Source organism: Vanellus vanellus (genome assembly GCF_965231255.1).
Source record: "Vanellus vanellus genome assembly, chromosome: 4".
NCBI lineage: Eukaryota > Metazoa > Chordata > Aves > Charadriiformes > Charadriidae > Vanellus > Vanellus vanellus.
Genome location: NC_138909.1, coordinates 18,422,957 through 18,493,811, shown reverse-complemented (window position 1 = coordinate 18,493,811; position 70,855 = coordinate 18,422,957). Strand labels below are relative to the sequence as shown.

The following is a 70,855-nucleotide window of genomic DNA, read 5'->3' as shown; positions in this document are numbered from 1 at the left end:
GAAAATAGCATTTTACACTTCCAGAGCTACTAGAATTTATTGCAGAAAGAAATTGCAGAATACTTATTCGCATAAAACTTGAATGGTTATTTATCAGCTGCTCTATGAAATCTGTGTTAGCCATCTCTCTTCTCAAAGGAGCGTAACTGTTGCAAGGACTTCGTTGCAGCAGCTCCTTGGGATGACCAAATGACAGAGTTCTGGATATGTTGGTGGGAAGGGGCCTTGGGAAGTCCCATAACCCAGCTTCTCCCGCCGAGCAGGACTGTCACCAACACAAGATCGGGGCACCAGGGCTTTGCCTGGGTGACTTGTGGAAACCTCCGAGAGTTGGTGATTTAGATCTCGGCTAACAGTGTGCTGAGAGAAGATGAAGTGCTAACAGTGGAAATAACACCTGTGTGCTAGATTTAGGCTTTTGATTTGCTTTTCTTTTTTGGAGAACTTTTTGTCACTGTGGGGTAAGTACTTGCAGTGGGATAAACAGTTTGACATTTTACAAACCACCTTTCAATTTCTGATCTAACAATAAACTTCACCATAGGAATACAGGGGCATGCTCCTTTACAGCAAATGTAATTGTCATCTGTTTGCAATTGCTCCTTAGGAATGGATTTTTTAAAATATTGGGTTAGGCCTTGTTTAAAAAATTATTCTTTACATTTGATGTGACATAGAGCCATGAAACATTTTAAGTCAGAATGCATGCAGGACAAAGAAATAACCATGATGAATGTTAATCAAATCAATTTCTGTGCAAACTAAAATTCTTTAAATGAAGTTTCCTAGAATTTCTTGCTAATGGCTTACAAATATCTACTTTAGATGATAAATGAGCCAGAGATTCAATGATAATATGTACTGCCTGCTATATTCAGAAATATTTGTTAATATGATAAAGTCTTTCATATCCTCAGCATATCAACTCTGGGTATAATACATTATTTTTACATCAACTAAATATAAAATTTATTAACTCTTTGGGAATTTTAAAAATTTTCTTTTTTTCCCGAATCTTTCTAAAATATTTTTATTGCAACTGATTTCAGCATCAATTTCAGTTCAAGCCTAATAGAACAACCTTTTCTTCAGAGATATTTAGTCTCAGAAAATTTTGTCAGGAGGCAAAGTACTGGATCTTGAGATTTAAACTTTTATTAACGGCAAAATAAAACTACTTTCTTAAAAGTGATCATGAAATCTCTGTGCTCGCTGTTGTGACGCACGGAAATTGAACCTCTCAGGCTGGTCTCTGTTGTGTATTCTTCTGACACTTGTAAAGTACAGTCTTATTTTCCCTACATACACAGGGGCACTAAACAAAAGCATAAAACAACAACAAAATGTATTACGAAGTTCAATTGACTTAAACCTACTTAAACCACAGCAATACCATACCTAGGGTTTTTCAAGCAATTTCAGTAAACCTATTTGTATGCCTTAAGACATATTGTCTATATAAAAAGCTAAGAAACATTCATTCCTGCCAGTCTTCCTGCAAAGCTTTTGGCACCAGAGGGATTTGCAGTTCAAATAGAAAAAACAATACTGTAGGAGTGGTAGTAAAATTCAAAAGTGCATGTAATTGATTTTTTCAAATTCAAACAGTTCTTCAAAGTATTTTATCTCTATAGAGAATAAGCGTTGAAATTACTTTAGGAGGAAGAGTTTTAGACACAAGCAGCTTTCAGCAGAGTTTTCTAAAGGAAGCTGGCTCAAACCCATTAAAAAAAAATCCTGTTTTCTTTTTTCTGAATACTTGAACCTGCCAGAGAAACCACAATTAAGTGAGCTATTAGTTCTCTTATTTTTAATGGGTACAAAGTTTAGTCTTGCACCCTGCAAGCTGAAACAGTATAGTATGTACTACAAATGCTCATTTTCGACTTTGGATACATATAAATTCACAGAAATTGTAAGTATACCTATTTTCCCTCTTTTGTTGCATGCATTTACAGGGCTGTAGGTTGGCCAGAGAATGGATGTGGACAACGAGGGCAGTACAGCCCAGGACCATACAGTCCTCTTTCTCAGGAACACGCGTAGGAAATTAAAACCATTTGAGTAAATAAGGATAATGCGATTCAGGCAATCTGTAAGTTAATTGCCAACCGACTTACTAGGGATTTGTAACCTATCTTCTGTGAAAAGAGCCGTGTGTGTTAATTGGGGACCGAGTAAGCAGCACTCTGGGTGTGCAGGCATTTTGCATGTGTGTTATCTGCAGCACATTAACATCCAAGTATGGTAGTTCCTGCAAAATAGTCTGACTTTTCAACTTTTTTACTGGTTTTACTTTTAGTCTTGAAGCTTTCATCCCCCATTTATAAAACATTTTCATGAGTTCCTTGCAATAAAATCCCTTGAAAAGCAGGGAAAAGGCAGGCAAGTGTTTCGCTGTATTTTCTTTGGCTGTTGGAGGAAAACAGCAGCTGAATCTAATTCCTTAGCGATGGCAGAGTAAGCAATTCATGGACGAGGAAGCAAGCCACTACAGCAAATTAATTCTACCTCAAGAAAAGGGCTGAACGGCAGCTCCCGACTCACTTACCAGCAGCAGGTGTGGGGCAGCACTGCAGGGCTGCCGAGGAGGTGGCAGAGGCGGTGGGAGGGAAGCCGGAGCCAGGGAAGAGAAGATCGTGGTATGTAGGACAGGAGCCCCGATGGCTCGCTCAGCTGGCAGGGCAGGGCAGTCCCACCCGTGTCATCACATCTGCTGCACAGCAGTGGGTGAGCCAGGAGCTGGGTTCCCCACTCTCCGTCACCCCATGGAGTCTCCACCCTCTCCCTGCGCGCTGGGGAAGCCAGAGGGCTTCACGGGGAGGGCAGGGCTGGGACGAGCCACAACTTTCACCTTTTTTTTTCTTTCAGCTGAACAAGTCGTAAGCAAGCTGCAGCGCAGCACCTCGTTGGGAGCCGCCCCGAGCCAACCACGTTGGTAGCAGTGACATTTGAATGAAGTATAGCATCTCCACCTGCCAGCGGCTCGTGGATGAATGCCACCATGGCACATCGGACAAGACACAGCTGGCTGTGAAGTCTGCTCCCCCAGTGGCCTGCATATACCTTGATATGTTTTCCTTCAGTTCAAAATACCTGCAACAACACAAAGGCTGTACTGAGCCCATCAGAGCAGGGTTTTCACAGGATAATGTGTGAGCAGGTAAATGGATGCTATGGAGGGAACCAAAGCTGAGGCAGCCTTCGTTATATGAGGTAAGGGCATTGGTCCCTGGCGTGCTGCCTGCCCAGCTGGGCCCATGGGCCAGTGCAGGTCACAGCTTTCCAGGAGCTGCACTAACTTCTGGAACGGCACCAACAACGGGCCCGTTGCTTCTCCCATTTGCTCCCTGACATGGTTTTGCTTGCCAGGACAGCTGTAGCTTCTGAAGATGAGGCTGGCCAGGCTCTGGGCGATGCTGAAGGAACTCCTGCAGTTCAGCTGGGCTGCCTGCACTTGGCCAGCGTCCCAGGCGCCATCCCCCAGGAGGACTCTGCCACCGCTTTCACAAGAGGGGTAACCCATGCAGTCACAATCATTCTCCTTGGCAGAGGGATGAAGAAGAGCAGACGTTACAGATGGTTTCCAGTTAAAAGCATGAGCTTTATGTTCTCATTTTCCTACCAAGACTCATCGCTAATTAGTAAACACCAAGGCTGCCTGTAAGAGCTGTCCAGGTCAGAACATCACAAGGCCAGCTTTTTTAGCTGGCTGTGACCTGGGATGGGTAAGTATCTCATTGTTCAGAAATCACACTCCTGGTATCTTGTTCTTTCCTTTATCGTAATTAACTCTGTACTGTATTTATGCAAGATTTGTAAGCATCCTAGCAGCTAGTGAAGACTCTTGCACAGACCCAGTAGCATTTGAGAAGGTGCACATACAACCAAATAGATGCAAAAATACTGTAATCTCATTCGGGGAGCATATCTGCAGCCTGGCCTGGAAACTTCAGCAAACCATTTGTAGTATCAGATCTGGGCTATTCCCAGGTAAGTCAGGAAAAAGCAGAGCCTTTGCGCAGGATGCAGTCGGGGCAGCTATTGCTCTAAGCATGACTAGCACTCATGCTGAAACAAAACAAAACAACAACAAAAAAAATGGAGATGAAAAACTATAGTTGTTTTGTTCTCACAGATATTTGCACTACTGTTAAAACCCAAAAGTATTTTTTTAGCACAGGTATCCTTCAGATAATTTCTGAGTGGGTCAATACAGAGTTGCTCCTGTTTTCAGATATGGAGTAGACTAGCTAAAGAAAAGCCGCAGCTGATGCTTGCATTACAGTCTGAAATATTGAGTGAAAGGTATTCAGCCTGTCTTTCTGTGGTTTCAGGAGGTGGCTGGGAGTTACTTAAGTTCACTGTGAAGCTTTCTTTCAGAGCACGTGTACTAGTGAGGCTGCTGGGACTGTGTTATCCACTCTGCTAGCTGCTGAGATGCTTGATAGTTTTGTATAAAGGCAGTACAGAGCTATTTACATTAAAATTAGTAATAAAAGATTGTAACAAAATGATTCCTCAGTGATAAGGCTACAGATTTCATCAGACAGACAGTGCAGACTCTGCCATCTCATCAGCTTTGTTACTGCAGGGTTCCCAAGGGCATCAGGCAAACCCAGGGCTCATGTACTGCTGCAGGGCTTGAAATCTGCACCCACAGAAGTACGTGCAAAACTCACTAGCAAATTCTACCCTAATAAATTCTTTTTTATCTTACTGTTTTCAAGGCCATGCCTGCCCTGGCATTGTCAGATGAGAATGAGTGACAAGCATAAAGCTTTCTTCATCTATCTCTGGACAAATCTGTGGCCATATCACAAAAATACTTAATAATAGTAACTGATTAAACATGGAGTTCAACCTTTCAGACTTGTTTTTTGTTTTGTCCTCTCAGATGTGTGACACACCCATATCACATGACTGACCTTTGTTCACTTCACAATTTATAAACCCTGATATGTTATACACATCACAAGCAGGGTATAGCGTTATCAGACAATGTTTCCAAACAGTTTTCATGTATTTGCATGTGCTGTTTAATATGAAATCTGGCAGAAGGTCTCTACCCAACATGTCTATTAACCAGGATAGAAGCTGGAATCTGTGCAGCTGCCACACCAACCACAGTGAGGTCCCTGGGTACACCCCTTCTTAGTTCAGCAGTGAAAAGAGCTCTGTGCCTTCATCCCAACACTTGGAGAAAATGTTTAAAAACCATAATAACAATTCATTAGGAAGAACAAATTTTGTATGAGTAATTGCTATGAAAAGACTTGAAGTGATGAACACTAGGAAGGGCTGTGGAGCCTGAATCTAATGTTGCTTGATATGATGCTCACCAGGAATTATTCCTGAGCTCCACATCAGGCTGGCACGGTACCGTACAGTACTTACAGCTTGGTGCCAGATGCAAATCTCTCAGGAGTCCCTTTGTTCTATCCCATTAGCCCTGGAAATAACATGATGGGCCTTTTCCTTGTAAGGCTCAACGTTCACACATCAAATTGTTTCATCCATGCCCCGGAAAAGTACCAGTTAAATCACCACTATGTTAACATCACACATTTTACTTGAGTAGCAGGTTTCCCAGCAAGTTCCCTGCTTCTTGGAGAGGGCTGTGTTTCACCGATGTGTTCTCTCCTTCTCAATTTAGGCTCAGAGCTACACTCCTCCGCAGCCTTGCCATCTTTTCTCTTACAAGTGTCTTCCCTCTACTTTGCTTTTTAGCTCAGAGCCTTGCATAATTAAAAATTAACATAACTAGGAAATATTTAAGACCTGTGTTTCCCGGCAGTGAACAGAACAGTCCCGAGAGCTGCTACTACCCATACCAGTGAAATTGCACTTAACCTCCCTGTCGGTTGTGCCAGCCCCAGCGTGCTGGCTGTGGTGGAACTTGGGGAGAGTGAGTGTGTCGCAGAACTGTGCCTCCAGCAGACTGTTGTTCCTTCGTGTTCACTCAGTGGCATGCATTCCCACCACCCCAGGGAGAAAACAGTCCTCCAGGAATTGTCCCTAAGGACACCAAGGTAAGAAAATAGATGCCAAAGGGCCTGACGCACATGTAATCCTGTTTGCTAGCCACACTGGAAATGGTGAAGCGGACAATAGGAGCACCACAAGAAGTTACTCTATCTGTTGTTCTGTGTAAAAATGCCGCTCCTTTATCAGAGCAGTATCATCTCCCACAAGCTCCTTCTAACAACCCCGTTCCATGTCCACTGTCGTAGTTTTCCTCCCAGCTGTCTGATTTCTTTGAGACAGCAAGTCCCAGGAAGGGAGTTGATATTAGGTGGCAAGGCAGCATAGGTGGCAAGCACTGCACTGACTGTGGAATGTCACAAACACGAACAAGTAGAGGGGCAAAACCAACTTGACAGATACACTCAGAGTTTTTACATTCATTCATTGCTGTTCTGATATGCACCAGGGACCAACATGTTTCCTTTCCACCATTAAATTGTTGTGACCTTGTGCCTGTGCAGAAATGTCCTGTCGTGGGGGAATTGCCTGTGGGCAAACGGCAGCAGCAGGGCATTTTTGGAGAACTCTTTCTTTTCTGTATGCCGGATTATTAAGCAGAGAAGCAAGTGAGCCTCTTCAGCATCCTTCTTCCCTGCCGCCCTCTAGTGACTGCCACTCTGCTCTGCTAGCTCATTCTGCATAGCGGATTTCTAAAATACAGAGCTGCTTAGAGGCCAAGCCCAGGGGAAGAAAATAACTAGTATCGAGTTTGTCCGTTAGTAACAGGGTGGGATGTGAAACTGGGTGGTCTGGTTTAGTTTGCATGCAGGCACACCACTGCTGCTTTTCCTCGGGTGAAACAAAAACGAAGGAATGGCAAAAGTGCTTCTGCAAAATCAAGGGAACCACTCTGGGAAAGTAGGAAGACTGTTTCAGGAGGGGCTTGCATTAGCTGCGCTTTTGCCACCATCCAGCGTATTAACAGCCACAGTGCATTAGCCTTTAATGAAGAGACCGCCCCAACAGAACTGAGCCTGAGCTGCTGCTTGGGGTTGTGTCTTGCAGCTTCCCATGTCCCCTGCCTTGGAGCAGGTTGTTGTCCTTCTGCTGGCCACTCTGCCTGTGCAGTGGCACCTCTTGCCTGTGCCCTGGCTAAGCTGCTGCATCGTGAGCTGCAGCACTCCTGCCTCGGGTGCCCAAAGAGGCTCTTCCTCCAGCCCTACCTAGAAAACCCCCTCCTGCTAGTGGCTCTGCGTGTTTGCGCGTGTGGCTGCTCTCCAGGGCTCCTGGGTGAGCTTGTGGAGGTTGTATGCATCTCCCCTGCCTGAAACAGACCCTCTCGAGTCATGCGCGGCATCTCTGCATGGCTCTTAGTGATGCTTTGCCAGCTTCAGAGCACAGGGAAGCGCCAGCAGCACGGTACAGGCTGTGCATGCAAGAACACGACGTATGAGGAGACACTTCCAGGTTCCCTCCTACCTGCACAGGAGGCCCAAGATGAGCTTCTCTGCTAGACCTGCAGAGATCTCCCAGACAGATTCTCTCTTGCCCAGTTGACTCCTGACTCCATGACACAGATCACCTGTGACAAGAGGCTTCTTCATTGTCCTCACTCCTGCCAGCAGTTTGATGAGTTTCATGCCAGTGACACCTCAAACAATACATATCGGTGTGCCTATAGGTAAGTGATCATAAGTACCTACTTGCTTTATTAGTGGTCATTTGTGCTAATTTGTAGTAACTTGTAATAAATTCACAGAAACAAAGCTTCCGTGTCCTTGTGTATCCTAGTATCCTACAAAGCTGCTGTTGTGACCTTGAAACACCTGTGGATCATGACACCTGCACAGCCCAAGCAGCCCAGCATGGGGCTCCCACAGGGACAGGGACACACACCCCAGGCTGGCATCACCCAGCTTGGCCCGGACTGGCCGTGCCAACCCCACAGAACCTGCACAGAGGACAGGGTCCCCAGCAGGGCTGACCCTGCGCTCAGAATCCACCTACAGAGAAGGGGGAAACCTGCCCAGGGCAGCTCCACACAGTGCTCGGAACCGGTCGCCCCACAGGGAGGTACCTGTGGACTCCCCCAGTTACACCCCATGTGGTGCCAGCTCGCACGGATGTAATCTGACTGGGATTAAAGGAAAATGTGCATTTTCCTGCAACTGATGGCAGCCCCTGTACAGCTGGAAGGTCTGTGAGGTCTGTGAAATAAATGCTTAAAAAAAAAAAGCTTGCAGGGAAGAGCCTTATTTCTTTCACCTCCATAGGTCTTCTGGCCGCTCGGTCCCGTGCAGGACATAGCACTGCTGCAGCATGCAGGCAGAGGAGCGACGCTGCTGGAGTGCTTGGCCTGTGAGCTGGCAAGGCGAATGTGGGAAAGATTAAATGGATGGAGTGTTTTTATGTAAAAATCACCTTCCGTGGGTGCATGTGGTTGAAACCCTGGGGGAATCACATCAGACCACAAAATACTTGTGTTGATTTAAAAAAAAAAAGACGACAATTAAAGGAAGTGAGGGGGCTGCTAGCCTTAATCTGAGCTCGGGGGAGCCGTAGACTGCCTGGTGCGGCAAAGGCGCCCGGCACCCTTGGGCACTGAGGCCGGGATCCTGGTGAGAGATGAGGCCATGCAGTCAGTTGGGGGACAGGACGGGCAGGGGCTGTGCTGGGATGGAGGGGCAGGAGCTGGCAGGCAGCCGGCAGGCAGGCGCAGGCAGGCACAGGCAGGACAGGCGTCAGGTGAGAAGCTGTGGTAGGTGCCCAGCGGCTGCAGGTGGGAGAGCCCTGGGGAGCTTGGGGATGCCCCATGTGTCACTGAGGGGGTTCCTGTGTGCTTCATGCTTTACCAAGGGGTTTTGGGTGTCCTGAGTGGCACTGAGGAGGTTTTTGGGTATGCCAGTTGTCACTGACAGGGTGTGTGGATACTCTGTGTGTCATTCAAGGGAGCTGAGGGCGGTGCTGAGGGTCCCCCATGTGTCTCTAGGGAGGTTTGGGGTGCCCCATATGTCACTTAAGGGGGTCTGAGGGCACTCCACACCTCTCTGAGGGGGGCTGAGTGTGCCCTGTGTGTCACTTAGGGGGGCTGTGGCTGGCCCAGGTATTGCTGAGGGGGGTTGGTTGTCCTGAACATCACTAAGGGGAGTCTTGGGTCGCCTGCGCATCTGCGGGGGGGCTGTGGGTGCTCCCTGTGCTCCTCTCCTGTGCTGCGGCAGCAGCTCCCAGCTGGGGCTACCACTGGGCGCAGTTCCTCTGCTGCATGGTGCCGGTGCATGTGGCATTTCACGCTGCTTCAGGCTTGTGAGCCGTTGGTGGGCGGCAGGTGTAAAGCCGTACTCGTGCCGGCAGAGCTGCAGTGGCACTGAGGCACAGGGCTGAAGGGAGCATCTGCGGCTGGTTGCACTCTGCAGGGCTTGATAGTAAACTGGGCAGTCGCCCTGGGCAGCATCTTGGGCTATTACCTCTCACCTCTGTGCCCAGCAAGATCATGGAGTAGATCCTCCTGAAAACTCTGCTAAGGCACATGGAAAATAAGGAGGTGATCGGTGGCAACCAACATGGCGTTACAAAGGGCAAATTGTGCCTGGCGAATTAGGTGGCCTTCTGTAATGGCATTACAGCATTGGTGGATAGGGGGAGAGGAACTGACGTCATCTACCTGGACTTGTGCAAAGTATTTGACACTGTCCCACAGGACATCCTGGTCTCCAAATCGGAGAGACATGGATTTGACAGATAGACCACTCAGTGGATAAGGAACTGACTGGACTCAGAGAGTTGCGGTCAATGGCTCGATGTCCAGGTGGAAACCAGTGATGAGTGGTGTTCCTCAGGGGCCAGTACTGGGACAAGTACTATTTAACATCTTTGTTGGCAACATGGACAGCAGGATCGAGTGCACCCTCAGCAAGACTGCCAATGGCACCAAGCTGTGTGGAACAGTCGACATGCTGGAGGGAAGGGATGCTATCCAGAGGGACCTGGACAGGCTGGAGAGGTGGGCCCATGCAAACCTCATGAAGTTCAACAAGGCCAAGTACAAGGTCCTGCACATGGGTAGGGGCAATCTCACGCACAAATACAGGCTGGGTGGAGAATGAATCAAGAACAGCCCTGAGAAGGACTTGGGGGTGTTGGTTGTTTAGAAGCTCAACACAAGCCAGCAATGTGTGCTTGCATCTCAGAAGGCAACCCATATTCTGGGCTGCATCAAAAGAAGCGTGGCCAGCAGGACGAGGGAGGTGATTCTGCCCCTCTACTCTATTCTCGTGAGATCCCACCTGGAATACTGCGTCCAGCTCTGGAGCCCCCAATATAAGAAGGACATGGACCTGTTGGAGTGGGCCCAGAGGAGGGCCACAAAGATGATCAGAGGGTTAGAGCACCTCATTTAGTTAGAGTTCCGAAGCCCAAGATCAGGAGAAACTCATTTTGTGAGCCAACACAGGCAGGACGCAGGAACAACGACAAACCCACGGATGAAATGCAGAGAGAAAATTTATTTTCATTACCTCGTCAACTGGGGGATCTCCAAAGCAGCACCCAGGCAGAGGTGTAATACAAGACCCATATGCCAGTGATATGTCCTCAGGCACCTGTTATTTAGACTCCAAGTATGACAATCACATGGTTGTGCTTAAGGGAAAACCAGGTTGTAAATGTGTGGTATCACTTTGCAACGTTCTATGGAATGATAGGAACAAAATGATGGCTCCTGCCTGAGAATGCCGGTGCAACGTTATGGCATTAGAAACCTGTGAACAACTTTATAGAAACCATAAAGAAAACCTTATATCAGTGCTGGTGGAATTCTGGCCTACAACTTGGGTCTGTACCCTTAGGACCAATATGAGACACAGTATCCTCTCAAACTGAAGAACTGGAATCATTAATCGCCAGCTATGAAAAGGCTATCACATGCCAAAATCAAGTGACTATTGCTGTCAGACACAACAGCAGATAAATTGTCAGAATTGCAACAGAAATTGAACAAACTGCTGGACATCACTGGTACGACATTTTTATGGGATATGTGCCATCTGCAACTGGCATAATGCATCTCATAATACATCCTATGTTAATTGTATTATTGTGTTGTATTTTATTAGGTTTGTTATTAGTATGCTTGTATAGCTGTGTTTATCACTTTTCTTACTGTGTTGAAAGCATGTACCATCAACTGTTACCTAATAACAAACTGTGAAGTCAGACTTCAGTGAAAGTGCTCAAAACTTTCCCCTAACCTCACCCCTGGCAAGGCAAGAGGAGCAATAGTTCCTCTGCTCGCCCGGGCAATGGGTTTGCTGGATGTTTGGTCTATACCAAGGGCTAGGGTGTGACTCTTCACTCAACTCCTGCTTAGATTTTGGCTAGCCGAGTTCATGTTAAGGTCTGGTGTATGCTGGGAGCAGCGCCATTAGATCCACACGAGAGCACCACATAGGCAGGACAGGTGGCAAGAAAGAGTTAAAGGGGTGTTATGTGGCCATTTTCATCTACAAATTGCTGTGTCCAGCAGTTTGGTCCGGCAGTTTCCTCAGAATCCACCAACTTATGGAAACGGTACAGACCGAACCTCCAAGCTGGAGGGTATAAAATACCAGCTTATCCCTAAGCTTTTGAAGCAGATCCAACAGCAGCTGGACTGCTGTGGCTTTTGTCCCTCCCGTTGTGATACAAGGGACACCTGCACTGTGATGTAGGAGTAAGGATGAGCACCTTCACCGTTGGCTGCGCAACTAATTTTATTCTTTTGCTCATAGGTGCATGATATTAAGAGTTACCGGTTATAAGTTACGAAACTTTATGACTTGAATGGTGAAAAAGTGAATTCACATGATAGACTAGTCTGGTTAACAAGGGATTGAGCCCCTGTTTGTTGTGTTTGTTGTATTTCTCAATGAGCTCATGAAATAAAGTTTAAATCACAGAGTACGTTGTCCTGTAAATTTGAGAAATCCAAATAGAGCATGACTGGGGTGGTGGGGAGTGGGGGAGAGAGGCCAGAGAAGAAAGGAGAGGATGGAAAATTGCCCTTGGTACGGGCTGCAGGTAGGTCACAGGCCTGACTGAGGGAGTGGTGCTCCAAGAGTCAGTCCATCCCTGGTTAGGAGTTGGCACTCCTCAGCTGTGTCCTCCTTCCCTTGCAGCACCTGGTGGAGAATAAAGAAGAGGCATCGTGTGGAACTGCGATGCAAGAGTGAGCACAAAGAGGAGTGGTGCACTGAAGAGGGGGATAAGAAAGGGATCCTGGGCAAAGGGATCACCCCGACACCATGGCTGCGGTCTCGCAAGAGCATTGCCAGCACCTTTGGTGCCCTGGCTGGCTTTGCACCGGGTGACCTCCCTATAACCAGGGCTCGGGTCTTTGCTTTTGTTGGCCTTTTGCTGTGTTGCTCCTTTAGCTGCCTGGAGAGACTGACAGCCCTATAAGGAGGGTCCCCAAGAGTCACTCTCTGCATCCAAGGGGGAAACAGAGCTCTCTGTGGACCTCAAGCCTACCCTGTAAACAGGGGAGGGCTGTTTCCCCGCCCGCTGGTGGCCTGGCCAGTGTGTCCCCCTGTTGTCAGGGCATGTCACAGCATTTGTCCTTTAGCCACCCATGAAGTCCCTTGGCACGTTGAGTGCTTCGGCCTCCATGCAGCCTGGGGCAGGTCTTAGGCTCTCCTTCCCTGCTTGCGGCTAGGGCTGGGTCTCCAAGACATTGGCTGCACTGAGCTCTCTCTCTGGAAAGTCATGATTGTCCCTGCCCTTGACCCTGTCCTTGTCCATGTTAGTGTGAGTGTGCGAACGAGTGAGCTTGTCCTTAGGCCTCTGACCAAATTGCTGCAGCTTAGCTGGAGTTTCCCAGGAGAGAAAGAAAGGCTCTGTGCCAGCCACAGCGGGGTCCCCTCTCAGCTGGCAAGTAGAGGGAGAGTCAGAGCTTGCCCCTTCTTTCCCAGGACGGAGAGAAGCCACTCAACAGGAGTGCGGGCAAGGCAACCCGCTTGTAGTCAGGGCCTGGGTCTCTACCTGCATGGCCGTCTGGCCTGCTGGCAACCTGCCAGTGTGACAGCCCCGTCCTTGGGGCGTGTGTCACAAGCCAAGGAGCCCTCTGTCCCCAGGAGCAGCCCAACCTCCTCCCTGTAAGCAGGGCTGGGGAGGCTGGGGTGCTGCAGCTGGCTACTTTAGCCAGCCAGCAGGAACGACCCCCTCCCTCGCCCCTGAGAGGGTGCAGGCTGAGGAAGAGCCGAGCCAGAGCGAGGGCGCAGGCCTTGCCTTTGCTGACGCTTTTGGCTGGGACAACCTCCCCACAGCTGGGCTAGAGGTGGCTCCCTGGGCTCCTGAAGACATGGTGGCCTGCTGCAGCCAGGAGGGCCAGCCTCTAACTTGGACATAGGCTGGAGCCTCCTGCTCCATGGGGCTTGCTGGGAGCGCCGAGGGAGCAGTGGGGGTTGCTTGCTTGGCAGTAGGGACCCCCTGTAATCAGGCAGGTAACTCTGGCCCTGGCCTTTCAGGGGTGTGGAGCAAAGATGTGTGGGGCCCATGCAAGCCCTCCCGGTCATTGGGGCTGGCATCCTGGCCCCCCAGTCTTTGGCCGTGCCACTCCACTGCCTGGCTGCTGAGAGTTGTGCCTGTTGCTCTGGGGAAAGGACAAGCTCTTTGGCCCCCCGTGTGTCCACCCTGTGGCAGGCTGATGTCCAGGAGCCTTGGTGCTCCACTGGCAGCTCATGTGGGGTGACTGCCCCATTAGCAGGGTCCAGGTCAGGGTCCCCCCAAATTGGAGAAAAGCAAGGGTGCGGCCTCTGTGGCCGCTGCTTTGCATGCCCAGCTCCATTTGCCCAGGGTGCCCGCCTCGGAGCCCAGCCAGCTCCAGCACCATCTGGAACCCTGCTGTATGACACTGTGGGGAGTAAAACTGTTGGGTAAGGGGTGAGCCAGTGGCCAGTAGTGCTGTGGGGAGCAGCCTCCCAGGGTCAGAGTCCCTCTGTCCTACAGGCAGAAGAATGGAGCTTCCCAGCTGTAGCTGTGTCCTCCTTCTTTTGCAGCAGCTGGTGCAGAAGACAGAAGAGGTTTCATGTGCGAGGCAAGAGTGAGCATGACATGTTATTTGTGGATACCCAATAAAACGTGTTTCCAGGCACTTGTGACACACATACAGCAATTTGCATACCCAATTTTGCTCTAACTCATACCAGTACAATTGCACTACATGTTATCGTAACTTTGCAACCACAGTTGCAGTCGTGGCAGTGGTGAGGCTATTGCGTGTTTGTCCTGGGCGCTTTACAGTGGAACCTCGGGGATCACGAAGTCGTTTCCAGACAGGAGTTTGGTGACATTGCAGTACTGCAGAGGAGGTCTTCCAGTAGGAGTTTGGTAGTACTGCGGCGTCACCGTGGAGGGGTGGTAATATTATGGGAGGAGATGGTAAAATCCCTGTTGAGCAACATTAGGGCATTATTTTGGTGGTACTGCAGAGGGCGTAAGAGCCGGAGCTGGGTGGTATTGCAGTGTCCCTGTGGTGCTTTTAGTCTGAATTTGGTGGTATTTGGTGGTACTGCCATGTCCGAGGGGAGATTTTACAGGCAGGGTATGTGTGCTGGTACTGCAGCATCACTGCAGGATTGACAGTAGCTGTTCCCTGGTATTGCAGTGTCCCTAGGGAGGTTTAACACCGCGGGCTTGGTGATACTGCAGTGTCTCTGGGGACGCAGTACGGCCAGGGCTTGGTGGTACGGTAGCGACACTGCGGAGGCTTCACCGCCCGAGGCTGGTGGTGTTCCAGTGCCGCTGGAGCTGTCACGGCAGCAGCCAGCTGCACCGTAACACTGACATGCGAGAAGTGCGTGCTGCCCCGCCCATCAGCGTCCGGTGGAAATCCCGCCCTCTCCCAGCAGCCGCAGCGGCCATTGGCTACGGAAGCCAGTCCGTCGTTCCCGTGCTCTTCTCTCATTGGCTGGAGACTCCACATCGGTGCCGCCATTTTGTTTTGTCTGCCCGTTCATCACAGGGCGCCGCCATTTTGTATCCGGTGGCTGACATTCCTCAGTGGCAGCACCGCTAGGCCACGGAGCCGCCATCTTTGGGCATCGTGATCCCAACCAGCTCTGTGATTGGCTGCCTGCCCCCTTTTGACCAGGAAGTGCTCAGATGCACGTACAGATACATTTATTTACAACGCAAGACTACATGTATTATATGAATACAAACACGGAATATAGTACATAAGATAAAGATATGTTAGATAAATATATGTTACATAGCTATATAACAACTATAGTTATCTGCAGTTTGTGGCAGCAGGGCGCGCCGAGAGCGGCCCTCGCCGTCGCGCAGAGGCAGCAGCGTGGCATAGCAGGGACGGCTGCCGCTCTCGGCGCTCGGGGCGCGCGCCCGCTCCCACCTGGCTGTGTGGCCGTGTCGCCGGCAGCCGCCAGCGCCGGATGGCGGGTGTGTGGGGGTGCCCCAGGGCCCCGCAGAGGCCGTTCCCGGCTGGGACAGGTGGCGTCCCCTCCACACCACCTTCTGCCGCCTCGCCGAGGCAGGCGACAGCTTTCACACCGCAGTCGCAGCCACCATGGAGAGGAGCTGGCCCAGAGTAGCAGAGAGTGACGTTTGCCATCGCAGGGCGCCATTGCTGCTCCGCTCGCCAATGGCGGGGCGGGGATTGGCGGAGCGGAGGTGGGCGAGGCGGGGATTGGCGGGGCGGAGCTGTGGGGAGAAAGCCCCTGCGCGGTTCGGCAACCGTCTCAGTCGGTGGCGGCGCGCGGTGGGGAGTTGGGTGTTATTGGTGCCACCGGTGCTCCGGCCGGGGAGGGGAGCGCTGCGGTGAGCCGCGGCGGGAGGGCCAGGCTGCGGAGTAGCGGGAGTGGGGGCGCGGGCAGCGCTGTCCGGCTGCGGGGTGTCGTCATCGCCCCCCCTCTTGTCCGCAGGTCGGTCCTAGTGGGAATTCGCTCCGCTGCTGGGGTCGCGGCTTCGGACCGGCGGCGGCAAGAGCGGACCCGGCCGGGACCCGAATGGAGGGAGACCTGAGCCGTGTCCCGGGGTGGGGGGACGCTCTCCCGGGCCCGGTCGTGGTGGGACTGCGGCCATGTCCGGCGGGGCAGCAACAGGGTTCCGTCCCCCAGGCTGCTCCCGGCGCGGGTCAGGTAGTGGCGGCCCCGGCTCCTGCAGGGACACAGGCCCCGAGCTGGTGTCGCCCAGCTCAGCCCGGTGCAGCCATGCCCACCCCGCAGCCCCTGCACAAAGGATGGGGTCCCCAGCAGGGCCAGCCCTGTGCCCAGAAACCAACAGCCACAACTGCCTTCTCCTGCTTCACTGTGCACGTGTGTTTTGAGTGCAAACATATGCGTCTGTGCTGTCAGCAGGGGCACAGCCTCACCCCTTCATGCCAGGAATGTGATGGTGGTGCGGCCATCATGGAAAATGCCACAGGAGTTGCAGTGGGGAAAGTGGCGGGGTGAATAAAACCCACTCCTGAAGGCGCTGTGAGAAACACGCTCACTGTATTGAATTTTAGTCTGGGGCAAATTCGGTGGAGCAAAGAATATTTATTACAGTGCTGGGAGTTACACAGGGGGTTTCTCCTCCTGTGCCTCATTTTTCCCTTTACAACCGCTTGTTTTTATTTCGTATTCCTTATAATTATTCATGTTTCTTCTTGGAACATGGTTTGCATAATCAATGAGTTTTTGGAATGCGACCCACCCCCAAATACATAATCAATGAGTTCTGGGAATGTAACATGCCCCCCTCCCAGGCGGTATGCTTCCTCAGGGGTCTTCCTGATAGTCCATGGAGGGAGGGCCAAAGTCTTTATCACCATGTCCTTCTTGTGGCTTCTTCATTCTTTACACTTCTGTGGTTATCTTAGCTAACTACACCACCCTTTGTTCTGCAAATTTTCAGTAGTTCTAACTGTTGCTTTCGTCTGATATCCTATTTAAAACTATCCCTTTTCCAAACGCATAGCAAGCACACACCCATCTTAGCTGAAGCCATAGCGAGCACACATTCATTTTTAGCTGAAGCAAAATTTTTGCCAAATTACTTATTACAGTGCCAAGATAGAAGCACAGACATGCTAGAGCCTAAGGACCCCATGCAGCACCAGCCTGCCGCCCGCTCTGAGCAAAAAGCACCTTTTACTGTTATAAGTAACAAAGCTTAAAGCAATCTGAGCCAGTGCTTGGTGGCTGCAGTGCAACCCCAGCCCCAGAGTTACCTGTTCTTTGCCCTGGATAAACCCCTGTACCCCCAGCGAGGCGTGGATTGACCCAGCTCTTCCAGCACACCGTGTTATACCCAACACCCCACAGAGAAGCAGCTTCCATGCACCAGGCTTCTAACGAGGTTTGTGTGGAGGAAGCTGAGTGGGACTGCGATCCCCATGCTGTCATCATCAGTCCCCTGCTGCCTTCGGTGTCTTGGTGCTGGGGGTGGTCCAGGTAGAAAACAGGGATGGGTTCCTTGCTCTAGGGCCTTTCCAGGCACTGGGTGATGCTGTCACCATCTGGTGTCCATGGAGAAGCTGACCTGTTTGCAGCAGGCTTGGCTTTTGTTCTGTTACATTTTATTTTCTCACTGAACTTTGTGGTCGAGTCTCATCCCAGTGTGGGTCTGCAACAGAAAGTCTCCTTTATCTGACAACCTCAGCATTGCTCTGACCGAACAGCATACAAAAGTACAACCCTGTCCTCTGGTGCTACAGGAGGACATCGAGAAATAAATAACAACACACAGTCACAAAGACAAACTCTGTTGTTTATTGCTGGTATTACCAGGGAAGGGGGAAAACGCCCACAATCAAGGCAAATCCCCATGGTGCGTTTCGCAGCAGCCAGGGCAGCAGCAACTCCTGCAGGGGACAGCGAGGATGGCAGCATCTGCAAAGGGATGGTAGAGGAGGGTCAGGGACAAGGGCCGTGCCTCACACAGTGAGAGAGAGAGAGTCCCTCTGTCTGTCTGTGTCCCCCACCCCCGTCCTCCCTCACTGGCTGGACCCAGGTGATGGGCCCTGAGCAGATCCTCTGTCCTGCAAGAGGATCCCAGCAACATTCTGCTGCAGGACAGGTCACCCTTTCACCCGGCCATTGCTGTTTCGGCACCGCAGCAACCCTGTGTCTTAAGTGAGGCGTCAGTGAAAAGGGAGACTGTGGGAACCCACTTGGCTCTGTGCAGCAGTGACTTTATAAACTAGCGGCAGCATGCCCGGCTTACCAGAATATACCCATCTCCTTCCTCCGGTTGATGTCTCTCTTCAGCTGGCAGAGCGCGCACATGGGGCAGCACATGGTGGAGGCCCAGTCATTCAGAATAGAGCCCTGTGGAGCAAGGGACATTGTATGAATAACCCCTTCCCACGTCAGCTTTTAAGTTTTCCTATTTTTCATCATCAACACCCCACAGCAGCTCACCCCTGGCCCCGCAGCACACTGCCACTTGTGCCCAGAGAGGACTGGGATGAGGCGGTGTGCAACGGGATGACCTCCAGTTCATAGCAGGGATGCAGAGGCGTCCCTGGCTCCTTGCCTGCGGGGCTGCCCATGCAACTCCCCGCTGCTGCTCTTCCCCTCAGGCACCCCTTTCTCCTTCCCTGAGCCCCCACCCTGGCACCCAGCTCGCGGCCATTGCTGCTAGCGGGGCAGGCCCCACCGTTGGTCACTGACCGGGATGTTGTATCTGGTGCGGTAGAGCGTCCTCAAGGCCACGCTGGGGCCACACAGGCAGCACTCGTCCATGTCCCCTGCCACTTGGCACCCCAGGCAGCTGAAGCAGAATGCTCCGCAAATACCTGCAGGACAGGGAGACATGGGCTTGGCTGAGAGTTGCAAAGAAAGAGGAAAGGGGGGAAGGCCAGACAGGGATGCGGCCATGGGAGCTGTGGTTCTTCACCTCAGATGAAAGCTGCTCCGCCACTGGTACCCACAAAAGTGGGGTTTGCAGCAGGGGCAATGCCACAGAAGGCATGGAGAAAACACCAGAAACACATCATGAGCCAACACCAGGAACGAGGAGTACATATGTACTCACACACGCTGCAGTCGGAGCAGCAATCCAGCAGTCCTGTCTGCCACTCGCCTGCACGCGGGGCAGCCGAAAACTGGGGCTGGTACGTGATCACATGGTGAGAGGCCATTGCCAGCACAGGGTCCGGTCCCCTCCAGGCAATTTGTGGTCTAGAAGGAAAAGCCATCAGAGAAAGATGCTGCAGGTGTTTCTGAAGTGGGTGTCTTGCTCAGGCTGCCGCATTTGAAGACGGAGAGGGCAGCACAGGTCCTTGAGGGGATCCCACTACCAGGGCACTGCCACCCCCACTGCAAAGTGGGGGGCACAGCCCTGCCAGAAGCTGCCACTGTCCTTTGCAGCAAAGCCTTCCCCGAAACCAGCCCCCCACCAAAGGCAGCAGCACCTCTTCCCCCGGCCTATGCAAGTAAAATGTCTCTGTAAAAACAGAGGTCTTCCTGCTTCAGAGCTTCAACACTTCAATCCTGTCTTCTCATCCCCAGTTCATCTTTCATCATTATGTGCTTAAAATGGTAATTTTTTTAAATGTTCACAGTGTTCCGAAGCTACTAAGGCTCAGTCCTAGCTTTCCCAAGCTCTCAGTAGTCACCTTAATCTTTGTTTTATTCCCTGAGCATCTCAGCCTACTTGCCTCCCCCTCTCCCTTCCTTCTTCACCTGCTTTCTTAGCAGGCTTCATAGAATCATATGATCATATAATTGTCTAAGTGGAAAGGGACCTGTAAGATCATCAAGTCCAACCATCAACCTAACACTGCCAAAACCACTGCTAAACCATGTCCTTAAGCACCATGTCTGCCTGTCTTTTAAATACCTCCGGGGATGGTGATTCCACCACTTCCCTGGGCAGCCTGTGCCAATGTGTGACAACCTTTCCGTGAAGAAAATTTTCCTAATATCCAGTCTAAACCTCCCCTGGTGTAACTTGAGGCCATTCCCTCTTGTTCTATCGCTTGTTACTTGGGAGAAAAGACTGACCCCCACCTCTCTACAACCTCCTTGTTGTAGAGAGTGATAAGGTCTCTCCTCAGCCTCCTCTTCTCCAGCCTAAACAGACTAAACACTTCAAGGCACTGGGTTTTCTTTGTCCCTTTCCATCACCCTAAGCTCAGTCACCAGTTCCCATCCCTCCTCCACTTGCACGTCTGTGCCAGTGCCTCATCCTCATACTCCTCTTCCTCAGTTCCCTGGGGCCATCATGGCCCGTGGAGCCCCACTCCTGCCCATCCTTCCCCAGCAAGGTGCTGCAGCCTCTGAGAGCAGCAGAGCTCCTGCTCTGCAGCCCCATCCCCAAACCCACCTCACCCATGTAACTATACCACCTGCACCTCCATCTCCACCTCACGGTGTGGCCCCTTCCCTCCCCACTGCCCCCTACAAGGCACAGCACCACGCTCTGCCATTCTCACTTCAGCCTTGGAGCTTTCATTAAAAAAAAAAAAAAGAACTAGCAGATGCTCCCATGAAAAGTCTCATACAGACACACTCCCTGCCCTGTGCCCAGGTTCAGCACCGCTCTGTTAAGCAGCACAGGGATGAGATGCAAAGGCTCCTGTGCTCTTACAGCTACAAGGGCTCGCTCCCGCTCCCAGCCGCACAGCCTCAGCAAAGAAATCATCAGCGGGAAAGCAGCCTGAGCTTTGAACCCCATAACCGTGGGGAAGGGTTCCAGGGCAGTTCCCTGGGGAGGTCCTCTTCAGCCACCACATCCCTGCCCAGCCCGCAGGCATTTCCACAACAGGCACTATGGGTGTTCAACAGAGCACCTTCAGACAGTTCGTGTCCTGCCTGCCCCTGCCCAGCTTTGCAACGCCTGTCCTGCCTGCACAGGGGCGACAGCCAGCCCAGGGGGTGCCCGCTAAGCACCCCTCCCCTCCCTGCCCTATGGCTCCCTGCCTTTGTGTGACAAGGGCAAGGCAGTGCCTGAGTTTCGGGACACAGGGAGGGGCAAAAAGAAAAACAGAGGAAGCATTTACATTTTGAAGAAAGGAATGATGTCATTAATCCCTGTAAATGCTGTTAAAACACTATAAAGGGAATGGGATTATTTTCACAGTAGAATTACACATCTACACAGAATTTAAGTATTAAACGCAAGTCTCCAGGAACACAGTAGAATAAATCTATTTACTATGCCCAGCACTCAGATGATGCCATCGAGTGCATTACCGGCAGTGGACACCAGAGAGATGCAGGCTGTGCCATCGCGTTTGTATTGACTATTGCCAACAGGCAACAAAGGGGTCGGTGGCTCTGCCGGCAACTCCTGTGGCTCCCCATCATTTACAGATGGGCCTGGACACACCTCTGCTCTCAGACACAGCCTGTTGCCATACAGAATCATAGAATCATAAAATGGTTTGGGTTGGAAGGGACCTTAAAGATCATCGAGTTCCAACCCCCCTGCCATGGGCAGGGACACCTTCCACCAGCCCAGGTTGCTCAAAGCCCCATCCAACCTGGCCTTTAACACCTCCAGGGATGGGGCATCCACAGCTTCCCTGGGCAGCCTGTTCCAGTGCCTCACCACCCTCAGAGTGTGGCTGACCTTGGTCCCCTGGGAGTACATAGAGAGGAAAAAGGGTGTTGAATTACTCTGTAGGAGGGAATAAAGCTTGTAAAAAGTCTTCACATGATTTGCTTGTGACCTTTTGCTGATTTCTGCAGGCAGCAGAAGCGTGGCTGGGCTGACACGGTACCTGCTCCCACTAGGTGACAAGTGGCCATGAAGGGCAAACCACCAGCCTGAGAGATTGCCTCAGCCACCAGGCCCTGCCAGGGGTTAAAAGGCAAGGGTGTTTTCCTGCTGCTACTGAACTGTTGAGCTGTAAAAACGCCACTGTGCCCTCCCTGGGACAAGTCACCCGGCTGTTGGCAGGGACCTTTGGAGTGAGCACAGACAGCCCCACCACCAGTAGCTGCAGCGGGCACCACATTGACGCTCGACAGACACCCGCCTCTGCCCTGGCCGGCTGTCCCTCCTTGTTCATGCACAAGGCCCCACCCAGGTACTTCCTGCCACCTCTGCAGCCGATGTAGCACCCCACAGCATGTCAAAATGGCAGCCCCTGTGGGGAGCCTTGGCTCTTGCCAAGGAGCCAGGAGGGACAGGGGAGGGGACAGACCACAGACAGGCTGTGTAGCAGGGATGCCAGGTAGGGACAGCATGGGGATTCCATGCAGGGACAGGGATGCCCAACAGCACGGAGGACAGCAGGGAAAAGCATGGGCGGGAGCAGCATCAGGAGAAGGTTTAGGGGCAGGACCCCACCAGCCTCCCGTGCCAAAGAAGGTGCTCCCTCACCACCAGATAAAATTAATAGCAGCTCACAGTGAAAATGCAGCTAAGCAGTGATCACCGCCACCCCACCCCCCTCACCCCCCCATGCCCTTTGCAGGCAGAGCCGACCACAGACTTTCCCTTCCTCTCCCCAAGTATGAGCACACCACATCCCTGTGCAGATGGAGGCTGCGGTGCGGAGCAGGCAGCAGATTGGAGAAGCCTCTGCCACACGCTCGTCTCCTGAGAGGTGGCCCGGGCCCAGCACGCCCAGCACATCAACCCCAAGTGCCCCCAAATCTCCACAGCACCACCAGCGGTGTTGGAAAGGCTGATGGGAACAAAAGAGATCCCAAGGTGCACACAGCCACATTTCACCAATAACCAAGGTCATAAAGCAACATTTTGTTATGTATAGGCACACGTATATGGGCACAAACGAACAATAGAATGCAAAAGCTCTCATCTGTTATGTCTGCTGCCCACTTCTGTCAAGATGCCTGTCAGCAGCACCCAGCACCATCTGGTCTAGCTTTGGAGTGGTTTTCCAGGTAAAAAAACTCACCTCTGTTTCCACCCCTTCCCCAGCAACACCGCTTAAGCCATAACCAGTTTCCATAGTTTTTTACCACAGCTCTTGCTGAAGCAAAGCCAAGCCAAGCCATACGTACCCGCTGAGCTGCCCTTCTCCTGGGAGACGTGTGTCCTTTTCCTGGTTCTCATCCTTTATATGCTCTGGGTGCTCCCTGGCAAACGAACTCTGCTCCGTCTGACTAACAGGGCAGATGTCGGCTTAGGTGCTGCTTTGCGCAATTGCAGCTTCCCTGCTGAAGGCAGCCAGCTGCAAGCTTGCTGCCGCTCCTGTCGGGATCCTGCTGCCCCCCTCCACCACCACTTTTCCCCACCCCAGCATCCTGCAAGCCCAGAGACCTGATGGGACACGCCACTTTCGGTAGCAGTTTTCAGAGAAAGACAGCTTGTTTTCGGGTGTCTGCACTGCCCTAAGACATAGGCCACTGGAGGTGCAGCGCTTTTCCTTCATTAAGCCTGAGCATCAGCAAGAACTGACCGTAACTCCACTGGGTGACACAGGCACTTCTTCGAGGTACAGCTACGAAATCATACCATGTTGTGCTGGGATGAGATGGCAGCATGGTATTTCTTCTCTCCCCCTCTCCGTGTTCCTGCCCTTTACCTCTCTTAGGCTAAAAATGCAGTTTATTTCCTGGGATCATCCACAGGACCATCTGGGCCATCTGGAGTTTAGGCAGATGGGAGTGCTGCAGCATGGACCCACCCCACAGCACTGACAGTACCTCTACCTGCCCTCTACAAGGTTTGTGGGGAAGGTGAAGGTAGAGGGGGGAAAAATATCATATTTTCCTTTGAGAGTGAAGCTGGGGGAGATTTGTAGGGATCACAAATCCTTTAGCATCTCTCTGAGAGTGATGGAGAGAGGGTGGATGTAACCGCTGTGTTTTTGGACGGACAACGTACCACCAACAGCCCAGTGCAGGCAGGCGTGCTCTGCCCGGCTGTGGCCAGGAGGCAGCAGAGAGGACTTGGCAAGCCCATGACCCTGCCAGGTTTTTAATGGCAGGCAGGTGGGAATTCATGCTCAGGGTCTGTAGGGGAGCTTGCCTCTGCAGTGCAGGAGGTGGTGTGTTGCCAGGCAGCCAAAAATCCCCAAGGCTTTATGTTCAGGTGGGACCAGCCAGCAGCCCCGGACAGCCAGCTGGGCCACTGCAGTAGGGACAACTTGGCACTCAGTGGCCTGGAGCCATCACCTGCCTGCCAGAAGCCCCAGCACTGCCCTGGAGCAGAAGTCACTTTTCCAAAGTTTGCAAAGATGAGCAACACCGACTCCTCCTATGTATTAAACATCCTTTCTAGAAGCTGAGTGAATAACAAAATACTACTGAAAATCTCTGCAGCGGGTGCAGGGAAATCTCAGCTGCACTGGGAGCTGCTGAGATGGATGGAGCAGGAGAAGGACAGGCGCTCTCAGGTGGTGCAAAGGTAACACACACGCTGGCAGGAAGGCAAACTCTGCTCTTTATTCATAATGTAAAAGAGGGAAGGGGAAATCAACCGTAATCAAAACAAAACCGCTGCGGTGCGTTTCCCAACAGCCAGGGCAGCGGCGACTCCTGCCCACAGCGGCTCCACAGGACACAGCGAGGATGGCGGCATCTGCAAGGGAACAGGAGAGGAGGGTCAGGGAGCAGGGCCATGCCTCGCTACAGTGTGTGTGTGTGTGTCCCCAGTCCTGCACGAGGTTCCCAGCAACATTTTGCTGCAGGACAGGTCACTCTTTGTCACCTGTCCAGGGCCACTTCCCCACTGCAGCAACCCTGTGTCAGGCGCTGGCAGGAGACACTTTGGGAAGCCACTTGGCTGCATGTGGCTGTGGCTTTATAAACCAGCGGCAGCACGCCCAGCTTACCAGAATATGCCCAGCTCCCTCCTCCGGTTGATGTCTCTCTTAATTTGGCAAACAGAGCACACGAGGCACCACGTGGTGACACAGAAGTCAGAGCAAAGGGACCCCTGTTAGGAAGAAATTGGTTAGGGACATAGGCTTCCCAAAAGCCACGTTTTGGCCAAGAAAATGTTAGTCACATTCCACTTTATGTGCCCTTTGTTTCCCGGCAGGCTCCAGCATCCGAGCAGCAGATGCTAAAAACCAGGGCTGGCAAACCCCAACACAGTGGAAAGAAAGGAGAGAGACCTTTCTGCAGATAGCTACTGATCTTTCAGTAGCTAGTTTCCAAGTAGCTAGTTTCCAAGGTTAAGACTTGGGGGGGAAAACACATACAGAAAGAGGTAATTTGGGCAAACTGGACTTGGGCCACTACAGTTTGCACTGGGGACGGCGCTAACCCCTGGTGGGAAGAAACATTCCACATATGTACTGTATGAGAATGTCCACCTTTCTCCTGCATCTGATTATGGATGTTTAGCTGTGCAACTGACTTAATCTATTCTTTAGTCTGCCCACAATTATCTCAAGCCTTTCCCATCTTTCAAAGATTGGGGATGGCATGAGGAAGCAGCAGCTGAGGCTCTGCGAGCCGCTGTGGTTGGCAGCAGCTGAAGGCAGGACATGTGCCCCTGGCAAAGGGTGCTGGGAAGGAGCTGTGCCCGATTAATGTGCGTTGTTGGACACCAGCCCAGGGACCAGCGATGCCAAGGGCACCCAACCCATGTCCTGTGCTCCCCACATCATTCAGGATGTGAAAGTGAAAAAAAGAGGCGAGCCAAGAGTGCTGCTGTTCATCTGCTCATCCCTGATGGGGCAGCAGAGAGAGGGGCCTCGGGGGCACCTCGTCTTTCAGCCTCACAGCACGGTGAGGGGGCGGGTTAACCACTCACCGGGATGTTGTATCTGGTGCGGTAGAGGGTCCTCATGGCCATGCTGGTCCCGCACAGGCAGCACTCGTTCATGTCCCCAGCCACTTGGCAGGCGAGGCAGGGGAAGCAGAACATCCCGCAGCAGCCTGGCAGGGGGAGAAACACAACGGCAGGTGAGGCTCTGCCCGCCTGCCTGGCACCACCAGCATCAGGGGAGGAACTGGGAGGACCAGGCTACATGGCTGTAGCTATCACACCACCGACCCGAGTGGCAGGGGTGAGAAAATTGTCCCCAGAGGGCGTGGGACCGACCACAGCACATCACTGCGGATGGCTGAGAGAGGGGACCACCCGAGGCACTCACAGACGCCACAGTCAGTGCAGCAGTCCATCAGCCCTGTCTGCCAGATGTTCCTCGAGACAGCAGGCACGGCTATGGCATACTGCGGCTGGATCGTCACGACAGACGGGGTGGCCATTTCTAGTTGCTCTTCTGAAAGAGACAGGAGGGGAACAGCACAGTTAATGAAAAAACTGTGGTCAGTCTGATCCCCCAACCAAACCGGTCACCATCGCTCTTCAGCAGACAGCCTTTCGTCCAGCCCCCTTTCTGCCCCTGGAGGTGACAAGGTATAACCACATATTACCTGCATTTGTATATTTTCAAGGTTTTTGCATTTTCTGCCTTTTATCCAGCCTTCAAAATAGCATCAGGCCATTGGCATTCCCCACTCCACCCCAGAAAGGCTTCGCTGGTGTTTAGACACAGTTCACCAGCTTCCCTTGGGCCAAGCAGGGCTGGGCAGTGAACCTAGGCTAATGCCAGTGCCTTGGGCATTTTAGCTGTTGAACTTGGGCGTATTTCACACAAGATTGCTTTGGTGTGGATACAAAGCATGAGGGAAGCAGCCATGGTCTCGCGTTTCCTCCTAACAAAACTGGGCTCCACGCAAGAGGGATACTGTAGAAAACGAGTATCACCGGTTTCTTGTTGTAGAAAGACAGAAAGGCAGAAATTCAACACCATGTCCCAAGTCTGAACCCCAGCCCTTGCCTTCCTGTGGTTCAGCAAGCAAGTAAACCTCGGAAACTAGTGTCGTGGTTTAACCCTAGCCAGCAACAAGGGCCACGCAGCCTCTCGCTCCGCCCCTTCTCCCCCAAGGAGGGTAGGAAGAAGACTGACAAAAGGAGGGGAAAGGCAAAAAAACACCCCATATCATGGGTTGAGATAAAGACAGTTTAATAGAACAATAATGAAAAAGGAAAATAATAATTAATAATAATAATGGTAAAAGAATATGCAAAACACAGGTCACTCTCACCACCTAGAGAACTGGTTGCCCAGCCAGACCCAAGCAGAGATCACAGATCCCACCACCCTTCCCTGGCCAATCCCCGTTTCTATACCAAGCATGACATGTATGGGATGGAATATTCCATTGGCCATTCTCTTGTTCTGTATATGCTCCTTCTCAGCTTGTATGGGAAGTTGAAAAAAAACCTTGACTTGTATAAACATCACTTAGCAACAACTAAAACAATATTTATTATTGACATTCTTTTCATACCAAATCTGAAAACGCAGCAACCACTAGAAAGAAAATAAACTCTATCTCAGCTGAAACCAGAAAAAACAGTAAGCCTCAGATCTAAAAAAAAAAAAAAAAAACAAAAAACAAAACAAAACAAAAAAAAAAACCAAAACCAAATCTATGTGCTTCTGTTCTCCCAGACAAGTACAAGACAGCACAAAGCATTCTCAGATAAGAGTTTGTTGAGGTTTCCATTGGGATAGAGTTAACGTTTTTACTAGCAGCTGGTATAGTGCTATGTTTTTGGATTTGGGATGAGAAATACTTTTGATAGCATGCTGCTATTTTTGGTTGTTGCTAGGCAATCAAGGCCTTTTCTGCTCTTCCTATTGCCCCACCAGCGAACAGGCTGGGGGTGCACAAGGAGTTAGAAGGAGACACAGCTGGGACAGCTGACCCCAACCGACCAAAGGGATGTTCCATACCATATGACATTCCATATGACATCACGGTCAGTATATAAAGCTGTGGGAAGAGGGAGGAAAGGGGAAATGTTTGGAGTGATGGAGTTTCTCTTCCCAAGTAACTGTTATGTGTGGTGGAGCCCTGCTTTCCTGGAGATGGCTGAACACCTGCCTGCCTATTGGGAGCAGTGAATTAATTCCCCGTTTTGCTTTGCTTGCGTGTGTGGCTTTTGCTCTACCTATTAAACTGTCTTTAACTCAACCCACGAGTTTTTCCTCACCTTTACTCTTCTGATTCTCTCCCACATCACAACTTGGGGGAGTGAGCGAGCAGCTTCGTGTTTCTAGCTGCCAGCTGGGGTTAAACCACAACACAATTAAAAGCAAGTTTTGCCCTGAGGCCAAGTTCTTCTAGTTATGCACAATTAGGAGAAAAAGGAAGGAAAAAAAAAAAAAAAAAAAAAGATAAACTGCCTGCTCACATTTGTTGAGACTTTTTGCTACAAATTAGGGTGTGTTGGGGTGCTTTTTTTTGTTTTCGGAATAGCAGCTTGGCAAAGGCTGCCTGCTGCTGGGTGCTCACGCTCCTCCCCGCCCACCTCCCGAGCTCAGAAGCCAGAACAGAAACTGAAATGAAGCGGCCGATGCTGGGGGGGGGAGAAGGGGGACAGATGGGGGACAGGGACCCTCACTCTCCACCCTTTGGGGCAAAGCATGCTGCTGCAGAGATCCCACTCCTGGCTTCACCTGGCAGCACGCGCCAGCCTGCGAGCCCGGCGTGAACGCGGCCAGAGGCAGGACCGGGGACGCGGCCAGAGGGAAACCGTGAGCGCACATGGTCTCCGACCGCTTCCCTCTCCTGACCCCCAGCAACGCTACCGACACACACTCTCTACTTTCTACGCTTTTACAAATGCACAGTATTCTGCATACGAGTGTTATTCACACACTTTCTTCTCTCTTAGCTGCGAACATTAATGAAGAGATTGCAACGTTAAGATGCTTTTATCACCAGTAGCACACCCCACTGAAAAGGACAGCAGACACATAGGGAGACCAGGCAGCAACATATAAATGTGACTGACATTTAAGCTTCTGGCAGGACAGCAGCTACATCCAGCACATCCTCAGAGCCTACCAGAAAACACATAGAGCTAAGCAGCCTTGCTAAGAGGAATTTGGTCTTGAGCATCCATGTAGACAAAAAACATCCTAATTTAAACAGAGAGCAAAGTACCAGCCAGGTGCCTTTAATGCAGTTATACAATTCTGGTAGCAGAAGAAAGCAGCAAAGAACAACTAAGCTCTCCACAATTCAGCTTTTGTGCATAGCTTTTTAAAAGCCTCTCCCCTTCCCCAAGTACGATTTGCCATATATTTTGCTTTAAATTATGTGCTGAGCAGGAAAGAAAAATAAATCTCGTCTTGCACTATTATCCCACTCTTCCCAAGTTTTTACTATTTCCATGCTTTAAGAGAACCAACCTTGTGGTGAGCAGCCTGGGTCAGTGCAGCCTTCCTTGCTGTCTCCCTGTGCAGAGAGGCTCTGGGGAAGATGAAACTAACTTTTCATTCTTGGAGGCTCTCATTGGCAGCTAGCAGTAGGCAAGTATAATGGTGGGAGGTAACTGGAGGGGGAAGGTCACGAGCTGTGCAGAGCACAACATTATTTTTTTTTATCCCTTTTCCCACAATTAAATCATAGACTGCTGTTCATCTTTTTTTTTTTTTTTTTTTTAATGACTGCATATATATTGTCTTATTCCCTCAGCTCTGTGTACATGTGGTTGTTGTTTGGGGGAGTATAGCTCTGAATGATGTGCACTTCTTGGGATAGACATTTTTCCAACATTTTTCCCCAAAGAAAAAGCATACTTCTCAGATTCCAGACCAGACTAAATGAAGAGCATCTCAAGGTGCTTCACTGAGCTTTTCCCTTTCCTCAAGGAAAAGGCTTCGGACAAAGGGGTTGTGCAGACCTGCTTGCTTTCACAACCAGGTTTGAGTGATGGTGGGTGGGCGGCGTGGGGGCAAAAGGGAGCTGTAGCAGGGGCTCCTGGGTGGCTGAAACATTCCTGCGGTGCCCAGAAGAGCCCCTGCCCCAGCCTGTTGATGCAGAGAGCAAAACAGGATGCTCTCAGTCAAAGCCAGCACCAGCTAAACCCATCTGCACTGTGGAGGTGGCTCCCTGCAGGTCAGCACCCTGTGCCATGACACTGTGACGGTGGGAAGCCCCAGCCTCCACTGCCCTCCACTTTCGTTTAGCCACAGATAAGGAGGCAGCTGTGATGGTACCTTTGCTTTTAATCCTCTCCCCCGTCTGTAGCAAGCATGCTCCCTCCTTCTCAGGGATTCATTTGGGTTTTTATTTCTGAATTAGTAAATACAACTCACCTGGAGGTTTTCTATAAGAATTAGGCTGATTCCTTAAGTCCTGGTCACAAGCCATGTAGCCCAGCTATTGTAAAATTAACAGAGCCCTTACCATACACTCATCTATTTCCCTCTATGAAATACTAACATTTACTATTTCTTCACTAATATGCCCCAAATATTTAACTGCTCACGTACTGTGCAAGTCACTGACAGTTTTGGATGCTCTTCCACATTTCATAGAGAAGCTGTGAAGCAGAACAGCAGGTTTTGTTTCCCAGCATGATGAGTTTGGAGTGAGCACAGAGCGGGTCTGAGCAGCTTCTTGCTGAGAGGCAACACAAGTTCAAAGCATCCCATGGGAAGTGCTGATGGTGCATTTCCTTTCTCTCTCCATTGACAAGAACAAGGGAAGGAGAAGTTCTGGGTTAAACTGCAACTTTCCAGCTTTGTCATCAGGCCAGGATTTATGGGGCATTAAGTGCAGCCTTTTCCCAATAGTGGTGCTGAGATAACACTGAGCTGTGCCCTGAAATACTTCCCTTGGCTGCTGACAGCTCCAAAGTTTAACTGTGTCTGTCCTTGCTTTATGGCAGGGCTGCCTGACTGACCCCTGGCTGGATTGTACACAGGTAGGGTTTTTTTAAAAAAACATTGCAAGAGGCTGCGGGAATTGGGGTTTGCAAAAAGTTGTAGTTTGGCAGATGCTTTCTAGGAGAGGAGATAACTGACATCCCGCTGGCTGGCTAGACTAGGCTCGTGCAAAATGCCAGCTAGCCTAGGAGCCTCCTGGGGAGGGAAGGAAATGAGAAGTTGAAATGCACAGTCGATATGGGAGATAACACATTAAAGAAAAAGCTCATTTTAAGGATTTTAACAGTTTGTCCTCTATTCAGAGCTGGGGTGAGGCTGACTGCCTGAACAATCAGGCCCTGCAAGTGCTTTTCTTCCACAAAAAAGCAGCCCACTCCTCCCTCCAATCCTGGTACATCAAAGTGTAACTGTCCTTCCTCACCCTGAGAAAACACCACCATAAACGCCTACTTCAGCTCATCCCCTTCACCTGGCATGTAAGTCGGCCAGAAACCTTGCAAAAATTTCACCAGTTAAATCAAAACATGAAGTCCTGAAACTTGCAGCAAGAGCGTCACCTTCGCCCAGCGCCGGCCAAGAGGACCCACTGCCTCCCATGGCAGCCACCGTGGTTTCTGGTTGGAGCTCACCATGGGGCCTGACCAAGGCTTTACCAATGGCTGGTGGCCACTGTCCCCTTCACCTGCAGCTTCTCCAGGTTTGTGAAGTGGCACTGTGGGAAGACAGGCAGTGGGCGGCAAACAACACCTCTCTTAGCCACAGCAAGACAGCAAAGAGCAAAAAGTCTCAATAGCTAGGAAGAAAGGAAACATGCTAACAAAGCCAAACCTGTAATGCCTTTTTCCACCTGGTAAGAATAAAGGACTATTTCCAAGCAGACAATGGAAAAATTCAGCTGAAGTTAATATTCACCAATTTAACGTGTATTACAGTAAATGCAATTTAAAGATTCAGAATTACAGATTAATTAAAACTCCCTGAACACATTTTTGCTTTCTCTGCAAAGAACAAAGTATAAATGATGCTGTCTAACATTGTATTTTACAGAGAAGTGGTGACCAGAAACTAGTTTATTCCATTTTACGCTCACACCAGCCACATGCAAACGTTCCCACCTGTTCTCCATTTAAAACCATGCCATCATGCAACTTAAAACACTACCACAAGTGAGCAAAGGCACCTTCCCCAGTACACTGCCTTGTGCTCCCAGTTACACAAACCCTGGTGTTTTGAGTGGCGAGAAGTAGGTTCGTTTACAGAGGATGTGCTGTAAGCCCAGTGGCGTGCAGGTCAGAGGGGGCTGTGCCTGGGGACCTCTCTCCAAAGCTCTGGTCTCACCAGCCATTTCAAGAGGCAGAGTAACAACCTCTGGGTTTCAACAGGGTTTTGTTTCAGACATGGAGAAGGGCTTCTGTGTGCCCGAAACTTTGTTTTTTTTCCAGATGTCTCAGCTGGTTCAATGGAAGGGTGTCTCTCCCCCAAACCTTGTCTCCTCCTCACAATGTGGAAGGACTCAGGCGAAAGGAAAATCCCGGTGGAGAAAGGAGCTGAGCAAGTGCTAAGGAGAATTCTCACAGCCCTTAGAAGCAGGGCTAAGGGTTGGGTTCACATCTCACCAAAACTGAAGCAACTGCAGTTGGTGCAAGGAAAGAGCTGTTCCCTGCCCATACCTGTGCATCCCTCATCCCTCCAACGCCAGGGACACTGCACACGGTGGAGTGGGTCCACTCGGCTGGCTGATCAGACAGAAAATGGGGCTGGGGTTATGGTTGGGGCCACCTGGGCAAGCTGCCCGAACCCCTGGTGCCACAGGCACCCAAACCTGAGGCCCAGTGCACATTGGGGAGCTCACGACCGGGGCCAACGCTGTCACTTGCTTTGCAGCAGCACAGAGCCACAGTGTGTCAGAGCCAAAGGAAAGTAGCGGGGTTTCACATCCCTCGGTGATCACATGCTGGCTTGGGCAAAGGTTTGTCACAAGATGCTTCACGCAGCCTGGCTGAGGTTCTGCTTGCTGCGCTCCTCATCTGTTATTTCTCACCATCCTTTCAAGCAGTGCCACTCTTCTTCTGGGTCACTCAGATGTACAGGACAATGCCGTCTCGGAATCAACCGTCATCTCAGGAGCTCACAAGGTATAAAACAACTAAGGTAAAAATCAACAATCAAGTCAACTCCCTTGTAACAGACTACTCCAACCTGTTAATTATGTAACCTGCTACTTCCTTAATTCCCTAACTCACAAATTCACTGACTTGGCACTCGCGCACAAGCAGAAGAGCTACCAAAGGGTGCAAGCGCGGGTCCTGCTGTCCCTGTCCCCATCCCCATCCCCACGTGGCGGTGGGAGGCAGGAGAACCTCAGCAGTCCCGCTTCTCTTGGGCCAGCTCTGGAGACTTTCTTGGGTAAGATGACTTGTGTCTGCCTTCCAGCTTGGACGTATGCTCTGTGCCATTTCTACGGCCTCCCAAGTTTTATCCCAAGCTGCCAGCTGCTGCCACCACGCTACAGGGGATGATGGATGTTACCTTCTCCTGTCCCTTGTGTCCACATACAAGATGCCCTTGCTTTAACCTGATGGTGCTGCTCCCAGCACACATGAGGAACAGGGTGTCAGCCCAACAGCTGAGTCGGAGCTGAGTGAACAGCCACACGTGATGCATCACAAAGTTAATCCTACATTAACCAAGGTATTGGCAGAATGACATCCAAAACACTTTGCAACAGAATTTGACATGCAAATAATTTTTAAATGTATTGATGTTACTTAGTAAAATAAGTTGTACTGTTTATTAAAAAGGGCCTTTACTACTTAATAACAAAGATGCTTTTTAAGAAGGATGGGAGAAGGCAATCCGAGAGAGAGTTGGACTGGGAGAGATGATGTGCAAGAGGGGGAAACTGTGCAGCTCTGCACCTGCTGTGCGCACATCACCACAAGTCGTCTTCTGAGGAGAGCTTTGCAGTTTGATGACAGTCTCATTTCTCCCCTCTGCGTGCATGTGATGACTCTTGTGTATGACAGGACTTCTTCTGGGTGACTTCATCCACCCAGCACCCAACGTGCTCACCCCGATAGCCTCTCATGGTAGCTCTCTCTGTGTTTAACCCCCAGTTTTCTGACTTACCATGGCCTAAATAAATCAGCACTGAGCAGCTTGAACTCTTGAAGGCAACTTTTTGGTCCCCCCCACTGATTTCTTGAGCAAGGGCTGAAGACAGAAGATACAACAGTTGCCGCCTTTCCACCTGCTCCGTAGCCACATGGCTTCCTTGTGTGGATGTCCCAATATTTGAGGAACCCTGACAGCACAGCAGCTCATGACTGGGCTGTGAGACATGGGAAGGAGCGAGAAGATGCTCTCCCCATCCTACCCAGCGTATGAGAAAAAAACAGGCGACTGGTCCCCAGGTTGCACTGGCAGCAGGCTAGCTGTGGAGAATACCCTCACCAGATAAAGACCTAAGGGATGAGCCTGAGGGTGCCAGAGCCCTGCTTGGGGTTGAGCAACCAGGTCTTTATCACCCGACAGCTGGGAGAGGAAGTGTGCACTGCAGCACCAGACCTTCAGCCTGTCCTTTGCCCTGCCGAGAGCCACCTCAGCCTCCTCAGCTTCACGGACAACCTGTGCTTACACGGCCTGGGCTTTCTGCCCTGGGTCTTCCCCACAAGCAGGAAGGAGACAGACAGATACGGTCAGTGCGACACCTTTTCCAGTGACCTGTCAAATCTTTCGTTGATAGCATAACTGCACCTACTGTGTGGTGTCACGCATGCAGAAGTCAGGGCGGGGAGGAAGCATCATGCCAACACTAAGCAAATAAATTCTTTAAGGTCCCTTCCAACCAATGCTTAAATAAAGCACAACAGTAACGCAGGTATTGCCAAAGAACACATTATGGTGTACATGAAGTCTGAGCTTTCCTTCGTTTTTCTCTCACGTACTTTTGTTTCCATTTATATATTTCCTGAAAAAGAGGTTAATATGACAGCATTTGGGGGGAAATAAACTCTGATGAAGGTGGAAAATCTGTTTGACAAATATCTGGCCATGCTACAGCCAACACAAAATGCACACAGATCTTTCTCTTAAGCAGCCACTTAACACTGTTGAAGTTTCTCCTCAAAACAGTCCCCCCATGCTAAGCATATGCTGCTCCCTGCAGGGTTAGCTTGGAGATAAAATTATTTCCCTTCAATATACTTTTCATTCAGGAGCTGAACAATACTTTGGCGCCAGTCCAGGAAAAAAAAAACAAGGTACTGCAGAATCGGCATGCAGTTGCTTCTCCTTGGCCCTCACAATTTGTTGCAGGCTTGCTTCTGTTCTTTATGCAGTTGAAGAAACGTATTTTATATTAGGTATTTCTCCTTAGTACTCTACCTGTCATAGCCAAGAAGCTCTGCAGTTTGGAAGAATCGTGTTCTGCTGGTGTAAACATTCAGGGGCGGGTTTTGGTTTTGTTTTTTTTTTTTTTTTTTTTTTTTTCATTAGGGCTGGGATTTCCACGCAATCTTCCAGAAACGAAAGCTGTGGTTTTAGAAGTTTTGAAATTGGCATTTGCACACTGTTTTTTGTTGTTGGTTTTGGTTTGGTTTTTTAATTGTATTAGACCTCTTACTGCTTAGCTCAGACAAAATGATGTGTGTACAGCTGCCTGGCTGGGGGTAGGAGGATGGTATTTCTTAAACATCGCCATTCAGGAAAAGAAAAGTGCTGTAAAATCATACAAGGTGTTTTGTAATTTCTTTTGTAATTCTGGTACAGTATCTAGCACACACTGTGTTAAAATTTGCTCTGGCCTTTTGACTCTGTCACAAACTGCAGGGAGGCACTGCAGGAAACTCAGCTCTCCAGTATGCCAGGAACCTACAGCTAGTACCGAAACTTCACACTATCCATGGCTGATTAACATCCACATTTTTTCTTGTCAGCTTTGTTTTGAAGCTTAAGAGGATCTTCTCTCCTGGTATTTGCACTGTGGTGTGTTTAGAAACAAATTAATGGCCCTTTACTTTCTATTGCCAAAAGGAAAAAACAAAGCAGCGCCTACAAAATACGTTTTCCCTCTTCTGTTTCCCACACCAGTCCTTCATCACAACGGTTGTGCTTTCAGTGTCTTCCTTGAATAGTGGCTAACCACAATGCCATGCTGGTACAGGTGATGAGTTACCGTAATTTTCAGCTGGCTTTTTAGTGACTTCAGCCCACAGGATGCTCTGATCTTTCCACATGCTGACACACCTTTCTAACTTTATGCCACCTTTTCGTTCCAACTTTATGCTACCAGTGGCTGGTGCTATGTCTGGCCTCCTGACCTGGTGACCCCCTGCAGCTGGACTGCCTTCCAGCCATGCTGGCTGTCCCATGTCCTCTGGCCCATGCTGTTTGTACACCACAGTTCCTAAGCTAGGTGCCTGCAGCACATACTTTCCTGAAATTAGAGGAAGGGAAAAATCTGACCCCCTTGCATTAACGATACCATATTTACCAAGAAATACACGAATAGCAATATCCAAGCACAATTCGCCTTGGATGATCTTATGGCAGATCCCTCCCCCTCGCAAAGATGAGTGTGAAAGCTCCCGTGTGCCACTGTCCCAAGCAGGCTTCTGACTCAAAGATCCAGCCCCACCAGCAAGGCCTTGGCAACCCCTCCCAGTATCCCCGCAGGAACTAGCACCCATGGGTACCTACGGCTATGCCTGGACAAAGAGCTGGTGTTGCTCTGATACACCTTTCTACAAAGTACAATAAGGAGCACACAAAGGCAAACATTTGTGTTGGTTACAGAGTTTTCTGTTTCGCTGAGCAACTGCAAGCATTTCCCCTTTGCCTTTTCAAGGCACGTCTGACCTTCCTGCTGCCTCCAAAAGCACGTGTTATCTCAACGTCCTGTGGAAGAACATTTGGAAAGGAAAGGGGAGGAGAAATGCAACATTTGACACTGGCGGAGAGATTTCCAGAGGACACTGTGTATTTAAACAAAAGCACACTAGCTAATAATGAAGCTGCTGCTTAGAGATAGGTGTATTTCAGAATTTTTTAACAGACTATCTAAATACAGCGGAGAGTGTCTTTGTTAAGATTTGGAGTAGAATAGCTTGGGAATGGAAGGAGAGGAGATATGCACATATACCTGCCAGCAGATGCAAACAGGGTTTTAACCAGGAAGTAGTTTAGCCTTTGTCTCTACCACTTGAAAAGTTATTTATTTCTCATGCAACTAACACTTGCAGTATTATAGCCTAGAACCTAAACCGTTCTTCATTTTTCAGGCAATGAACCTAAAACACAGCTATGGGTTGTCTTTGTAAAATGCATTTCGAGATGAACTTGGAAAACCCCACGGAAAACATGCAATGATTTTCAAGTTTAGGACACAAGCACTGCTTTGAAATATGAATTTTTACTCTATTTAGCTACATCTTCTTCTTCCTCTCATTACAAGACAAACACTTGCCTGTGATAAGTTGTCACTGGACAAAGGAAACCAGTAGGTTCAAACGCACTATAAAATGTGAGCTCTTCCCAAATCTAGGCTACTTAAAGATGCTTTAATATGTTAAAAGGGATGAATAACTTTTTGCCACAACCTCTCTACGGTAATGTTACAAGTATTAAGAAACTGATCCACACTAATTACATGACAAGACTTTTTTATTACTACTAAATGCCTTATAACCAAAGTTCGACATGAAGTTGGATGCATCCAATTCTCCCTCTACAAAATGCAGCTTTGTCACACAATTGTTCAGAAATTTATTATTCTTCATATTTAAACTGCTTTTCTTCAACTTAATACTTCCTCCACCCCAAAATTATAAATCCTATTTAAGAATAATTTCTAAGAACCAAGGAGGCCCTAAAAGCAGTTACACTTCCTAATGTTTTCACATATTTCTTATACGCAGTCAGGCTGAAAAAACCACTTTTTTTAAATTTGCTTAAAAATATTTGACATCGCTTGTTTAAATAGTAAAAGAAAAAACAACTTTACAGGGTGTAGATTAAAAAGAAGTGTTCAGAACCCATAGAAGTCTGTTCCAGCCCCAAAAAGGATCTTCTGAGACCAAAGCCATTGACTCATATGTTATCTTATTTCCCTACAACAGGAACTTCTTTGCCTTTTCACCATCATCGGTAATGCAAAACTACAGTTAGCAATCCCTGAACGCATGACTCTGGACTGCAATGTCTCTCAGACATACCGGTTTAAATAACCTTAAAACATGATACCCATCTTCAGAGCTAGAGCAGGATGCAACCTTACTTTTGGTGCCACTGCACGCACAGTTGTGCCCCACCACTCAAGGAGCACAGCAGACATCAGGAAGAGTTGTTGGAATACCAAAATGAGTTTGGCAACCAAACGCTCTGCATCACCAAAGCACAGCCCCACATGCAGGCATACGCAAAGCCACCTGTGGAGCACAGCGCACTTGCATTGCCTACTGGTATGTAAATGGAGGTAAATTCCACTGTATCATTTTCCTAGAACAGGTGTGTCTGTTGCTCCTTCACATGAATTAATTCCAGAACGCACCATAAAAGCTCTTTAAAACGGTGAGCCAATGAAAAGATTAACTACCGTACAAATTATGTAACTGAGAGCATAAACCAGTTGAAAACATGAACAGTTTGGAGCAATGGAATTGTTAGCCAGCAGTTGCTATTTTTATTGTTTATAGGCACCCTCCTATAAACAAGTTCTTCCTGTAAGACTACAAGTAAAAACCAGCAGGCATAACTCAAAAGGAACAGAATTAAAAATAAAAAAAATGAGCATCACTTTGCATGATGAATTTGTAGCTCAGGGTCAACCACCAGTCACAGACACAGACACACTTGGAAATAGCTCTGCGCTGCTGTTTTTGTTTCAAGTCAGTAGTCTGTGTTCAAATCATTCTTGATAAATGAGCTCAGCTCACTCTGTGCAGGCAACTTGGCAGAAGCCTGTTCTTTTCACGTGAAAAGGAAACACTGCCAGCAATCGCAGCAAGAGCAAAAGGTAATTTTAAACACTTCTCTATTGATTTCCTATTCTGGACCTCACACACTCACAGAGTCCTGACTGCTTCTAGACATCTCAGGATAAAAACTGTTACTGCAATTCTTTCACACAACAAGCTCCAACTCAAACTGAAAATTATCCATGTAATAAATCAGAACACCAAACACGTTCAGCCAAATTTTATTTACATCCTGAAATCACTTTGCATTTTCCCATGTGCTGTCACTAAGAGACATTTATTTCATACAAAATCTTGGGCTCACGGTCTTGAGAGCTTGACATAACTTTGCTTGTACTACACAGGACCAGCAGAGCACCTTCACTTGTTGAAGCTTCTGTGGAGGCTGACGTCATTTAAGGATAATCAAAACTTATATTGTAGGATAATCTCATTTGCATGTTTTTAGAAAAAAGACTGTTTTCATCAGCTTTTATAAATAGAGTATAAAGCAGTTCCAGTTATGATAAAAGTATTTTCCTTCTTACAGTACTTACATTTTAGCTGGACTAAAATATCAGTATTTATAGTAATTTCAACTACCTGTTTTCTAAAGGCTTGTCTACATTTTTTGAGTCTCTCTGTTTCCAGAGATTTCCAAGCACAATCCCTGTGAAGAGCAGAACTCCTACAGTACGATTTGAAGCAAATTTCTTCCAACAGTCTTCAGGTTTGTCTATGTCCAAAGTGTAAATCTGCAAAAGCACAGAATAACATTCTGGCATTATTATTCTACGGACTCATAAGTATTTGACACATCACAAAAAGACACAAAAAGGCCTGTAACTTCAAAAACTGAATCTCAAATTCTAAAGTCTATCCTTACCTCCATAATAAACAGGAATACTCTGTACTTGCAAAGAATTGTTTTATATCTGGCATCTATTTTTACTTGACAGATTTATTCAACATAAGTAGGAAAGTCAAGGATCACATATGAACACGATTTCTGGACCCTCTCAATGAAGGACCGTATAAATAGCCTGGACACTGGTGTGTCTGGTTTGATATTCAAAAATGTAAAAATATCAGGGGATGTAAATAAGTCTTTTTAAGATCTTCCTCAGTAGGTAGCCACCTAATTCTTCAATGGAAACTTTAAATAAAAAGAAAACTCCTCCAAACCTGCCTGCACCTTTAAATCTCTGCTGCAAGGTGTTGCTCCGTATTTCAGTAGAGACAAGGCGCTGGAGAGCCAGCAGTGAACCAGGCTAACTGGAATGCACAGGAAGGTGCCCGGCCCTGCCTAGTCACACAGGGCTGGTTTAGTCCAGTCACTCTTAGCCATGTCTGTTCAACTCTTGCAAAAAAGAACCAGGACACCTGCAGCAACAGCGAGAAGGAAGGCTTGCCCAGCTTGGCAGCTGTTTGCTGTGAGTCACAACTAGAGGTGGAAAAAAAACCTCACACACTGCAGCAAGAGCAAAGTTACTGAAAAAATATTCTTGGAAACAAAACTTGGTGCAAAAGTCTTGAGAAGGATGACAAGAGGAAATGTTAAGCAAAACAAGCGGGGTCTATAAAGATGATGAGGGGACTGGAACATCTTTCTCATGAGGAAAGATTGAGGGACTTGGGTCTTTTTAGTCTGGAGAAGACTGAAGGGGGATCTTATCAATGCTTATAAATACTTAAAGGGAGAGTGCCAGTGGGATGGGAACAGTCTTTTTTCAGTGGTGCCCAGTGATAGGACAAGAGGTAACAGGCACAAACTTGAACATAGGAAGTTCCATCTAAACACGAGGAGGAACTCCTTTACTTTGAGGGTGGCAGAGCACTGGAACAGGCTGCCCAGAGAGGTTGTGGAGTCTCCCACCCTGGAGACATTCAAAACCCACCTGGATGCTGTCCTGTGCAACCTGCTGTAGGTGACCCTTCTCTGGCAGGGGGGTTGGACTAGATGATCTCCAGAGGTCCCTTCCAACCCTGACCATTCTGTGACTCTGATTTTGTGAAGTGAAAGGATTAATAGAAAAGTACGCCCCAAAACCTGAAACCTTGCAATTCAGCCTCTGAAGGAGTCAAAACAGAACATATCCAACTAAAGGAAGTGAAACCTTCTCTGGGAAACCTGTTCCTCTGCCATTTGTGGTTGTAGAGAGGCAACAGGGCTGGGTTCTGATCAAATAATCTGAAACGTTGTCCACAAGGCTCTAAAACATGATGTTATCCACACTTTTGAAAACCTGTCAGCCCCTCAAGCACAGAGAACTGACCACACTGAAGTGACAACTAAAACCCAACAGAAGCCAAGCCACAAGATACATCTTTAGAAACGCAAAGCAAATAAAATGTTGAGGGATAGTAGTTGTTTAGTGTAGATAACTAAGTTTTAGTTAGAATAAATTACTTGGGATTATAATATGGTGTGATTTGTCCTGTTTGCCTAGCTTTACTTAGCATGAGTAGCTACATTTGCTGAAGCCTGTAGGCTGCAAGAGAGTTATTTTTCTTCATACTTTTTCTAACAGATGATACAGTGCTGTGTTTAGTCTTTTAGTATGGGAAAGATGTTGACATCACACTGATGTTTTGGTAGTGTTTTTCCCAAGTCTCAGACTCTTCAGTTCTCCATGTTCTGCCAGCAAGCGCAGGCACATGAGGAGTATAAACCAGAAGGTACAGAGGCTCCAACCCTTGGCTGAAACTGCAAATCAACAAGATAAGAACCTGCCTGCCTGGACACAGAAAAAAATTCCAATAAGATGTTAGAAGACCCCAGACCAAAAATCACCACTGGACTAAAAGATGCATGGACAGCGCGTGAATGGTGCGTGTGTGAGGGTCAGATGTATAGATCACAAGGGTATAATTGCCCAGGGATTTCTTTGTTTGGGGTCCCTCTCTTTGGAGACACCCAGCCTGGGCTGTCATACCTTTCAATTAAATTAGTTAGTTTATAAAATCCGACGCCTGAGACTCTGCCACAGGGAACTTAGGGTCGAACTTGCAGAAGGAGGAAGTGCGCCCGAGAGTAAGCAAGTGTGTGTGTGTGTGTGTGCGTGCAACACCATGAATGGTGTGTGAATGCTTGGGCAGTGGCTTCTCCTTTAACATAAAGGATGTTATTTTTCTAACAGTGAACTTCTTGAATTTGACATCTTCATGACCCAAATTTCTCTGTCTCAGGCACAAATTCAATGAATTAAGGAAAACCTACCCCTCATGTGTCTTACTCAGCATTCTAAACTAAAGCACACATTCAGAAATCTTGAACAACAAGATAAGCATGAGAATGTTTAGGCAGAACTAATATTAAAATAATCACTCAAAAAGAAGCTACTCTGTGATACACAGAACAATTCTGCTTTTGTGATTTTGACAATCCAAATAATTGTTGGGCAGTCTTCACCACTTACACGCAATAGGTCTGCACTTACATATAAAAACCATCCCTGTAGGAAAGTAATTTCCATTTGTGCCAAAACTACAATGTAAGGCCTCTCTTACAATTGAAACTGTGAATGACTATGCAGCAGAGCATAGCATTCTTTCCCTCAGATTTCCAAGCACAATTGCTATGAGAAGCAGTGGCTGACAAGTACCAGACTCCCTCAGCACAAGAATTCTCTTACTCAGAGTTATGTTTAAAATACATCACCTGCATGAGCTCCCCCTATTAGAGTGTAACATAAGTCCAGTGTACTTTAAAAAGTTTCATGATAACCACAGACTTAACTTCTCAGACTGTTGACAGTTTTACTACTTGAAACACATAAACCTCTTTGCTATCACTCACCTACCAAGACCAGGAATTGGTTTTGATATAGACTGACTTGCCACTACAAGACTGGGCAACACAGTTGTTAGAATTCAGAAAGAACAGGGTAACAAAATCCTATCTGCCTCCTTCACTGACAAAGCTGATTTCTTTCTTTCTGTTATTCATGAAAATTTCTAAACTAAGATAACTGCAAGACTGAATTGGATTGTTTAGAAGAAAAAGAACTGTGAATTAGAACTGTCAATTACCATAAAATTGTAATATTAACATCTGCTACAGGTAGTAGTGAACAAGACACATAAAATTTTGTTATACAGTCAGATCCCAGACCAAAGCTCCAGATCACAGTACAGAATAATTATTTAGATGTAAAATTAAACATCTGAGAGACAGAACGTGCAACATTAATTTTCATATAGCTACTGTACAGTACACTATAAAACAAAAAGCCTGCATGTGTCCTTGATACTGTAGACCATATAATCTTTCAAAGTAAATGAATGAATTATCATAATATACATCAATTGCAGTCTCCAATTATATGTGCCAGACATATCAAGAGCCATATCAGAGCAGTAAAAACTGCACAATCTTGCAGGATATTGTGGTGGATCTAGCTCCAGCTGGTACTGGAAGTGAGAAGAAAAATATTTCCTTGAGATCACAGCTTAATATGAGGCAGTTGTTCTGGTTAGGAATAGATTGAAAACCTGTGCTTCACAGTCTTTGGACCACTGGAGGTCTCTTCAAACAAAAGGTCTGCAAAAGGTACTTAAGAGAAGCAAACTTATTGTCAGAAGACTTCAGTTCTCTTTACAGGTATTGTGCGTTTTTCGGGAGTTGGTGAATTGATGAGGGTTGAAAAGCACTCTGATTTCTTGTCAAGAACTTCCACATGGAAAAAGTATAAATAAATCCATCATACCTGGTGTACTAGGTGACCCCCTATGGCAGCCACAGCTGAGTAATATGGGAACGTCTGGTTAGAATTCATTCCTGCCACGCACAAACTCAGGAGCATTGCAATGCTGAAGCCACTGAGCCACTTCTTTGTATCCTCCTTGAACTGTAATGCTGTTGACTTCACACCGATAATGATATCATCCTTCTTATCCTAGAACGAAAGGGTGAATTAGCAAAAAAATCCACAATCCAACTGCCACTTCATAAGGAAAATAAGAAAGGGGGCCTTGCTTAAGTTTCCAATGCTTCTTATTAGGAAACTGATTTAAGTGCATTTGTAGGTCCCTACATTAACATTTAAATTTGAAGTTTGGTCCTTAGAGCTGCTTTAGCAACCAAGAGCTAATACCGATGTCAAATTTATTTACACAATGCAAATGCGTAAGCACACAAAGTGCACTATACCTCCAGATTTCTACCTGATATGTAGAACATTTGCAAAGAGCAATAAAAGGTGCAAGGGCTGGGGTTTCTTTGGAGCTGCTTTAGCTCAGCTGAAGGTGAAGAACTGCAGCGGGTTAGTACTGCTGTTAGACAACAAAGTTATAAATTAAACACACAAACATACACAGGTATGTAAAATTACCCACTGTCACTCTACCTGATGTGCATAAATGGTATCGTATACCAGTGTCCACATTACTCCAGCAAAGTACAAGGGCAAACACACAGACCACTCACATGACCCTTTGATGGCTGACCAGCCAAGAAGGGCTCCCCAATTAAATGTAAGTCCTAAAAACATAAGGAGAGTAAAAAACCCAAAAGAGTTAATAGATGTCCAGGAGCAATCTAAATTACATATACAGAATAAAATATTATTTGTTTGAGCAGCTTTTTGTACAATATTGGCATCTCAATTTTTCCACCATTTATTTTCAGGTAGGTAATAAATACAAGTAATTTGATATTAATTACTCTGGACATACAAGGAGAAATATGTATAGCCATGCATTTTCCCCCAGTTTAAATTTGACTTCATTAGCATAGGGAAACATTTGCACAGAACTATTCCAGTCTACTCAAACAATGGGTCTAAAGTTAAAATGATTAGATGACACTATAACAAAAAGTGTCAGTAAAAGACTGCAAAAGAGTACACAGCAGCCAACCAGGGTACTTCAAGGCTGAAAATGGCAATTTTGATTGAAAAAGCTGAAGGCAGTTGGAACATGAAAGCCAAGATAAAAAGATATCTTTCAGTAGCTCAACCTGAAATATAAGAACCATCAGTTTCTGCACAGGAGTTATTTTAGAGGCTGAAGACTGAAATGCAGAACAAATGCACGTTTAAGAAAGTCTTCAAGATAACCCCAAAACTAAAGCTGATTCTCAAATGCAAAATATTTCTTTTCTCCCTCCCCTCAGTCTGTCAAAATCAGGAACTGATTTTTAACAAAAAAAAAAAAAAAAACCAACAAGAACAAACAACCTAAACTTTAACTCTTATATGTGTTACAAATTGCTTAAGAAGCTTCTAGCACCACAGAACTTTGTCTATAAGGTATTTTTATTTTAATATAAAGTTTAAAAAAAATCAGTTTGCTGAAGTTCAATTACTAATTTTTAAAACACCCCAAAAACTACATCTGAAGAAAAAAATAGTAAAAATATTTCCAGCTCACCCAAAACTAACTGTGGCCAATATGTTATTCTCTTCATCAGAGGGTAGGTGATCACAAGAGATAAAGAGGCTGCTCCCAGAACAATACTGTAAAAAGTACCAAGAGGTGTATTGTTTGCCAGTCTAAAGATCACAAGATATAGTGCAGTGCTACAGGAGCTGTACATAGTACTGAACTAATTCTTTCACTTTCAAATACAATTCCGTGACTCCTCCCTCTGCCCCCAACACCTCTGCTGCTGAAAATCTCTGTGCTTAACTCTGGGCCTGGAATAAAATTTTAAAAAAACAAAAGATAATTTATACGTCACCTATAGTAATTCAGACACAGAAGCACACAAAGTGCCAAGCTAAGCTGTCCTCCAAGAAAAACAAAAGACTGAAAAGTGGAGATATCGCCAGCTGCCAGGGGCCTACTTGCTGTCCTTGCAACCTAAAAATGGAAAGAATAATGTTAATACCAAATCCAACATAACACATTCCAATGTCTCTTAAAACTAAAAGTCACACCATTAGCATATAAGCAGAATCATAAACAGAAATAGGTCACAGAACGTATAAGATGAGGTTCTTTCAATGATACAAACCTAGCATATCATCACGGACATTAGCTGTATTTCTAACCAGCAGCACTTATAATAGAAGCATGCAGGCTTTAAAAACTAGAGCAGAAATAAAGTGCCACTTGTGTGCAATGAGGCTGATTAGAAACACCATAGACTTAAAGAGTTGTGAGCTAACTATCCCAATTTCAAGCAGCACCTCTGTGCTTAAACACTTTAAAGTGATTACCATGTAAAATATTGTAAAGATGCAGGGGTCATTTAGCACGCATAACCATTGTTAATAACCATGAAAGGACAATTAATTTAATCCTAGTCAGGATACAATTGAGTTTAGAAACTCTGTCTGGAACAAGAAATCATACAAGGCAAACTGAAGGAAGAAACAAATAGCAGAAGAAAGTTAAACTGAAATGTATGGCGAGGTACTTGCCAAAGGTGACCATTTCCAAAAGAAAAAAAAAAAAAGACAAAAAGTTTTGCACATTGATTAAAAGTGTGAAGTCCATTCAAAGAGGTTCAAAAGCCAACTTTTTACAGAATACTATGTATGTATAAAGTGTTCTGCATATGCTTTAATAATGTTTATTAAAATAAACTCTTTTAGTTTGTTCTCCCCCCCTAATCAGGTTCTGTTAAATGTCAAATACTGCTTTTGCAGTTTAAACATGCACTTAACGTATTTGTGACCAATTCCACTGCACATTGTAACCAAACATAGGATGTTTCATTTAAAGAAAAGAAAACATTTACCAAGTAATCAGTAACACAAAATCTAAAACCACCATCACCAACACAAGCCAACATCCTGCTATCAACCTGGCCTATATCGTACTTGTTATGAAGATATCCTTTTAAAGTGTGTAAGAAAGAGCTGCGATGGGAATTTTTAAAACTTTACATCTAACCACATCACATTAATGCATAAATGAGTTAATTATATTGAAAATTCCATCTTACAAATCACACACCCCACCCTGTCAAATATTTTTAGCATATGTAGCTGTTAACAACCTCTGAAACCTAAACCATCTGAAGCTGCCACAAAACCTGTACTGATTCATTGCCTCCCCAACCGCACAAATGTAACAGTGCTGTAAGAACTCGACATATAGGATTGGCTCATTATCATGTCTCTTGCCCACGCTGCAACCCAAACCCCAAAACCAGAGGAATAATACAGAGGAAAAGAAAACAGGACAAGCCAACGGTGATGCATCACTGGGATACTCCCCTCCAAACCGGCACCTGTGCACATTTCAACATTTGACACTGGGCACTGCCTTTTGCTTACTTCCCTCTATTGAACAAAAGAGAGATGAAAAATACAACATAATAGGATTAGCCCAGTAGGGCTGGGCTAATACTCTTAACAGCCATTCTCACGAAGAAATTAACAATACTCAAGGAAAACCTGCTCCTGAAAACTAAAAAAAAAAAAAAAAAAGTGGTTCTTGTGTAGACCCTAACTAGCAAGTGTAGCAAAAAAGTGTTATTTTGTTCTGTCATGCAGAACAAAGTTGAAAAATAAACTTGTTCAAGTACTACCTACAGCTGACAACATCACATATTTTATCCTACACAGAGGTTAAGTACTCTAGAAGACTTAGTCCTAGAGAGAGAAATGTTATACAAAAGAAAATTATTTCTACTATTCTAGGAGGCAACATAGACAAATTAATTGTACGCATCTCAGACAGAAACACAGAATAATTTCTGAACCTGGAGCCCTATGCCTACACTCAGCAAGTGCGTTGGTAATAACAGAGATGAGCAGACATGTACTTGGTTAACTAACTGGCAATTCACTTCCCTAGGTCTTTGCAAGCTCACGGGGCTTCCTCTACCTTTTTGTCATAGTCACGATCCCACATGTCATTGATCGTGCAGCCGGCTCCCCGCATGAGCACTGCTCCGACGCCGAAGAGGGACAGCATGTGCCAGTCGGGGAGGCAGCCCGGCTCAGCCGCCAAGCCGATGCTCCAGGTGCACGGCAGGTACAGCAGCCACGTCCCTGAGGGAAGACAAAATCCCCGGCTGGGGTGAGGGGGGGAAAAACGAGGAGCGGGGGTGGGGGGCCGCGGGGCAGGAGAGCAGCTGCCCGCTGAGGAACGGCACTGCCGAGCACACACACGCACGCGATTCTAAGGCAAAACCCCCTGCCCGGAGCCAGGGCGCTTGTGGACGGGTAGCGCTGCTACAGCCACCAGCACCGGACCCGCCACACCGCCGCTCCCGCCTCCCCACCCCTCGTCGGGACCGGCATCACCCGCGCCCCCCGGTCCGCAGCGTCCGCCCCAGCGCCACGCATCGCCATGGCTGCCACGTCGCCATGGTGACCGCGTCGCCATGGCTACGGCGCCACCCCTCCCCTCCCCGCCCCGCCCCGCTCACCGGCGGGCTGGTGCAGCCGCATGAGGCGCAGGTAGGGCCGCAGCGGGCCCGGGGCGGCGCCCACCAGCTCGGCCGCTGAAAAACTGAGCGGCCGCGGGGGTACCGACGGCGCAGAGGGTCGGCGCAGCGGCGGGGAGACGGCGACGGCGGCGAGGGGCAGGCGGCCGGCGCGGAGGCCGGGGACGCCCCGACAGAGCCGCGCCAGGAGCGCCGCCATCTTGCCGCCGCCCTTCCGGCGGGGTGGTGTCACGCGGCGCCGCGCATGCGTAGCTCCCCGGTCCAGGGGAGCAGGGCCGGGCGTGACGCGCGCCGTGGTTGAGGCCGCGTCGAGGCGTCTCCGCCTCGGGATTCCTGGGGTGGGTGTCGCCGCTCCTCGCCCGGCTGGCGTCTGCTGACTGGTTCCTCGCTGTCGGGAATCGAAGCTGCGGGTCAGGCCGGGCGGAGTCCGCCCCGGCGGCGCTGGAGCGGCCGTTTCCCTGTAGGCCGCGGGGCCCGGCAGGTATCGGCGGGAATGGGTCTGCCGTGGCCCTAGCGCAGGTACGGAGGGCGGCAGCCAAGTCTTCTTCGTGCACGGGGTGTGAGGGAGGCTGGAGCTTCGCCTGCCGCCGGCTTCAAGCGGTGAATACTGACAGAGCACTCGAGGGGGCCGATGGCAAAACAACAGGATGCACGGATTTAATAACTTCTGTCATCTTGAGTTATGGCACCTCAGCACCTCGCTAAAAGAATGTGTGCTGGTTTTACTACTAAATTTCTTCAAAGTCTTCCATGCTATTTCTTGAAATCCCATAGATGACTGTATATCATCAAAACATACCATCAAGACACCTATGTTCTTGCATCAGCATATGTCTTATCTCCTGAACTTTTCCAGACTATAGTTAATAAAAAATTCTGTTTTCACGTATGGCCTTCAGATCTCTGTCCTCATTCAGTTTTCCTGCCATCTTATCTGAGTTGTTGCATAAATGGGAGAGAAGGGAGCTTTGGAAGGAACCATAAAAACCTTGTCTCTTGGTTTCAGTGATAAAATCTCCCCAGGTTTGCAACTGGAAGATTTCCTGGAGAGTAAGGTGTCCCTGTAGTGTATAACTTCTATCTCATTCCACACTTCCTTCAGCTTGAACAGCTGACACACTGACAAGAGAAAACCATTTTGAACTTTAATTTCCCGAAATGTTGACTACCAGGAAGAAGTAAAAAACCAATGTGGTGGAGAAGTGACTTTCACATTTTTCCATTCGCTGTTTTAATGAGCAGTAAAGTGATTTGCACAGGGCCATAAAAGAAACAGTTGCTCAACTCTGAAAAGTTTAACTCATATCTTTTTTTTTTTTTGTGACATTGGCTCTGTTTCCCACTGACAAGGTCAGTCATCGTGGGCTTTATTTAGGTACGGATGAGTGCCCAAGGCATATTTGAACAGTGAATTCCAAAGGGCAGCGAGCGAGTCCCGGCAATGTGTGCCCACAGCCTTTCTGCTTGCTGTGTTTGTAGGAACTCCAATACTCTGGAGTTTCACTGGGTGGGTGCTTCTCTGTAGGGACACTGTGGGAGTTTTTTTTTAATGTGTGATGTGGTGAGCAAACCCTGGACCATCTGCAGACAATTTTTAAGGTTATGAAAGTGAAGCAGAAAAGCAAACTTATTGTCAGTAGATTTATGTTCATTTGGCTGACCTGCTGGAGAGCAGCTCTGTGGAAAGAGACCTGGGAGTCCTGGTGGACAACAGGATGACCATGAGCCAGCAATGTGCCCTGGTGGCCAAGAAGGCCAATGGTGTCCTGGGGGGCATCAAGAAGCGTGTGGCCAGCAGGTCGAGGGAAGTTATCCTCCCCCTGTGCTGTGCCCTGGTGAGTCCATTGTGTTTAGTTCTGGGTTCCCTGGTTCAAGAAGGACAGGGAACTGCTGGAGAGGGTCCAGCAAAGGGCTTCAAAGATGATTAGGGGATTGGAACATCTCTCTTAGGAGGAAAGGCTGAGGGACTTGGGTCTTTTTAGTCTGGAGAAGAGAAGACTGAGGGGGATCTTATCAATGCTTATAAATACTTAAAGGGAGAGTGCCAGTGGGATGGGAACAGTCTTTTTTCAGTGGTGCCCAGTGATAGGACAAGAGGTAACGGGCACAAACTTGAACATAGGAAGTTCCATCTAAACATGAGGAGGAACTCCTTTACTTTGAGGGTGGCAGAGCACTGGAACAGGCAGTCCAGAGAGGTTGTGGAGTCTCCCACCCTGGAGACATTCAAAACCTGCCTGGATGCTGTCCTGTGCAACCTGCTGTAGGTGACCCTTCTCTGGCAGGGGGGTTGGACTAGATGATCTCCAGAGGTCCTTTCCAACCCTGACCATTCTGTGATTCTGTTTGATTCTGTGATTATAAGGTGGCAAGGCACCTCATTGAAAAAAAATCTAGGGAATAGTACATTTCAGACTTTGAAAAATCACCAAAAGCTATTAAGGCCCCACTGTTTTGTTTCACTCAAATCTGAGTGGATGGTCAAATTGCCCCTTATTCTAAGGAGATTATCGGTTTCCTTGTTTTCACTTACGTTAAATGATCACCTATACAAAGGTCTGATGACTCAACTTACCTTGCAGTTCCTTGCAGGAACTGATTTACAAGGTGAGTCATCTAAGCTCCAGAGTCAAAAATGCAAAAGTAAATCAGAATGGAATAGAGAGAGATAATAGTTGTTGTTCCTGGTCTCAGATAAGCCTGTGTGTGTACATATAGAGACATTCAGGGTTGATACCACAAGGTTTACAACATTCATAGAGGCAAAAGAAAGCCCTTGAGATAAGGTGCCCATGGGGCAGGCGTTGCTGCTGCAGATGGGTCCTGCGATGGTCATGTTCGCCTCTGGTTCTGACCATCCCTGTCTTGGTGGTGCTGGGATCTCTGGTTTCCTGTGCTCCTCTCCCTCCTGCTTTGTTTGCACAGAGCTAATGGTAGCTATATGCTTAATACACCCTTTGTGAAGAGAAGTCATCTGTGTGTGTGGAGAGCTTTTAAAGTTGAAAGCAGTTACGTGAGCTGTAAATGACACCTCTCACCACCCCGCCATATGGAGACCCAGGCTGTGTGCTCAGAGGAGACCTGGCTGGGAGGTGAAGGCAGCGCAGTTGTCATTTGCACGCCCAGACATCCCTGTACCCCTCCTAGTAGTTCCTGCATGCCAACCATCAGCCCGTGTATTGTGTCTGAGTCAGACAGTGGGGTGAAGGGCTTCTGAACTGGTGGTCAACTACAGTTGAAGCACACCGACTGGGATATGCTTTCCTTCATTTGTATTTACATGGTACTCCTTGTTGGGAATCATACAAAGCGCAGATGATGTATGACCAAAAGAAATGTAGGGAGTTTCGCGGGATCAGTGTGTCAAAAAAGGAGTCTTAAAAAAAAAAGGAAGAATGCCAAAAGCTGGTATAAATCACTTTAATTAAAATCTTTAAATATAAAAGTCACAAGCATTGGAATAAACAAAATTGTTAGAAAAGTTCTAAAAAGGAGCTACCAGGCAAACAATAACTTTGATGTCTTAGTTGTAACTTATATTACTATAATAATAGTATATTTTTAACTTTATGTTGACTGTACATGACTTTCCACTCCATTTTATGCTGTCTTTGCTTCTTTTATTGAACTTGGACAATGTAAACAAACTTCACCGTCCTTGTTCTCATTTCTGATCTATATTACCCCGATACATAACCCTTCACAGAATGCATCTGCACTGTGGATGCAAACACTCCTTTGACGCTGAACTTAAATGTAACCTTTTTGTTGTGCAATTTTTCATCACAGCTTCAAAAGTACGTCTGTTTTTAACGTCTTCCCACAAAAAAAGCCCCCCCCCCCCCCCCCCCCCCCCCCCCCGCATTGAAACCTCATGTAGCTGGTAGCATCCTTTTAAAGCTTAAAAACGGAAATACAGTGGGGTGGTGGTGGTGTTTTTCCTTGCTGTGCTCAAAATACCGTAAGGCGTTGACAGAGGCATGGCTTATATATCTTCAAGAAAAGCAGATGCAAATAAAACACCTGCAGGTGACCACAGGCGTTTGGCTGCCCTGGAGGACTGGCAGTGCGCCTGCCAGAGGAAAGCGGCCGGCGGCACACCAAACCACAGCAGGGTGCGCATGGGGAAGGCACGGCCGGGGAGAAAAGCCACCACCAACAGATTTCTGGCCAAAACGGCTGTTTCCCCAGCAGTAGGGATGTCAGCCTGGCTGGGCAGGTTTGTCCCCAGGATACTCTAAGGCCACTGAAGTCCCTCTGATGGTCGAGGGGTGGGTGGTTTGCTCAGTCTCCTTACTCTGGTTTGCTCAAGGACAGAAGAGACCTGAGCGAGTTAGGGAGTGTAAAGCAGAGCTTCACCTGCAGATAAGTTCAGGGAAGTCCTTTCCAGCTGAACTGTTTGCGGGGTGGTGAAGGTGGAGGAGTCATGAGCCCTCAACATGCAGCCCGCTGACCACGGAGGGTTTGCGGGGAGCTGGTGGGCTCCTCTCCTTTCCTTCCGGGTATGAAGTGTGTGAGGGCAGAGGTAGACCACCCTGCAGGAACAGCCTGCGTTTCGTTCTGTGTGTCAAAAACTCGCCTTTGGAAAGCACACAGCCACAGCTCCATCTTGTGACTGAACTCTCCTAGCTTGGGAAAAACATGCGGTGCTGCCTCAAATCCCATGGAGGATCTAGTTTTTGGGCAAGGCATTTTCCCCCTGTGGGCATCCCAACTGCAGTTTGCTTTGCATGTCTCCACTTTCCACCTCAAGATGCCCTCAGCAACCACAACCCCTCCTCGGGCTTCCCCACGTGCTGCGGGCAAAATCACAGCTGTACAGCTACAGTAGCTCATCCTTTCCGAAGGAAAGCTTTTGAAGGAACTGCTTTAAGAGCTGTGCTTGCAGAAACAAGAGGGAGAGGGGAGATGGCAGTTCCCAGCTGGCAGAGCCCCAAGCGCAGCATGAGAAGCTGATGCAGCTCCACGCATGGCATGGAGAAGGGCCCTGTGCTCGAGTGCAGTGACCCAGGCTGGATTGAGAGCAAAACCAGCCCCTGCCTGGGTTTACCCTACCTGGATAATCTCCCAGGAGCTTAATGAGCGTCTCTCACATACAAATTACCCAGTAGGACCTTGTGTCTTCCCCTGCCCACAGATCGTGCCGGTGCCGCCACATTTGCATCCCTTGCCAGAATTAAATCTCATGGTAGAAACGTGAATTTCTAGGATTAAACTTCCCTACTAACCAAGTGCTTTACATTTTTCCTGCGCATGTGTATTGACCATTTAAATGCAAGCAATAGCTTTGGCGTTTTTGATAACATAAAAGCCGTAAGAGAAGGCTGGAAGGCCAAATATGCTGCCGGGACCAAGGGGTTTTTCGATAAGCTCTGGCAGCGTTTTGTCATCCACCATCTGTAGCACACGGCCGTTCAGCTCAATAGACCTGGAGAGGGACAGAGAGACTGTTTGGGCAGCTGCGCTCTGTTTGCCATCGAGCACAAATGGCTCTGGACCTGAGTGTAAACATAAACTCAGCCCAAAGCCAAACTAAACCTCCTTTGAGGGTTTATGTGTGCCCACACAGAGAATCTGCTGCACTCCTGCTGCAAGGAGTCCTTTGGAGTCGTAGCATAAGCAAGTTGAAAAGTACATGTTTCTTACTCTTCTCCTGAGGTTAACAGGCTTTGAAAAGTACAAATTTTAGTTGTTTTTTTTCTCCTGCAAATACTAAGATATCTTCTGTGACCACAGAGCAGATCCTTCCCTTGCCGCTGTATTAGCAGTAACAACAAAAGGACCCATACAAAAACTGAACACATTGCTGTAAATCAGGAGCCAGTGCCTGCGAATGCAATATACCTGTGCTTGAGGAAAAGGAAAAAAGGGAAAAAGGGAAAAAGGAAAAAAGGGAAAAAGGAAAAAAGGGAAAAAGGAAAAAAGGGAAAAAAAGGGAAAAAAAGGGAAAAAGGGAAAAGAGCTGGTCCAGAACCCTGAAGCCTGCTAGGAAAAAGCTTCCCGATCAACATCAAAAAAGTGTCCTCATACTTAAGCAAGCTTATTTATTTATTTATTTATTTATTTATTTTAGGAGACCTGATTTACCAGAAGTCAGACCTTACTGAAAAAAACCCCAAATGCCTGAATGGTAATTTATCCCCCCCCACACACATGCAGATTGAATAAGGTGAGGCTTTAGAGGCCACCTAACTCGACTCACAATCCTTTCTGCAGGGACAGGAGGAATTGCACACTTACCTAGAAAGTATAGTCTCTTTGCCATGAGGCAGTAAGAGGTACTGATCCACGTGCTTGCTCGATAAGTAATTCGGTAGCTGGAAATGTTGGGTAACGTTGTAGAGGTTTAAGGCAAACAGCGTCACATCCCCTTCTGCGTACTTAGGGCTGCAAGGCAAGGGAAGATGATGGTGGGGATTAGGAGAGAAAGAGGTTTCACAGAAATAACGCGCATCCTCGCGCTGTCCCAATTTGCTTTTGTTGGTCTGGGGGGGAAGATGTGGGCTCAGTTTCTGGGATATTTCGCCCTTTCTGGAGGCTTACTGGAGGGTGTTGGTGCAGTGGAGGTAGACGCGGAGCTTCCTCTCGTCGGCTCCCACCAGGCCAACCTGCAGCACCTTGGTTCCCACCAGCTTCTTGTAGAGCAGTGAGAGCCAGTAGTCCTGGGAGGCACAAAACCACACATAAGCACTTATGTACATGCCAGGTACTCCACATGGTGCTTAACGTGACATTTATTTTGCTGGTAATTTCAGTTTTTTTTTCCCCATACTTCTTTGTTTTACCAAGTTTTTCACTGTATCTATTAAAATTCCCACAAATGGCACAGCTAAAGAGAAGATCCTGCCCTCAGGCTGCAGAGCAGCTGTGTTTACAAGGTACCTTGAAGTCATTTCCCCCTCATATGCAAACCTCAGAGCTCTTTCTGCACGGGGGTGGGGGGGGTGAGGGGGGGGAGAGACTCTTTGCGTTTTGGAAACGCCCTTCTGCAGGGTACAGAGCACCTCAGGGCTCAACCCACGGGGGACAAGCTGCCCTTCCTGCAGGAAAGCCCGTGCCCAACCCACAGGCGCAACGCCCGGGAAGAAGCCCCCCGGCAACTTTTATGCCTTTCACCAACATCGTGCTTTTGAACAGGTCTCAGCATTAATTTCTCAACGCCAGTCAATAGTAAATCCTTTGACACCCCAGGACGATGCCCGAGAGCAAGGCGATGCCCAGCGCGGACACGTTTTTTCCAGCTCTGCTTTTTCTTGCATCTTGACCGCTCCTTTTCCTCTATGAAGTCCGTGACCAGAGAGAGCGTGTGGTCTGCGCAGATGTGGTTCAGGACTAGGAGGCCACAGGCAGGCTGCATTTTGCAGCATCACTTCTTCGAGCGCAGCCCCAGGGGAGGGTGTACTCCAGCTGGTGGGTTTCAGAGACCTTCTCTCAGCCCACCTGTTTTGTCTGTCTGAGGTTTTTCTAGAAGGAAAACTGTTGTGTTTTTCTCTGGACTCACCATGAGCCTGGGGAAGTGACTTTCCCTATCGGCTTGCGTGCTCAGCTCCTGTGCAAGGAGGTGCAGCCTCCTGACACTGCTGCGCTCCTTTATTTCCACGCTAACTAAAACTGATGGACCTGGGTTTGGATTTCCCTGCCTCTAAATCATTATTAGCTTGATTAGTCCGAAGGTGGGGAACAAGGTACATCCTTTTAGTCCCAATTATATCCATTTTAAATGAGGGAATAAAAAGCCCAAAGCAACAAGCCTGAAAATGCAGCCCTTGGCATAGGGACCAGCTGGACAGACAGGACAGAAAAACCCCATATGCTGGGTTTCCTCTCAGATGGTGTCTGTAAGCCTGTGAAAATCATAACTTGGAAGCAGAAAAATGAGAGAAAAGCTAATAAGGAAGATGCAATCCTCTCACCCCAAGGTAAGTGGTAGTAGCACAAAGAAACATGCTGTACGTGCAAGAACAACGAATAGTTCAAATAATGATGTTTCATCACAGCAGAATGTTTTTTCCTAATAAATCCAACTATACTAAATGCATGTTTTCATTTAATTATCCTTCAGCCACTACTGAAGGTTAAATATGCTCATGACCCAAGAAATGCTTGAGTATTGACTTCATGTTGGTTTGTTTTTCACTTGGGATATAATGTATGATAATACCTTGTATCACTTCTGTTTAAAAGCTACTCATCACTCAGCTGAGGAGTACTCAAACCAAAACAGTCCATCCAGAACAGCCTTGTGAACTCCAGAAGTGTCTGCATACAAATCAGAGCATCACGTCCCAGAAATCAATCTCTGCCGTGCTGAAGACTAGCTGCATGTCTGCAGCGTCAGTAAATATCTTGTATCTATATATCTAATACATGAACCCATAATAAAACATGAGCTAATTTTAGGTGCAAGGATAACTGCAACTATCCTACAAAATCTGTTGCTATTTTGTGTTGTTAAAATAGGTGATTTGTGTTGCCTGTGCAGAAAAACATGCAGCGTCCAGATGGTGTTAGCAGGGTTGCATACATACCGGCAAAGGCTCAAAGTTGGCATCCACCAGGTGGTAGGTCCCTGCCCCAAAGAAAACCTGTCTCATCACCACGTCAATCCCTTGCCTGGCTGAAAGCCCAAGTTTGTCCAACCACCTGCCAAAAAATGAGGCAAACAACACGCAGATGAAATTGCTGACCTCAACTGGACACTGTTGCCCATCTTCAACCAGCTCTGGAAGTAGGAAAGCAAGAATTAGGGCATGATGCTGACTTCCTTAAAATCACACAACTGATTTGAATTTAAGTCTTGCATTGATTACCTTAAAAAATAATTTCAGACCACCTCTGGAGGTCCGAGTTGGTGGGAACAGTTGCTCCACTCCCCTGTTTGCAGGCGGTGGAAACCAGGAGCAGCAGCGGATGCTCCTGAACTGGCCAAAGGCCTGAAGGCTGTGAGAAATCATCACACCAATGACAAGGTTGCCTGCCATTACCAGGCTTTGACTTGCTGACCCACCAGGCCCTGATGAAAAGATGTCATGCCTTATAGGAGGGAAAAAAATACATTGCAACCATGGTTTTGGTTGATTTTCAAAGTGTGAACCACACATTCCCATGCAATTTTATCTCCCTGAATCTACAAACTGATCAAAGTGCTAAGAGAAGTCTGATTTTTTTTTGTTTCAACAAAATTCTGTGACGGGAGTCCTTCAAGAAAATTATATTCATGACTTTGGTTAGTTATTTCATGGTGGTGAAACGATGACATCAGAAAAGGACACCCGTCTCATGAATGACTTTCCATCCTCACAAAAGGATGGAGTTAGCATCGCAGATTCGAGGGCAGAAATACAACTTTCTCATGCTTCTCATCCCCCATTCCCCATAGGAATCTGCTATTACCTGAGCCTACATCAAACCTCAGGCATGGGGGAAGCACACAGGGAGCGGTGGGAGGGTTATGATGCTCAGCCCACCCATTGCCTGTGCTCTCTGGGAAGCCTGAGGGAGACGTTCCTCCCGCTGGGCATGGACGCAATCCCCTTCAGCTGGTAAAATGTGTAATTTCCCCACACCTGCGACACGGTACTCACATAAAGCCCGCAACATAAGTATTGGACAGCCTGGGAGCTCCACCTCCATAGGCAGAACTTGTCTCTCCTAGCCAGACCTTCTTGTTGGGCACGGTCCCATCAACAATCTGGCCGGTGTGGCATAGGGAAGAAGAGAAAAAAGATAAGATTTAAGTTTTTTGGTTACTGAAATAATGGGCAATCAAAATGTTATGCTTTAGCCAAATGCCTACGTACAACGTTTGTATTTAAGGGATAACACCACCTGAGGCAGGACATCACAGAACTTGTGATCAAAGGACTAGAAGTAGATTTACTGCCCCCCCTCCCAATCATGTCTACGCATGCAGAACGAGACAAACATTACTAAAAGCCATGTCCTGTAAGTCTTCTCATGCTAAGTAGTGGTTGGTATACTCTAAGTTATACTGTTTTCAGGATCAAAAAATACAAAGAAATCATGGGGGGCGGGGGGGAATATGACAATAAATTTACATCTGAGTAATGACTACATCGATAAATGAGAATGTTGTAGTTTCATGCTGCATCTGGCACCATGCTTGCTGCTCATTTATTAATATTATTTATTTATTTATTGCAGCTTTGAGGTGCCCTGTTTATTGCTCGTGAGAAATTGTAGTTTATTCCGGATTCTCTGCTAACCCCCTGGAAACTGAACATAGGAATAATTGAACAGGAACAGGCACCTCCAGGACTTCGTGTACAGCTGTGGCAAACGTATCCAGCACTTCAGGGCTCAAGAAATCCTCCCTCGTTGCACTTCTTCCATTGACATAGTAACTGGAAATTTGGAAAATAAACCCCATAGCCAAAATTAAGCAAAAACACAACCACTGGTACAAAACACTACCGAAAGTATTCAGTTGCTTGATACATTTATCCGTGGTACTGTTTTTATGTCCAGTTCTTTTTCTTCTTTTTTTTTGTTTTCCCAATGTGTAGGTATGTTGTTTGTATTTAAGGGACTATCAGGTCTAATTACCTCCATGGAGGCAGGATATCACAGAAATTTTGATCAACAGAAGTAGCAGGGGTTTTTTGCACCTACTCATTTAAAACGAGGAAAACATCACTGAATAAGAGCCAGCTTCTGTAAATCTTCTCTTGCTGAGGAGTCTGACACTCCCATGTGATTACTTACTTTACTGTATCAAGTTATATATTAAAAATATTAGACCCCAGCTTCTGTCCCTCTGTTGGAGTATTTTGGCCATCTGGAGGGGACTGGGATGGAGGCATCCCTATGGGATGAAGGTTGCCCTCCACCATGAGCAGAAGAACTTTTAAGCCTGGTTTGTCTGAATAAAGAACGGGAAATTTGGATCCCTGTGGTATTTTGTATTTCATCTGTCACTCGGTCCTACGAGAAGTAGCTGCAGTCTTCCAGCCACAAGAGGAAGCTAAAACCTGATAATCCCAAATTAGTAAAGAAAATAATGCATGCCCATTTAAAGCAAAGGCAGCCACAGGGCAAGAACAGCCCAGGAAGGGGAGAAGACATATTTTATGCCTTGCCAGAAGCTCAAAATACATAGATAAGCCATATATGTATACATATATATAATCTACACATGTGCATCTTTTCCCACTGTTACCCAACTGCTGCATGACGCCGTGCTGCATTTGACTCCGGAAAGAAAACCATCTTCACATGCAAATCACTTTCAAACACGTGGAGCTCATGACAGTTGCCCCGGGGCCACCTTACCCCACTGCCCACCTGAGCACTTGAAAACTGCATCTCTAAGCCACGGCGCGAGAGCGAAGGGCTGGGACTGCCACGCATATCGCATCAGCCAACAAGGCTTCTGCTGCATTTTTTACAAGGAGTTGGGTGCATTTGCCAGCAGGGTCATCAGTGACTCCCTGAATTTGCTTTTAGGGAGCGAAGATTTCACTCAAGCAGATTCGGCCTTTCTAATGCCAAAGAGAGCACCAATGTCAGGGCTGTGGACTCCATTTCAAACCCACGGGCTGTTTAAAACCTTATGTTAAAAACCTTCTGCTCTTGCAGAAGTTCAGCAGAGGCATCTCTGCCAAGTAAGTCTGAGCTACCTTCTTTTATACGACACTCACGGGAAAGTGCATATTATTTGCAAGCGTTGGCAGCCTGGAGCTTTGAGACGACTGGGACTACTGCTCAGACATCACTAGCTTTTGGTACGTGTTGAAACACGGCATGTGCAGAAAGGCTCAATAGCTGCAGAAACTCTCCTTGTGCGGGCGGAGAGCCCTGACCTACCCCCTTATGCTCTTCTGAGAAATAAAGCTGCCGTGCCATCTTTTCTCCCCACATCCCGCTTCTGTTTTTCTCACTGCACATATTTAGCAAGCAAATTGACCCTGTTGCACCGTGTTGCGTTCCCCACTGCTGTGCCTACGTTAGAAATCCCCGCCAAACTGCTTTCGGGTCTCTGCACCAAGTAGCCTCTTTGGAGACCTTCTGCATTTCTGTAACACACTCCCTCAACTCATCTCTTACTCTGAGCAGAGGAGTTTGCAGAGAGGCACCCGAGGAACTGCCAAAGGGGCTATTTCTCTCCCTCCTCCCTGTTGAGATGTTCCAATTGACATTTTGTAAAGAGAACAGGCAATAAGCAGAGTGGCAATGGTATCGTGATGGTATCCAAGCAGTACTTACTGGTGCCATGTGACAGCGTCGATCACCTTCCCTCCCGATTTCAGGAAACTGCAACGAGAGGGGATGCGGTGGAGAGCAGGGAGTCAGCGGGTACCGGTGACGGGTCATGGCCCCCCAGGGGCGAGCTGCCACGCACAGCCCTTCCCTCTCCCCCCGTCTGGCGGTAGTGATGGTGGACTTCTTTGGGGACACGCTTGCGATGGCTTTTAAACAGGCTTTGGGGCAGCTTGTGTAACACACGGGGATTTCTAGGGTGAAAAGCCTTTGTTAACACAGCCCTAGAGCCAGCGCTCACTTGAATGGTGTGCAGATCACTGATGCCAGCATCTTAGTTTCAACTAGCTGAGTATTTATTAGTATTCATTTATATTATAGTTATATTATATTTTATTTAGTATTTATTATTAGTTTTACTGGCTGAGTAATTTAAGCCTTGAGCTCATTCATGCAAGTAAGATCGCAGTCACCCCCAGTCAAGGAAAAGAATTTTCCATGTTTCCAATCTAAGGAAAAATGCAGGGAATTAGTTCTCAAATAGACTGGATGTATCCATTTGTACATCCTTACTATCGATCTGGAGCAGAAATCCCTTAAAACCCTGCTGCCGGGGCCCCACACCACTACCTTCTCAGCAGTCTCTGCGTGTGCTTGCGGGGCTGCCCGATGTCAGGACCATAGACCTTCGCGTGCCGGTAGAGGGTATAGTCACTCAGAAGTTGGCGTAAGTGAATAAAATCTTGCCCTAGCTGGAAGCCATCGATGTAGATGCCAGATTTCTTCCTGAAGCTGTTTGGCTCTGGGGAAGACACGTGTGCATCAGGACCCCGCTCTAATTTTGGTGCATAAAATAGGGCAGCTCGTTCCATGTGGGGAGTATCAACCCCCTGTGGTTTCACGTGATCTAGCATGGTAGAGGTGAGATATTTGAAGGTGTTGAGCATGAAAGCAAAAGCTCAGGTGATGCAGCATGCTGCTCTCCAGCACTCTGTCCCAGCCAGTCCCCATAGGTGACATTCTGCACCTCACAGGCTTTCATTCACCTCATCTCAGAGCTTCAGTAGGAGCCGCAAAATCATCTCAATTTGCTCATTTGTTGGGCCTTCTGTGACATCCCTCCTCACAAATTAAGACCTTAATGTTTCCCAGTAAAACATCACTTTGCCTTTATGGGCCGTCATCCAAACCATCCAAAATTACCAGCCCATACCCTGTGGTCGTACCTTTCCAGCTGACTGCTGGCCTGTCCCACAAGCAGGCTTCACACTTACCATTCCCGAGCTCCCAGGAGATGTTGTACCTCTGTGAGGAACAGTAGTCCAGCAGCGCCCGGGCATTCGAGCTGTCCCACTGCAAGCCATTTTTCCGCAGCAAGGCATTGAGCCCAAAGACCAGGTGAAACCCTGAGCAGTTTGCAAAGCTGTAGAGAATATCCAGCGTATTTCCTGTGCAGAGGAGAGAGGGAGGATGTTTATCTCAAGGTTACGGCATGCTAGTTGAGCTCTGGCCAAGCGATGATCTTTACTGCCTGTATTTATTTAGCCTGGTGCTGCAGATGTGCCAAGCTCCCCCAGCCAGCCAAAAGAGCCCAGACCTTACTACACACCGTCCTGGCAAGGTGTTGAGATCCTCCCAACTCCTGCAGCAGCTGGAGGTGCCAGACAGTAGAAAAAGATTTCTTAGAAGCATTTCACCCATTTAGAAAAATATTCATTTTCAGCGGTTTCAGCTTCTAACAGCCTACAACCCTTTTACCGGGGGGGCAGAGATTCGCAGCCCCCCGAGTTACGAACCCTAGCAGAAAACTCCATTGAAGTCTTACTTGTAATGGTGGTGTTTTTGTGTTTTTTCCGGTTATGCTCTGCAAGAATCAGCTTCTCCTGGCTGGGCCACTGGGCCAGCAGCAGCTTCTCAACGGCAGCAAAAGCGGGCCTCGAGCCACAAGCCTCTGTAGGGCAGAAGCAGGTTGACAGCAATTAAGTCCTCGTCTTCATGGCCGGGGTCCGGCGTGCAAATGGCTGCATCCCTCAGGAGGAAGCACAGCTGCTGGGAGCCAGGCTGAGAGCCAGTCGTGCATTTCTGTGAAACTCACCCCTGCTTTCACAATGCTAACCACATAGAAAAAGAGGACTGGCTTGATGCATAATTATATATTTTATATATATAACATATAAAAATACATATTTTTATAAAATTATATTAATATATAATAATAATCTAATAAAAATATATTAAATTTTAAACACACCCAGTTTAAGGTGATGGAGACTAGGGGGGGTTGGGAAGACTGAGCTGTGCTTCTGGAGGTTGTTGTCGTGATGGTCACATCCCAGTAAACTATTTTAGCTGGAGCACCATCCAGAAACCCTCGTTCCAGCAAGCCAACAAAGCGTGGGCTGTGGTGCCTGAGGAGCAGATAAGCCACCCCGGCGTGCGGCGCCATGGCAGGGTTCACGGCCCGCCTTGCTGCGGGCAGATACAGGGCAATGCTTCCTGCGCTGCCCGTCTCGTGCAGGGGAAAGCGCTGACAGCAACACCAGCAGGAGTCATAAGACACTTTTTCTTTGATGCTCATGGTTTTTGTCAGCGTGCAAACCAGGAACAAGCCATAACCAGAGAGGAAGGCATGATCTGGAGTCACAGTGACCCGGAGCTCAGCAAAGCCGTATGGGGGAAAAAGTACCACTCGGCTTCAAACCTCAGCATCACTGGTTGTACAGTGATGTACATACGATTGCACTGTTGTGCTATGTACCACAGGAGTAGATGGGAAGGTTTTCCATCTGAAGCATTTCTAGAAGGGTTTATGTGATTTTGCTAGGTTCAAAGAGGAAATGGACTTTAATGCAGTGGGAAATCTTGTGCACCAGGACCAAGCTCAAGCAGTTGGCAGTGGTCCGGTGTGTTTGCACTTGTCCTGTCAAAGAGACAGGGGGGCAAGGCTGTGACCCCAGCCTAGGTCTGGCTTTGGCCAAGATAGAGAAACACTTTGTTCTCCTCAGATTATTTCTTCCATCCGTAACTTAATTTTCATAATGAAACTACATCTTTTGAGCTGACCTTGACTGCCTCCCAGGCAGCGTGGGAGCTCCCAAGGCTGCTGTGGGGAGCACAGGGCAGCCAAGCGAGAGTCCCAGAGAATGCCAAGAGTGGACGTGAGGGCTCCTGCGCCCTTCCTCGCTTTCCCATGGCTGGTGTAGCACCTCCCATGGACTGTACTGAAGGTCCACTGATCTCTTCTCCATGGAGCAGAGCAATGCTGACCCTGTGGAGGCCCCCCAGCACTGCCACTGTGCCCTTGCAGCATCCCCACTCTGCATCAAAGCCACGTCCTAAATCCAGGGTGGTTTTGAGCCTAACACATTATGCCCATTTTACCTTGCTGGGCCTGAAGTTGCCAGAGGATTTTTTCTTCTGAAGTTGAATCCTTGTTGGGATCAAAGATGAGAAAATCTGTCTCGGTGCCACCGAACCTCAGGAAGCCTGGGGACAGGGCTGTCGCCAGGGCACGCAGTTTGGGATTGCTGAGGGAGGGAAGTCAAGAAACAGAAGAAATATTATATTCACACAGGCTATGGTTTCAGTATAGAGGCTAAACATGGCAAGTGCTCAGAGGGACACGCTGCAGTAGGTGACCTGGGGCTACCCAGTAGCCTCAGGGCACTCCTGACCCCTCACTGGACCTGCAGCCCAGCCCTCTGCACGGTGCAACAGAGATGCTGCTGGCCAAGAGGGCCAGGAGAGCATCGGCAGGGCAGCAAGGGGGAGATATGCCCCAAGGAACATGCTCATGGACAAGGAGTCAACTCCGGGGGGCAAAGTAAGGCAGTATTTCAAAACAGTTTGGGTTTTTTGTCCTAAGCATGTTTTCCCCCTAGTGTTTCTGGTTTTGTTTATACAAAACTAACACACCAGTCCCGTGAAAAGGTGGACATAAAACTGACTTTACACCATCAGTCCCAATTTGCATCAATGACAGCCAAAGCGATTGCTTTTATACCCAAGAGAGATTAAGAGTCCTCACTGGGACAAGCCTTAGCTTTAGCAAAACATGTTTATAAAATAACCTAAGTTGTGCACACCCCACGTAGGATGTGTGGCACTGACACCCGGCCTTCACTGGGGGAAACCACCAGGCACGAGAGGACCCGGGTGCACAGGCACTATCTGCTTGGTGGTGACACACAGCAGATAAGAGGCCACCAAGTACTTCCTGCTCCTCCTGGCGGTGGGGCTGGCCCCAGACTTAACCCCAAGGTTAAGGGGTTGGGGCTGGATGTTGGAGACCTGAGTGCTTTCCAATAAAGCTAGTGAGACCTTCTTCCTCACCTTGGTGAGGAGGAAAAGATGAAAGTGGTGGGAGGAGGGAAATCAGGACTGGAAAAAAAAACAAGGGGCTGAAAAATGGGATCAGACAGATGAAAAGGAAAGAATTAAGATAGCTCCCCAAAAAGGTAGAACGAAAAAGTAATACAGTACAAAAAAATAGAGCAAATGCAAGGAAGAAAAGGCAAGAGAGAAGTCAGAGCCGAAAGAACAGGCAGGGAACACCATCATTCGTCAGTCCAGAGTTGTTCGGTGTACCCAAGGGGGGAAAAAAATGCTTCATTTTTAGGATCTCTAGATTCAGCTTTGATGGTGACAGATCTTCCTCAGCATGTATTTGACTTTTTTGTTGGCAAATGTCTACAAAGCTGCCTGAGGGCTCAGATGATTTTTATCTCTCGGAGCGGCAGAACCAGCAGCCCCCCGCCCCGCCGCACATTGCCCCTCTGCCCGGCAGTTTCCTTCTCCTTTTTTTTTTTTTTTTTTTTTTTTTCCGCTCGCCAGGCAGCTCCTCTCCCAAGCTGATCCCCGTTCTGCTTCCAGCGACCTGCGCCTTCCCTCCCTCTCTCCCTCCCTCCATCCGCCCGGCCCTGCCGCCCGCTCCCCGGGCACAAGCGACACGGCGCCGCTCACACCCCCGGGGCGAGGCACCGCCTCGCTGCCCCGGCAGAATGAAATCGGTGCATCTCGAAGCAGAGAGAACCCAGCAGCCTCCAGGGATGGGGTCTCCCCGTTCCCCCCAGCTCGCTCCCCTGCCCTGCCCCTCCGGAGCACGCCGCCTTTACCGGCTCCCCGCCGGGATGCCCGGGCTCCCCTCCCCGAGGCTTCGGACCTCTCTGCCGGCCGGGGACCTCCCTCCCCGCTCGGGGGGACCCCTGTGCCGCCCCCAGCCCAACCCCAAAGGCCCTTTTTCCTTTGCCCGAAAGGGAAGGGGAGGCGGCTCACCTGAGCAAGGCGACGTAGCGCGGGTCCCGGGCCAGGCTGGCGTCCAGGGTGAGGGAGAGGAAAGCCGGGCTCACCTCCCCGCGGGGGCTGCCCCGCAGCCCCAACCGCAGCACCGCCACCCGCCGCCCCTCCGCCGGCAGCGGCAGCAGCAGCGGCAGCAGCAGCAGCAGCGGCAGCAGCATCCTCCGCTCCCGCTCCGCCGCGCCGCTCCGGCGGCACCACCCCCGCGGAGGGCGGGCCCGGCCCGGGGATGGGGGCGCAGCCCTCCGCTCCCCGCAGGGAAGGACAGGGATGTCGTGAGCAGCCAGCGCCGAGACACACACCCCCTTACCCTCTGAAAGGGGCTTCGGGCTGCAATAGCATCCTTGAAGCGCGGCCCTGCTCTTCCAGCCTCAATGTCTCAAATCAGCGCTAAGACACCCGAAGCCCAGGGCTACTCTCCCGACAGACAGCCTCAACCCTTACAAAATGAACCGGCGTTCCAAGCTGGTTCCTCGCCTGCTGAAGCCTTTCCAGCAGCGCGGCACGCTGATGCCAACCAGCCAACTTCTACAGCTTTCCGCCTTGCCCGTGCGACCCCGGGGCGGCTGCATGCAAAAACAGCGGGCTGGAAAATTGCTGCACACTGAACACTGCTACCGCTGCTGCTCAAGGGATGAGATGTCAGCCTGACATCCCAGCCACGGGCCTCCAACCGCGGGAAACCAAGTCACGGCAGCATGCCGCGAGCCCGTGACAAGCGCCGCTTGGTGAACCTGCCGCTTCAGGGTGAAACCCACCTTGCCTGCGCTGCCATGCTGTTGCAACAACGGTATTTCATAATTACAGCCAACATGCAACTGGGAATTGTTGTTACCAAAAAAGACACAAGCACGCTCTGGGTCTGCCTCCCAGGTGCTGCCTGCAAAATCCGGCCTGTGCCAAAACTCCTTCTTCATTGGCAACACTTGGCCTTGCCGGGGAGCCCTGTCAGGAAGCAACCGGCTGCAGCTATGGGGCAGGTAATGCTTACTATGCACGCTATTGAAACATTTGCAGAGTTTTTAAACAATTGCACTTAACGCCACCATGACATTTCCCGTCTGCATCAGTTTATCCTGAAGCATCCATGTTTCTCACTAAGTTTGTTCTCAAAACGGTCACCTGCTGGAACACACTGCAAATTGTCCGATCCTTATCTGTTACTTTATTTGGGTGCAGCGCTTCCCACGCTCACCGAAGTCGGGGCATTAATCAGTATGGCTCAAGTGCTTGCCTGCCTGGCCCTTCCTGTTCCCGCTTGCTCTACATTTTTGCACTATTAAGTAACTCACCACCAGAACGAGAAGAACTAGACCAAATTAACTCTGTTTTTGATAAACACATCCACAGCTCTGCCAGAAAGGAAACATCAGTTACACTTCTGACTGTCTCAGTATCTTAGTCAGTGTAACACTTCCTATTTCAGGGGTACACCACCAATTATATGCCTACGCCCGCAGGAAGGGCTGGGGTGACTATCTGCCAGAGGAATAATTCATCTATCTACAGATGACTGGAGCGCCACGCAAACTACCTGACCCCGGGAGTGAACCAAGGAATTAAGAATGCAGCTCAGTGTGTGACAAATCATTGCTGCAAAACAGGTTAAAGGCATTACTACAGCTACAGAAAATGTTAACAGCCATCATGAGAGATGCAGCCCGCAAGAGATTTTTTTCCTGTTTGAATTCACTACTGTTTCCTCAATGTGCTTCTTTGGAGAGAGTCACTTGCCGCTGTGCTGTATGTCTCAGGCCAGAGGCGTAAGGTGTGTATTTCAAATGGTCGATGCTACGTTTTGGATTCAATTGCCATGTGTATATGTCGGTCCGAAAGGTCTAGCACGTGTTTCGCTTTTAGCAGCCTGCAAAACCCTGTAGTTGGAAAATAATGCCTTCCGGCATTACCATCTGGAAGAGCTACAGGTATTAAATGGGAATTGGCAGCTTTTGCCTGGGCATTTTTCACATTGTATTTATACCCATTTTTAAATACTGCAAAGCAGGGGAGAAGAATACAGAGGTGTTTTGACCCTCATGGAAATTAGGGCAGAATTTGAGTGATGCCCTGTGAGCTACAAGGGGACTGTGTAAGAACCAGGACTAGGCTTAAACCCACTTGTGTGTTGTCTGAAGCCAGCTCTGTACCAGCACCCCATCCCGCTTCCTCGCTCCGCAGAAAGCCAACCTGCCTTGCGGTATTTCAATGCTTTGGTCACGCAGCTCCTATCAGGAAGTTCTGCTTCTTCCACACCAGCAGTGCTGTTAGTGGAAATGCTGCACTGACTCGGTTTTTGCAACTAGGAAAAACTAAAAATAAAACTTGCCAGGAATTTCAACCGTCCAACAGCAGCAGCCCCATGCTATTGCTAACAGCGAGCCCACTGCTGTTCCTGGGCAAGAACCAAGAACTGATATTTATCTCTCTATGTATCTATATCTACCTCTGTGCTTTACCAGTGCATATTAAGGGAGTTCAGAAGGAAAGGGTTGTCCGTACAAAAGGCAAACAATTCTTGTGCCATAGCAGTGTTTGGGAGGATGAACAGAACTGACCTGTGTCAGAGTAGCACTTGATCTATGTTTCTATATAAGAAGCCTCAGGGAGATGAAACTAAGGCTAAGCTGATGCCACCAAAGCCTGGAAACTAAAAACGCAGAGGTGCCTATCAAGATGTTTCTGTAAGCTTTCCTTACTCCCTGTCCCCAAGCCCCCAGCCAGACCGTGTCCTGACATGGCACACAGCTCTCAGCACTCCCAGCTGGTTTTGTTTCTGAACTCTCAGAAGGCACACACTCTGTTTATTCAGAGGTGGAAATGACACTTTGGGTCATCTTTTTAGCAGTTCTCTTCGAAGTGCACACATCTTTATAGGTATTGCTAAAAGACATTGTTTCCATTGAGTCCGCAGCTGACAAATCCAGGTGCTGCAGGAGCTGCTGAGCTCCAGCACACTAAACAGAGCACCGCGAAATCACTCAGCATCCCTTCTAATTAAAGCTTTGAAGTGATAATATGTGGCTCTCATTACAACCGATACTCAGTGCTGGACCACCATGCTGAAAGAGGTGAAATGGAGCTTTAAAAGGAAGGACAAAGCGAGAGCTGCCTAGGCAGGACTAGCTCACATGGAAGCGGCTTTCCAGAACACAGGAACACAATAGGTCTCGTTCACACAATGAAAATTAACAGCTAAACGTTAACCTAAGCCTGACCCTCTTACCAGTCCTTCCAGAGAGACAGTTGTCAGTAAGTTACGTGCAGGAATTCCTGAAAGCACAGAATTATGGGCTCAGGGGAAGGAAGGGAAGGGAATTGCACAAACAGAAGAACTGGTCTGCGCAGGCAGGTTGGAAAGTGGAGTGAACAGGGCATAAAGACTAAGAAATGTGCTCTGAGGTCTTTGGTCGGAACACTTACTCTGCATTAGTTGCAACCTGAAGAGACTTAAACACACCGCAGCTCTGATCCAATTTACTGAGGGTTATGAAGAAATTGGCAGGAACATTCTATACAGCGTATTTTTATGACCTACTTTAGCTTTGAAGTGTCTATCATTATTTCACATAGATAAGCTAATCGTTGTTGCTTCTTTCCCTTTAACACAGGCTTTAGGATATAAACATCCCATTGAATCAGGTGAGAAATCTTTGCCTTCCATCCTTGAACCCATCCTTAGCACAAGGTTTCCCATAGCACTGTAACAGACATTCACCAAACCAACGTATACCTGTTCTGACACCTGCACGTTATACTGCATTTTGTGAGCCCAATACTGTACTTGACACTGATGCGCCTCAGCATCATCCAGCAGCACAAAAATTCTGTGACCAGCATCTGTTGTATACTTTTTTTCCCTTCACTTATCTCCAGCCACAAGGGGGAAAAGTCCAGGTAAGAAAGCATCCTGTGAAAAGCATTTAATCATACGTTAATACATAGTGTAGAAAGAAAAAGCAATGTGAAAGGTGTGTATTGCCTTGCTTGATAAGTTTGATTTCAGAAAAATAAGACAAGCTACATACAGCAAAGTTTTAGTGCAAATCACTGCCATTTCAGTCATGTCACTTCTGATGTTATCAAAGGTCACAGAGAAAGCCTTGAGGGAGTTGCGCTCATCCATCTGGCAAAGCACAGCCTGTATAAACAGAGCAGCAGGGATGACAAATGCCGACCTCATTTTCTTCCCAGGCCAGCTTGATGGAGACCCGAAACCACCCGCTTGTTTCAAAACAGCTTTTGCCGCCATTTTCAAAGCAGCTCCAGCGTTTGTAGGGAACACTTGACTTCGTTTCTAAACATGCGTCTCATCAAAACCTGGTCTTGCAACAGTGCTGGTTGTTATGGGGATGTGCAAGTGTGAGGGTGGGCAGCGAGCGACCCAACAACGGACAGCTGCCAGAAATAATTTTTTCCTGATGTTCCCCTCCGCAATACAAAAATAAAAATGTACAGTTTTTTCTTTTTTTTTTAGTTGACATACACGTACAAATATAATCGAAAGTATCGTGACAGGGGTTAATGGCTCATTAACTCCTCCTGTAAGCAATTAAGGGATTATTTCCACAACACCAGTTACTGCAATAACTCAGTACACAGAATAATTTTACAGTAATTTGCTCTGTTTTTTTTTCCCCCAAATCCATGCAAGACTGTTTCAAACTTTGGAGCAACACCATCAAGCACCAATAAACCTTTAGAGTAATGAGTTAGACCTTAAAGGCATCACTAAAGTTTTCCTACACACGTTACATCAACCGCTTGGAGATGTGATTGCGTTGATGCTGGAGGGAGCATCATCTGTCTTTTGAAGATAGCACAAATAAACCAATAGAGAATTTCATATTATCTATCATTTGGTCAAAAATATAGCTCAATTAAAAGGGCAAGGCATTGAGAGGCAGGCTTAGATAAACTCAAGTCATGACAAATACTGCTTCTGCACTTGAGAGTCAATTATACCTTATTGTTAGAACCAACTGAATACGGTCTCGTTTCTAAAAACATTTGTGTCATTTGTAACAGGGTTCCCCTGCGGGCACTGAATCTAGCAGTGGAAATTAATCATGGTGCCTCTGAAAAGTGCTGTTTTTAAATTCTTTACCTGGTTTAGTACTGACTGCCCTCACAAAATCACAGAATGGCAAGGGTTGGAAGGGACCTCTGGAGATCATCTAGTCCACCCCCCACCCCGGCAAAGCAGGTTCACCAAGAGCAGGTTGCACAGGAATGCATCCAGGAGGGTTTTGAATATCTCCAGAGAAGGAAAGTCCACAACCTCTCTGGGCAGCCTCTTCCAGTGCTCCCTCACCCTCAAAGCAAAGAAGTTTTTCCTCGTATTCTGACAGAATTTCCCGTGTGCCAGTTTGTGCCCTTTGCCCCTTGTCCTGTCGCTGGGCACCACTGAAAAGAGTCTGGCCCCATCCTCTTGACACCCACCCTTTAGATACTTATAAGCATTGATGA

General features: G+C 48.1%; 3 protein-coding genes across 5 annotated transcripts; all 3 read right to left on the bottom strand.

Annotated features, from left to right (window-relative positions):
• Positions 1–24,293: 24,293 nt before the first annotated feature.
• Positions 24,294–29,193, bottom strand: PLAC8 (placenta associated 8; the record flags this gene model as incomplete). 3 transcript variants are annotated; one of them, XM_082483131.1, is made up of 5 exons in its annotated part: positions 29,093–29,193; positions 25,976–26,104; positions 25,633–25,757; positions 24,704–24,807; positions 24,294–24,450 (listed from the first exon to the last, which is right to left on the bottom strand). In XM_082483131.1, coding segments are annotated over exons 2-5 (345 nt in total). In that variant the 5' UTR covers positions 26,091–26,104; positions 29,093–29,193. The 3 variants fall into 3 exon arrangements, with proteins under 3 accessions (XP_082339257.1, XP_082339258.1, XP_082339256.1); XM_082483132.1 differs by lacking the exon at positions 24,704–24,807; XM_082483130.1 differs by lacking the exon at positions 24,294–24,450 and having other exon boundaries at positions 24,700–24,807.
• A 9,562-nt stretch (positions 29,194–38,755) lies between these two features.
• COQ2 (coenzyme Q2, polyprenyltransferase) lies at positions 38,756–48,083 on the bottom strand. The gene is made up of 7 exons (XM_082482238.1): positions 47,858–48,083; positions 47,311–47,477; positions 45,212–45,333; positions 44,902–44,987; positions 43,878–44,011; positions 43,239–43,427; positions 38,756–39,284 (listed from the first exon to the last, which is right to left on the bottom strand). Exons 1-7 carry the CDS (start codon positions 48,072–48,074, stop codon positions 39,129–39,131), a joined length of 1,071 nt encoding a protein of 356 aa, XP_082338364.1. The 5' UTR covers positions 48,075–48,083; the 3' UTR covers positions 38,756–39,128.
• A 5,060-nt stretch (positions 48,084–53,143) lies between these two features.
• HPSE (heparanase) lies at positions 53,144–65,550 on the bottom strand (the record flags this gene model as incomplete). Its single annotated transcript, XM_082482876.1, has 12 exons — positions 53,144–53,303; positions 54,116–54,262; positions 54,419–54,537; positions 56,404–56,518; positions 57,460–57,566; positions 58,146–58,239; positions 60,101–60,148; positions 60,725–60,896; positions 61,369–61,542; positions 61,920–62,045; positions 63,476–63,621; positions 65,369–65,550. The coding sequence occupies 12 exons, from the start codon at positions 65,548–65,550 to the stop codon at positions 53,144–53,146; spliced, it is 1,590 nt and encodes a 529-aa protein (XP_082339002.1).
• Positions 65,551–70,855: the final 5,305 nt, after the last annotated feature.

Coding starts and splice junctions, on each gene's coding strand:
- COQ2 (XM_082482238.1), bottom strand. CDS start 48,074: ATGGCGGCGCTCCTGGCGCGGCTCTGTCGGGGCGTCCCCGGCCTCCGC. Junction 47,478..47,857: donor GCGGCTGCACCAGCCCGCCG/GTGAGCGGGGCG, acceptor GTCTTCCCTCAG/GGACGTGGCTGCTGTACCTG. Junction 44,012..44,901: donor TTGGCCACAGTTAGTTTTGG/GTGAGCTGGAAA, acceptor TTATGTTTTTAG/GACTTACATTTAATTGGGGA.